Raw genomic sequence first — 72,089 nt, forward strand, 5'->3', positions numbered from 1 at the left:
AAACTATGGCAAAGTTCACTGTGCTCAAAGAGGCTGATCCTTAAATTCTGCAAAACATGAATAAAATTTCCTTCTTTCTTATCCTCTACAAATAACAGAAATTAGCAGGGCAATAGGCAATATATCACTTGAGTTTCACTGAAGGAACCTTTGACTTACTGGAAACACATTCACTTACTGGAATTTTCTCTACCTATAGACCCCGACTCCTACACAGAGCAATTCAAATGGGGAACTAGCAAACTACTTTAAGAGTTCTAATACATTTTTAAAGTTAGATTTGCTTATAAGCTCTAAAAAAATGCCTGGCTTTGATCCTGAAGAAAAAAATATTTTTATAATTCTTATGTTAACTGGTGGAATATAAAACTAGGACTGGTGGAAGGGGGACAAAGAGGGGCTTGGAGTCATGTGAGCTTTACCTTACCTGCAGATACAAGATGGGTATCATAGAAATCTGTATGGTTGAACACCATCTTCTATATCACAGTGAAAACTCTAGTCTCAGATCTCAGAAAAAGAACAAATATAATAGTGTTCCATGCACTGCTGTGGGAATTCACAGAATTGCAGACCCTTTTAGGAGAAGAACATTACAAAACCAGTCATGGGCCTCTTCAGGCTCGCCCTCTTATACATCTCTTGCTTAAATAAACTGACAAAGCAACAGGAAACTTGACAGTTGAAAAGAATCATAGTCTCATGATCTACACAGAACAAAATGAACAACTGAAATAGGAAGCCCTTTTATTTTCTGTGAGGATCATCTTTGGGGAGTGGCTCTCTAGAGAGCGAATTTATAAAACAATGGCCGCATTTCCTCACTCAGCATGCTGGAATTTGTTTCAAATTCAAACACGTTTCCTACTTTAATTCACAAAATTTTTTATTTGGAGAAACAAGAGAAATACAAACACATAAAATGATCTGGGCAGGTATTAGTTTTCTGTTTAACTATGATAGAAGTAATCTTCTCTCTGATTGATGAAGTTCTAGAACCTAGGTGAGGTTCGGTGGGCTGAGGTCCGGAGCCGATGACCAAGAAATAATTCTTGAGACATCTTTGGTGCAAAATGGTGGTTTATTAAAGCATGGGGACAGAACCCATGGGCAGGAAGAGCTGCTGCCTTGGGTTGGGGTTGTGAGAGATGGCAGGTTATGTACCCTGCCATTGGGGGAAGGTGAGGGGAAGGGAGGTTCCAATGGAACTTTCATATGCTAAAGAGGGCCTACAAGGTGCTGGGATACTGGAGGCCTTGCTGCTTGATCAATGTTGTCTTTTGGCAAGCCATTCACATTTCTGCTATCAAGCATCTTTGTTAGTGAGACTTGGGTTTAGAAGAAATTTAACTTTATTTAGGGCTTGAGGAACTGAGTTATTTGCCTCTGGAAATTGTGCTATTGATAAGGTAAATTCTTTGTTTGTAGATCTCTAGGACATTTGTAAACCAAGGGAGACTCCTGTCTTGTAGGATTGTGATTTCTGCAAGTTAACTATTTGTTTCTCACTTATGACAGTCAGAGGTGCCTGAGGAATGTCACACACATTGCTGAGGGGAGCGGGTGGAGAGGGGGTGCAAGGTGCCAGCTTTTACTTTGTCCTCTGCCAGGCTCCTGATCCCTCATCATGATGATTAAAAAAAAAAAAAAGTTGTGATTCTGGCAATGAGACTTCTTTCCATTCTTAGAGAAAAGACTATGGAATGTAGGTTAACACAGAGATTAGGAGCCTGTGCACTTAAGCATATTAAAGACTCTCTTCTTTTGTTTCAGACTATTTATCATCTTAATTTCAATTTGTTTGTCCCACCACAAGCTCACCACAATCACAAACACTGAGATGCATTCTTTAACTATGAGTAAAATTCTTTAAATAAGAAAGACATTTATAGAAATTTCCCTTGAAGTTAAGTACTTTGCTAATGCCTTTTAATGGCTCCATAGTATAGCATCAACATTTTATGAATAAACAAAATTTACATAATGATCCCCAAGTTTTCTCAAAAACTTGGGGATCATTATGTAAATTTTGTTTATTCATTTATTATACTTTTGGTATAATAGTTTTCATTTATTATACCTTTGGTATAATATTTATTCATTTATTATACCTTTGGTATAATAATTGGAGCTATGAAGATTTTAAATCTAATATTAACCTATATCTTGAGTAGAGTATTTCCAAATAATAAAATATGATCAAATAGAGGTTAGTACTTTAAGAGATATTCAATATTACATCATTTACATCATACGTGAATATAACATATAAACATAACTTTTTAAAATCATTGATTGATAGAAAAATATAGGAACATCTTACTAATGGTAGAAAAAAGTCATAGATAAAATTGAACACCCATTTTTGATAGACTTCATAATAAACCAGAGACAGAAGAAAATTTCTCTACTTGGTAAAGACTCTCTGTACCAGAAATAAATGGCTAAAACATTCTATAATAATAAAATCGAAAGCATTCCAATTAAAATCAAATTCAAACAAGAATGGCCACAATAGTAAACAGAGTTACTGTTTCAAGTAATTCACTGTCCTTCCAGTAAAAGGATTATATATCCATGTCTCACAAATGTTACACTAGCCAATGTAACTTGGTTTGTCCAATGTAATGTATGACAAATTTAAATATACCCTTCTTTTAAAAGATTTTATTTTATTTATTTTTTGTCAGAGCAAGCATGAGCACATAAGCAGGGGGAGGGAGCAGCAGGCAGAGGGAGAGGCAGGCTCCCTACTGAGCAAAGAGCCTCATGTGGGACTTGATCTCATGACGTGAGCTGAAGGAAGATGCTTAACCAACTAAACCACCCAGGTGTCCCATAAATGTCTCATTTTTAAAGAAAGCCTATAACAACCATTATGCAAATATGCCATAGCTCCTTTTCCTATGTAATGAAAAAAGTAATTTTATTTTGTCGTGGATCCAAGAATGAAAGAGAAATATAGAACCAACCATGAACCAACAAGTAATATGATTAAGAAAGAAAAGGGAGGTTGCTATAAGTCACTGATATTTACTGGTAATTTTTATGATAACATAAATTGGGAAAAGCAATTGATATCATCATCATGACTGTTCCTATCCACACCAATGAGACAAAAATAATTTATGGTATGACTATTGGAAGAGAGAAATTTTAATTACTGACTGAAGAAATGATGTCTATGATGAACAAGAGAACCAACTATGTTAAACATAAGATGATTCAATAAATTGATTACTGAAAAAATAAAGAGAAAATACAGTCTTCCTTTTATGGACGCAAGGATGTGTAAATTAATGTAGGGAAATTATTTCATTTTCATTAACAACACAAAGTCAAAATAACCTAGAAAAACCTTTGCAAGATAACTGCAAGCATTATCAATAACAAATCTTTACACTGGTATATAAAAGAAAACCTGATTAATAGGAAAGGCATACCATGTTGCTCAACTGATCAGCTAGTTAGTGTCAAGGATAAATAATTAACATAAGTCAATATACAAAGTCAATGTAGACAAATCCCAATCAGACTGTGTGAAAAGTATTGCTATAGGATTTTAAACTTTACAAAGATTTAAAAAGCTTGATTGTTTATTTCTCAAGATGTGACATGTATTTTGGAAAACTAGAATAATGAGGTAAAATTAGGCCTACCATATAAATTATATTTAAACAAAATTACTTAAAACTGTGGTAGGAACTGTTATAATTAATTGACCAAGTAGAGAATATATAAAACGAAATAATACTCAACTTCACAGAGTTCAGATTTCTAGTAAGGGTTATTTTCAATTCAAATATGGAGAAAAGATAAAAGATTAAATACAAAGTATTAAAAATTAAATTCCGACTCTACATTTTATCATACACAGATAATAACCTAGATAAAAACATGTGATAAACTTCAAAAGGTTGACCAAAACACACAAAAAAAATACATACTTTTATATCTTAGTATAAGAAAAACTTTTGTATAAGAGATTCAAAACCTGGCTTTGTAACAGAACAAATGAACATTAATTGACTTCATAAAAGTTAAATGTTTGAAAAGTAAAACAGTGCCACTAACCGTATTAAGTAACAAAGATAGAATTTTTGATGGGTATATCATGAGATAGAAGCCACTAATTTGCACTGACACCAGAAGTTACAAAAATTTTTATGAATTATATACAAATTTACATGAATTCAGTATCCTTCAAGGGAAGTCTATAATATTTGACGAAAGGGAAATTTATAATATTAGATCCAAATTGACTCCAGCATATCCTTTGAGGGCATTTTCTACAACAAGCCAGAAGAAAAGGAATCCAAGGAAACAGTGAATGTCTCTGGGCAAGGAGCTGCCCTAGAGTTTGAAGCTGGCAAAGTAGCAGGCATTTGGGAGAAATGGTCCTGAAGAGAAGGAACCTAAAGAAAAGGAGCTCAAAAATCTATGGATTAATTTTCATTTCCTTTCTTTCATTTCAGTGACCAGAAATACCAATTTTAAAAATGAGGCTCCAGTTCAAGAACCAAGGAATACATACCAGAAATAAAAATAAAATTAAAAAGAAGAACCCTAACAAACACACAAAAAAACATGTCTGTAAGAAGTATGAAATATATACAGCACTTATATTGCCATCATGCGATATAAATACAGGACATAGTAAAAAGTCCTAATATATGTGTAATTAAAGTCCTTTATATAAATGAAAAAAATTACCAAATAAAAACAATATTTAAAGAAATAGTAGCCGAGATTTTCCCAAACATAATAAAATACTTAACTTACACATTTAAGAGAGCCAGAGAATCACAAGTATTATATAAACAAGTCAAATTTCACTTGGCTAATGTTAAAAATCAAAGACAAAGGAAAAAAAAAAAAAAAAACCAAAGGGGGGGAAGTCATATTGATGAAGTCCCAGAACCTAAGTCAGGTTTGGTGGGGTGAGGAGGTTCGGAGCTGACGACTAAAGAAAGAATTCTTAAGACGTCGTTGATGCAAAAGATGATTTATTAGAGCACGGGGACAGAGCCCGTGGGCAGGCGGAGATGCAGCTGCCCCGGGTTGTGAGGGTAGGCATGTTATATACCCTGAGGTTGGGGGAAGGTGAGGGGAAGGGAGGTTTCAGTGGAGTTTTCATATGCTAAAGAGGGCCTACAAGGTGCCAGGATGTTCCAGGCCTGCCAGAGGCCTTGCCCTTGCCCTTGAGGCTGGATCCATGTTGTCTTTAGACTAGCCATTAACATTAAGATAGTTGGGAGACTTTTTGGTGGGGTGTCACAATCCTGCTATCAATTGTCTTTGTTAGTGAGATTTAGGACATTTGTAAGCCAAGGGAGACTCCTGTCTAGCAGGATTGTGAGCTCTGCAAGTTAACTATTTGCTTATTGTTCATGGCAGTCAGGGCTGCCTGAGGGATGCTACACATATGGAGGGGAAAGGGTGAAGAGGGGGTGCAAGGCGCCAGCTTTTGCTTTGTCCTCAGCCAGCCTCCTGCTCCCTCATCAGTATTACTTTCAAAGAAGAAGTAGTAACACTGATGGCAACTATTCAACAGGAACAATTGAGTACAGAAGTAGATAAAATATTTAAAAAGTGGTGGAAGAAAAGAGAAATTAACCAACCTAAATAATGTGAAGGCAAAAAATAAAAATTTTTCAGAAAAAAAAAAAGAAAGAACTTCTTGCCATAAGATTTATCACACTACAAATAATAATCCTTTAAGCTGGAGAAAATGACCCCAAAGGGAAACACAACACTGAGGAAGAATTGAAGGGAAGTAGAAAACATAAATATTGGGTAAAAGTTGGCTGCTCAATGCCACAATAAAAAAAATTTATGATTTGTAATAAATGTAAAAGCAAAGAAGACAATAAAAAAATGAAATTAAAAAAATTTTTCCTGTTTTCTAAGTTTTAAGTAATACATTTGTGAATTATATACAATGTATTAGCAAGAAAGGTTATAAATAAAAATCCAAAACAGAGAATATTAAATATATGAAGTCACTGGTTAATGCAAAACTAAGCAAAAAAGGAGAAATAAATAAAGAGCAGATGGAAATATTTTAAAAAAACCAGCAAACTGATAAACTGAATTATATTGATAATTACATAAAAAATAGGCATTTTTCACACTCCATTTTTAAAAAAAGATTATTACCATAGGCTGTTTAAGAAACATACCTTATACATCAAGACACAGAAAGGTTGAAATAAAAGGATGGAAAAAGAAATGAAATACAACACTTAAGAAAAAAATAGATCTTTCTTATGATACAAAGACCAATTAATCATCAAGAAATGACAGTTCCAAATTTGCATGTAGCTAATAACATAATTTCAAAATATGTAAACAAAAGTTGTAGCAGGATAGAAAGTTTTTAATCACTTCAGATTTTAACACACCTCTCTTGGTAAGTAAGAAAACAGATAAAAAAATACCAGTAAGATTTTAGATGTATTAGCATGAGTAACTAACTTAAACTGACATATGTAAAAAGTAGAATTATAGTTGCACACAATGCAAACTATGCACAATCTTTTGCAAAGACACATAGAACACCTACCAAAATAACCACTTTTCTGGTCCAAAATACAAATCTTAACAAGGTTTAAAAGCATAGATTTTATGTTCTCAGACAACTGTAGAATTAAGTAGGAAATCTGTAATATAAAGTTAACAATACTGAAAAAGAAAAAAAAAAAGAAAAAAGGAAAACCCCAGATATTAAGAATAGAAAATTTTAAAGGGCATCACTACAAGCCCTACACACACTATATGGTTAATAAGAGAATATTATGAACCACTTCAGTAAAAATATTTTTTAAGAGAGAGAGCCAGAGAGTGGGGGCAGGGGATGAGAAACTCTGACTGACTGAGTCACCAAGGCATCCCTTGAGTAAATTTTAACTTTTAGACAATGAATGAAAAATCTGAAATGCAGAGTAGACCAAAACTACAACCATTAAATATAGAAAATTTTAACAATGTCAAGCATATTAATGCTATTGAATCTTTAACTTAAAACCATCTCCAAAAACTCCAGGCCTAAGCAGTTTCATTGATAAATGCTTTGAAATATTCATGGAAAATATTTACATGATTATTCCTTCCAGCACCAGGGGACTACACATTCTTCTCAAGCACACATAGAATATTTTCCAGAGCATAAGTTAAGTCACAAAACAAGCCTTAAAATAGATTGAATTAATAGTATTTTCTCCAGCCATAATGACATGAAACCAGAAATGAGTAACAGGAAGAAAGCTAGAAAATTCACAAATGTGTGGAAATTAAACAACACACTCCTGAACAATCAATGGGTAAAAGAAGAAATCGAAAGGGAAATTAAAAAAAAAAAAAACAAAAAAACACACCCTGAAACAGGGACACCTGGGTGGTGGCTTTGTTTTTTAGGCATCTGACTCTTGATTTCGGATCAGGTCATGATCTCAGAGTTGTGATACTAAGCCCCTCCCCACCCCCATTTGTGTTCTCCCCCTCTTTCTTTTTCTCTCAATAAATATAAATAAAAAATAACTAAAATAGATGAAAATGTGCACACAACATATTAAAACTTATGGTGAGCAGCAAAAGTTTTAAGAGATGAGTTTACAGATAAAGGCATACATTAAGAAGAAAGATATCAAATAAAAACATGATTTTACACTTCAAGGGATTATAAAAAGAATAATCTAAGCCCAAAGTTAATAGAAGAAGGAAATAACAGCAATCAAAGCTGAAACAAGTGAAATGGATAACAGAAACTCAATAGAAATGATCAATAAAACTAAGAGCTGTTTTTTTTTAAAGTTAAAGAAAACTGACAAAGCCTTAGCTAGACTAAGAAAAAGAGAAAGAAGACAAATAAAATCTGAAATAAAAGGGGAGACATTATAAATGATACAACAGAGATATAAAAGAATCATGGGACTACTATGAATAACTGCATGCCAACAAATTGGATAACCTAGGAGAAATGGATACATTCTGGGAAAAAACTACAACTTATAAACACTGAATCATGAAGAAACAGAAATCTTGAATATACCAATAACAAGTGAAGAGATTGCATCAGTAACCAAATGACTGCCAACAAAGAAAAGCACAGGACCAGACAGTTTCACTGGTAAACACTATAAAATATTAAAGAGGAACTGACAGTCTTCCACAGAAGATGGTGGAGTAGAAGGATCTCAAACTCACCTCATCCTATGAATGCAAATAGGTAACACACACATCAGTGTAACAATAACCCAGAAACTGATCCGAAGACTGGCAGAAGAGACAGTCCACAACTAACTGTAGAAAAGAGGCCACAGAGAAGAGGGTAGGAGGGCAGAAAAGACTGGAAGCCAAGATGATCCCCAGGATTGTCTGCAGGAGGGAATGATCAGGCAGGTATGAAGAGGAGAGAGGACCAGGCCCTCACACTGATTACCCCAAGCAAAAGGGACCCACACAGGGAAGAAGAGTTTACAGAACATTTGGCTTTGAAAACAAGAGGAGCCTAACAACCAACGGGGGCTTAACATCTGGAACTAAAAATCAGTGCTCTTGCCAAGAGAGTGGAGACCCCACACTTAAAGGGACAGCAGAACAAATAGCCCCACTGAGACACAGCACAGAGGCCGCAGTTTAAAACATGCCTGGAGTATATGGAAAGATTTATTTCCTCCTCTGAGAGCATGTATTGGAGGGGCAAGGGATCTTTAAGAGACTTCTCTGAGAACCAAAGAGTATGCTGGCACCATTTCCGTCCCCTACACCCTAGCCTAGAAACAAGAACAACTGCAGGAATCAGCACGGTTCCAATACTTTCCCCAGCTTGCTAACAGTGTGCCCCACCCTAGAACACTTCTGCAAATCTCCCCCTTCCATTCCAGCTGGCTTTGGTAGGACTTTTTCCAGGTGGTTACATGTCCCCTCAGCTGATCACCGTGGATCTTCTGAAAGAGAGATGATATTTGCAAATGACAGGGTAGGTATCAAAAAATATATAAAGAACTCATACAACTGAACACCAAAAATCCCCATAAAATAACACTTAAAAATGGGTAGAAGACTTAAAAAGACATTTCTCCAAAGAAGATATACAGATGGCCAACAGACATTTGAAAAGATGCTCAACATCTGTCATCATCAGGGAAATGCAAATCAAAACCACGAGGTATCACCCCACACCTGTCAGAATTACTAAAAGCAAAAACACAAGAAACAACAAATGTGGTTTTATTGGTGGGAACAAAAACCAGTATGAAGCTTCCTCAAAAAATTCGAAATAGAATTACTCTGTGTTTCATTAATTCCACTATGGAGTATTTACCCAAAGAATACAAAACCACTAATTCAAAAAGATAAATACACTCTTATGTTTATTGCAGCATTAGTGATGCAGAAGCAGATAGTGATGATATGGAAGCAACCCATGTCCATCAATAGATGAATTGATAAATAAAATGTGGTATATATATTTAATGCAATTTTATTCCTCAACCATAAAAAAGAATGCAACATTGACATTTGCAATAACAGGAGGGATAGAGAGTATAATGCTAAGTGAAAAAAGTCAGAGAAAGACAGATACCATATAACTCCACTCATATGTATAATTTAAGAAACAAAACAAATGAACAAAGAAAAACAAAAGGGACAAACCAAGAAACATACTCTTATTCTTTTTATTATTTGTCCCAGTCAGTGATGTCTATTTCAAATTCAATTATTTTTCTAAAAATATCTTTGTTCTCATATTCTCATATTTGCAGGATCATTTGCTTTCATTTATTTACTATATATTTTGCCAGAGATAATTATTATTACTTTTAAAGCAATTACATTTACATGACTATCATATCACTTAGTGTAGACCTTAGTTTAATTTACCATAAATTGAGAAAAGAAGTACATTGATGCTTATAGATATCACCATTGATTCAAATATCACTTCTGCCACATTTACTACAATTTCATAATAGATTAGAAGGTACAACATGAATTCTTTCAAGAATTCTACCATGATGGGGCGCCTGAGTGGCTCAGTGGGTTAAGCCGCTGCCTTCGGCTCAGGTCATGATCTTAGGGTCCTGGGATTGAGTCCCACATCGGGCTCTCTGCTCAGCAGGGAGCCTGCTTCCTCCTCTCTCTCTGCCTGCCTCTCTGCCTGCTTGTGATCTCTCTCTGTCAAATAAATAAATAAAATCTTAAAAAAATATATTTATATTAAGAATTCTACCATGCTTTTTAAAACTTTTTTTTTAAACATATAATATATTATTAGCCCCAGGGATACAGGTCTGTGAATCATCAGGTTTACACACTTCATAGCACTCACCATATCACATACCCTCCCCAATGTCAATAACCCCACCACCCTCTCCCACTCCCACACCCCTCCACCACCCTCAGTTTGTTTTGTGACACTGAGAGTCTCTTATGGTTTGTCTCCCTCCAGATCCGATCTTGTTTCATTTATTCTAAGAAACATACTCTTAAATACAGGGAACAAACTAATGGCAACCAGAGGGTAGGTGAGTGGGGATGGATGAAACAGGTGAAGAAGATTAAGAGTACAGTTATCATGATAAGGATTAGATCAAGATTTGACAAACACATAAGCAGATTCCTCCTAAAAATGTGTGCTATGAAACAATCTATTCAGGGATATCAAACCTTTAAAATTAAAAAAAAAATGATTATACTTTGACTCATATGACTCTATAAACTTTGTGACATATTTGAAAATGCCATCAAGTGTTTGAAGAGCTTTTATTTCAAAAAAGTGATTTGGAGCTTGCATTTGATTCCTCTCTTAACAAATTCCTATAAAATAACCACGTAATACAAAAGTTGGAAAAAGTCATCTGCAACAAAACATAAAAATATAAATAAATGCAGTAGTAAGTTTTGTGAACATGGGTTAGGCAATGAAATAACATCATATATATGTAATAACAATATCCCAAGAAACATAAATATGAGTAACAGAAGTAAAAAAATGGATAAATTGGACTACATCAAAACCCAAAATTTGAAAGGATACAATTAAGAAAGTAAAAAGGCAGCAAATAGATTTAAAAAAAAATTGCAAAGTATATGTCTGATAAGTAACTTGTATCCAGAATAAAGATCTTCTACAACTGTAAAAAGATAAAAAAACTCAATTAAAAAATGGTCAAGGTTGGGGAGGAGTCAAGATGGCAGAGAAGTAGCAGGCTGAGACTACTTCAGCTAGCAGGAGATCAGCTAGATAGCTTATCAAAAGATTGCAAAAACCTACAAATCCATTGGCAGATTGAAGAGAAGAAGAAGAGCAATTCTAGAAACAGAAAAACAACTACTTTCTGAAAAGTCGGACTGGCGGAGAAGTGAATCCAAAGCGACGGGAATATAGAACCTGGGGGGAGGGGCTGGCTCCTGGCAAGCAGAGGAGCAACAGAGCACAAAATCAGGACTTTTAAAAGTCTGTTCTGCTGAGGGACATCGCTCCAGAGGCTAAACCAGGGTGAAGCCCACGCAGCGTCAGTGTGGCCTCAGGTCCCACAGGGTCATAGAAGCATTGGGGGTGTTTGAGTGTGGCAGAGCTTACAGGTATTAGAACAGGGAAGCCGGCTACAGAGACAGAGCTGACAGTGAGCTCACAGCTCGGGGTTACCTTGAACCGGTCGCAGGCTCGGTGAGCTCGGAGCGCTGCCGGAGGTCAGACAGACGGGAGTTACTGGGTGCTGTTCTCTGAGGACGCACTGAGGAGTGGGCCCTGGGCTTCCGACCTCCGGGCCAGAGACCAGGAGGCCGCCATTTGTATTCCCGTCCTCCAGAACTCTACGGAAAGCGCTCAGGGAACAAAAGCTCCCGAAAGCAAACCCGAGCCAATTACTCAGCTCGGCCCCTGGTAAGGGTGGTGTAATTCCGCTGGGGCAAAGACATTTGAGAATCACTACACCAGGCCCCTCCCCCAGAAGATCAACAAGAAATCCAGCCAAGACCAAGTTTACCTACCAAGGTGTGCAGTTTCAATATCAAAGAGAGCAGCAGAAATCCAGAGGAGGAGAAAGCAAAGCACGGAACTCATGGCTTTCTCCCTATGATTCTTTAGTCTCGCAGTTAATTTAATTTTTTTTTCTTTTTCTTTTTTTTTTCTCTTCTTCTGCTAATTTTTTTTTAACTTTTACTCTTTTTTTACGATTTTTAACTGGTTTATCTAATATATATGTATTTATTCTATTTTATACTTTTCTTTATTCGTTTTCTTTTTTTAACTCTTTTCTTTTATTTCTTTCTTTATTTCTGAAACTCTTATTATCCCCTTTCTCCCCCCTCACGATTTGGGATCTCTTCTGATTTGGTTAAAGCATATTTTCCTGGGGTTGTTGCCACCCTTTTAGTATTTTACTTGCTCCTTCATATACTCTTATCTGGACAAAATGACAAGACGTAAAAATTCACCACAAAAAAATAACAAGAGGCAGTACTGAAGGCTAGGGACCTAATCAATACAGACATTGGTAATATGTCAGATATAGAGTTCAGAATGACAATTCTCAAGGTTCTAGCCGGGCTCGAAAAAGGCATAGAAGATATTGGAGAAACCCTCTCGGGAGATATAAAAGCCCTTTCTGGAGAAATAAAAGAGCTAAAATCTAACCAAGTTGAAATAAAAAAAGCTATTAAAGATGTGCAATCAAAAATGGAGGCTATCACTGCTAGGATCAATGAGGCAGAAGAAAGAATTAGCGATATAGAAGACCAAATGACAGAGAATAAAGTAGCTGAGGAAAAGAGGGACAAACAGCTACTGGACCACGAGGAGAGAATTCGAGAGATAAGTGACACCATAAGATGAAACAACATTAGAATAATTGGGATTCCAGAAGAAGAAGAAAGAGAGAGGGGAGCAGAAGGTAACTGGAGAGAATTATTGGGGAGAATTTCCCCAATATGGCAAAGGGAACAAGCATCAAAATTCAGGAGGTAGAGAACGCCCCTTGAAGTCAATAAGAAGAGGCCCACACCCAATCCTAATAGTAAAATTTACAAGTCTTAATGACAAAGAGAAAATCCTGAAAGCAGCCCGGGAAAAGAAGTCTATAACAAACAGTGGTAAAAATACTAGATTTGCAGCAGACTTATCAACAGAGACCTGGCAGGCCAGAAAGAACTGGCATGGTATATACAGAGCACTAAACGAGAAAACGAAGCAGCCAAAAATACTATATCCAGCTAGGCTATCATTGAAAATAGAAGGAGAGATTAAAAGCTTCCAGGACAAACCAAACTGAAAGAATTTGCAAACGCCAAACCAGCTCTATAGGAAATATTGAAAGGGGTCATCTAAGCAAAGAGAGAGCCTACAAGTAGTAGATCAGAAAGGAACAGAGACCATATACAATAACAGTCACCTTACAGGCAATACAATGGCACTAAATTCATATCTCTCAATAGTTACCCTGAATGTTAATAGGCTAAATGCCCCAATCAAAAGACACAGGGTATCAGAATGGATAAAAAACAAAACCCATCTATATGTTGCATCCAAGAAACTCATTTTAAGCCTGAAGACACCTCCAGATTTAAAGTGAGGGGGTGGAAAAGAATTTACCATGCTAATGGACATCAGAAGAAAGCAGAAGCGGCAATCCTTAATCTGATCAATTAGATTTTAAGCCAAAGACTATAATAAGAGATGAGGAAGGACACTATATCATACTCAAAGGGTCTGTCCACCAAGAAGATCTAACAATTTTAAATATCTATGCCCCAACGTGGGAGCAGCCAACTTTATAAACCAAATAATAACAATATCAAAGAAACACATCAACAATAATACAATAACAGTAAGGGACTTTAACACTCCCCTCACTGAAATGGACAGATCATCCAAGCAAAAGATAAACAAGGAAATAGAAGCCTTAAATGACCCACTGGACCAGATGGATATCACAGATATATTCAGAACATTTCATCCCAAAGCAACAGAATACACATTCTTCTCTAGTGCACATGGAACATTCTCCAGAATAGATCACATCCTCGGTCCTAAATCAGGACTCAACCGATATTAAAAGATTGGGATCATTCCCTGCATATTTTCAGTCCACAATGCTCTGAAGCTAGAACTCAACCACAAGAGGAAGTTTGGAAAGAACCCAAATACATGGAAACTAAACAGCATCCTTCTAAAGAATGAATGGGTCAACCAGGAAAATAAAGAAGAGTTGATAAAATTCATGGAAAAAAATGATAATGAAAACACAATGGTTCGAAATCTGTGGGACACAACAAAGGCAGTGCTGAGAGGAAAATATATAGCGGTACAAGCATTTATCAAGAAAGAAGAAGGGTCTCAAGTACACAACCTAACCCTACACCTAAAGGAACTAGAGAAAGAACACGAAAGAAACCCTAAACCCAGCAGGAGAAGACAAATCATAAAGATCAGAGCAGAAATCAATGAAATAGAAACCAAAAAAACAATAGAACAAATCAACGAAACTAGGAGCTGGTTCTTTGAAAGAATTAATAGGATTGATAAAACCCTGGCCACACTTATCAAAAAGAAACGAGAAAGGACCCAAATAAATAAATTCATGAATGAAAGAGGAGAGATCACAACTAACACCAAAGAAATACAAACTATTATAAGAACATACCCTGAGCAACTCTATGCCAACAAATTTGACATCTGGAAGAAATGGATGCATTCCTAGAAACATATAAACTACCACAACTGAACCAGGAGGAAATAGAAAGCCTGAACAGACCCATAATCAGTAAGGAGATTGAAACAGTCATTAAAAATCTCCAAACAAGCAAAAGCCCAGGGCCAGACGGCTTCCCGGGGGAATTCTACCAAACATTTAAAGAAGAACTAATTCCTATTCTCCTAAAACAGTTCCAAAAAATAGAAATGGAAGGAAAACTTCCATTTTATGAGGCCAGCATCACCTTGATCCCAAAACCAGACAAGGATCACATCAAAAAAGAGAGCTATAGACCAATATCCTTGATGAACACAGATGTGAAAATTCTCACCAAAATACTAGCCAATAGGATTCAACAGTACATTAAAAGGATTATTCACCACGACCAAGTGGGATATATTCCAGGGCTGCAAGGTTGGCTCAACATCTGCCAATCAGTCAAAGTGATACAACACATCAATAAAAGAAAGAACAAGAAATAAATGAAAGTACAAGAACCAAATGATACTCTCAATAGATGCTGAAAAAGCATTTGACAAAGTACAGCATCCCTTCCTGATCAAAACTCTTCAAAGTGTAGGGATAGACGGCACATACCTCAATATCATCAAAGCCATCTATGAAAAACCCACCACAAATATCATTCTCAATGGAGAAAAACTGAAAGCTTTTCCGCTAAGGTCAGGAACATGGCAGGGATGTCCATTATCACCACTGCTATTCAACATAGTACTAGAAGTCCTAGCCTCAGCAATCAGACAACAAAAGGAAATTAAAGGCATCCAAATCGGCAAAGAAGAAGTCAAATTATCACTCTTTGCAGATGATGTGATACTATATGTGGAAAACCCCAAAGACTCCACTCCAAAACTGCTAGAACTTATAAAGGAATTCAGTAAAGTGTCAGGATATAAAATCAATGCACAGAAATCAGTTGCATTTCTCTACACCAACAGCAAGACAGAAGAAAGAGAAATTAAGGAGTCAATCCCATTTATAATTGCACCCAAAACCATAAGATACCTAGGAATAAACCTAACCAAAGAGGCACAGAATCTATACTCAGAAAACTATAAAGTACTCATGAAAGAAATTGAGGAAGACACAAAGAAATGGAAAAATGTTCCATGCTCCTGGATTGGAAGAATAAATATTGTGAAAATGTCTATGCTACCTAAAGCAATCTACACATTTAATGGAATTCCTATCAAAGTACCATCCATCTTCTTCAAAGAAATGGAACAAATAATTCTAAAATTTATATGGAACCAGAAAACACCTTAAATAGCTAAAGGGATATTGAAAAAGATAGCCAAAGTTGGTGGCATCACAATTCTGGACTTCAAGCTCTATTACAAAGCTGTCATCATCAAAACAGCATGGTACTGGCACAAAAACAGACACATAGATTAATGGAACAGAATAGAGAGCCCATAAATAGACCCTCAACTCTATGGTCAACTAATCTTCAACAAAGCAGGAAAGAATGTCCAATGGAAAAAAGACAGCCTCTTCAATAAATGGTGCTGGGAAAATTGGACAGCCACATGCAGAAAAATGAAATTGGACCATTTCCTTACACCACACACAAAAATAGACTCCAAATGGATGGAGGACCCTCAATGTGCGAAAGGAATCCATCAAAATCCTTGAGGAGAACACAGGCAGCAACCTCTTCGACCTCAGCCGCAACAAGATCTTCCTAGGAACATCGCGAAAGGCAAGGGAAGCAAGGGCAAAAATGAACTATTGGGATTTCATCAAGATCAAAAGCTTTTGCACAGCAAAGGAAACAGTTAACAAAATCAAAATACAACTGACAGAATGGGAGAAGATATTTGCAAACGACATATCAGATAAAGGACTAGTGTCCAAAATCTATAAAGAACTTAGCAAACTCAACACCCAAAGGACAAATAATCCAATCAAGAGATGGGCAGAGGACATGAACCGACATTTCTGCAAAGAAGACAACCAGATGGCCAACAGACACATGAAAAAGTGCTCCATATCACTCGGCATCAGGGAAATGCAAATCAAAACCACAGTGAGATATCACCTCACACCAGTCAGAATGGCTAAAATCAACAAGTCAGGAAATGACAGATGCTGGCAAGGATGCGGAGAAAGAGGAACCCTCCTACACTGTTGGTGGGAATGCAAGCTGGTGCAGCCACTCTGGAAAACAGTATGGAGGTTCCTCAAAATGTTGAAAATAGAACTGCCCTATGACCCAGCAATTGCACTACTGAGTATTTACCCTAAAGTTACAAACGTAGTGATCCGAAGGGGCACGTGCACCCGAATGTTTATAGCAGCAATGTCCACAATAGCCAAACTATGGAAAGAACCTAGATGTCCATCAACAGATGAATGGATAAAGAAGATGTGGTATATATAAACAATGGAATACTATGCAGCCATCAAAAGAAATGAAATCTTGCCTTTTGCGATGACGTGGATGGAACTAGAGGTTATCATGCTTAGCGAAATAAGTCAATCAGAGAAAGACAACTATCATATGATCACCCTGATATTAGGAAGTGGAGATGCAACATGGGGCGGTTAATGGGGTAGGAGAAGAATAAATGAAACAAGATGGGACTGGGAGGGAGACAAACCATAAGTGACTCTTAAGCTCACAAAACAAACTGAGGGTTGGTTGGTGGGGGAATTGGGGGGGTTATGGACATTGGGGAGGGTATGTGCTATGGTGAGTGCTGGGAAGTATGTAAACCTGGCGATTCTCAGACCTGTACCCCTGGGGATAAAAATATGTGTTTATAAGAAATAAAAAATTAAAAAAAAAAAAAGATCCACCATGACCATTGGGATTTAATCCTGGGATACAACGATGGTTCAACATTCACAAATCAATCAATGTGATAGAACAAATTAATAAGAAAAGAGAGAAGAACCACATGGTCTTCTCAATTGAGGCAGAAAAAGCATTTGACAGAATCCAGCATCCACTCCTGATTAAAATGCTTAAAATATAGGGATAGAGGGAACATTCCTGAACTTCATAAAATCTATCTATGAAAGACCCAGAGCAAATATCATCCTCAATGGGAAAAAGCTTGCAGCCTTCCCATTGAGATCAGGAACGACAAGGATGCCCACTCTCACCACTCTTGTTCAACATAGTATTAGAAGTCCTACCAACAGCAATCAGACAACAAAGAGAACTAAAAGGTATCCAAATTGGCAATGGAGAAGTCAAACTCTCTCTTTTTGTAGATGACATGATTCTTTATATGAAAAACCCAAAAGACTCCACCCCCAAACTACTAAAATTCATACAATTCAGCAACGTGGCAGGATACAAAGTCAATGTACAGATAACAGTGGCTTTTTTATACACTAACAGTAAAAATACAGAAAGGGAAATTAGAGAATCAATTCCATTTACTATAGCACAAAGAACCATAAGATCCCTGGGAATAAACCTAACCAAAGAGTTAAAGGATCTGTACTCGAGGAACTACATAACACTCACCAAAGAAATTTAGAAGACAAAAACAAAAAGGTGGAAGACCATTCCATGCTCTTGGATTGGAAGAAAAAACATTGTTAAAATGTCTCGACTGCGTAGAGCAATCTATACTTTTAATGTCATTCCAATCAAAATTCCACCAGTATTCTTCTTCTTTTTTTTTTTTAAAGATTTTATTTATTTATTTGACAGACAGAGATCACAAGTAGGCAGAGAGGCAGACAGAGAGAGAGGAAGGGAAGCAGGCTCCCTGCCGCGCAGAGAGCCCGATGCGGGACTCGATCCCAGGATCCCGGGATCATGACCTGAGCCGAAGGCAGAGGCTTTAACCCACTGAGCCACCCAGGCGCCCAATTCTTCTAAGAGCTGGAACAAATAATCCAAACATTTGTATGGAATCAGAAGAGACCCCAAATCGCTAAGGAAATGTTGAAAAACAAAAATAAAACTGGTAGCATCACGTTACCTGATTTCAAGCTTTACTACAAAGCTGTGATCACTAAGGCAGTATGGTACTGGCATAGAAACAGACACATAGATCAGTGGAACACAGTAGAGAGCCCAGATATGGACCCTCAACTCTATGGTCAATTAATCTTTGACAAAACAGGAAAAAATTATACAGTGGAGAAAAGACAGTCTCTTCAATAAATAGTGCTGGGAAAACTGGACAGCTATAAGTAGAAGAATGAAACTCAACCATTCTCTTACACCATACACAAAGATAAACTCAAAATGGATAAAGACCTCAGCGTGAGACAGGAATCCATCAGAACCCTAAATGTGAATATAGGCAGTAATCTCTTTGATATCAGCCACAGCAACTTCTTTCAAGAGATGTCTCCAAAGGCAAAGGAAACAAAAGCAAAAATGAATGTTTGGGACTTCATCAAAATCAAAAGCTTCTGCACAGCAAAGGAAACAGTCAACAAAACAAAGAGGCAACCCAAGGAATGGGAGAAGATATTTGCAAATGACAGTACAGTCAAAAGTTTGATATCCAGGATCTATAAATAACTCCTCGAACTCAACACACACAAAACAGACAATCATATCAGAAAATGGGCAAAAGATATGAACAGATATTTCTCCAATGAAGACATACAAATGGCTATCAGACACATGAAAAAAATGTTCATCATCACTAGCCATCAGGGAGATTCAAATTAAAACCACATTGAGATACCACCTTACACCAGTTAGAATGACCAAAATTAGCAAGACAGGAAACAACATGTGTCGGCGAGGATTGGAGAAGGGGAACCCTCCTCACTATTGGTGGGAATGCAAGTTGGTGCAGCCACTTTGGAGAACAGTGTGGAGATTCCTCAAGAAATTAAAAATAGAGCTTCCCTATGACCCTGCAATTGCACTACTGCGTATTTACCTTAAAGATACGGATGTAGTGAAAGAAGGGCCATCTGTACCCCAATGTTTATAGCAGCAATGGCCACGGTTGCCAAACTGTGGAAAGAACCAAGATGCCCTTCAACAGACTAATGGATAAGGAAGATGTGGTCCATAGACACTATGGAGTATTATGTCTCCATCAGAAAGGATGAATACCCAACTTTTGTAGCAACATGGACAGAACTGGAAGAGATTATGCTGAGTGAAATAAGTCAAGCAGAGAGAGTCAATTATCATATGGTTTCACTTATTTGTGAAGCATAACAAATAACACGGAGGACAAGGGGAAATGGAGAGGAGAAGGGAGTTGAGAGAAATTGGAAGGGGAGGTGGACCATGAAAGACTATGGACTCTGAAAAACAATCTGAGGGTTTTGAAGTGGCAGGGGGTAGGAGGTTGGGGGAACCAGGTGGTGGGTATTATAGAGGGCACATATTGCATGGAGCACTGAGTGCGGTGCAAAAACAATGAATACTGTTATGCTGAAAAAAAAATAAATTTTTAAAAAATAAAAGGAAAGAAAATTCATGGAAACAATTGAAAATTAAACCACACCTGTCCAAAATCTTTGGGATGCAGCAAAGACGTACACACACACACACACACACACACACACACACACACAACACACCATTTCTTTATCCATTTCTCTCCCCTTGGACACAGGTCACTTCCGTATGTTGGCTATTGTAAATAATGCAGTAGTGAAAATAGAGTGGAGCTTTTAAGCTCTTTAATTGTTCACATACAGGGGTGTAATTTGTCATAAAATTTGACAAGTCCAAAGTCTGTAAAATCAAAACACAGTAGTATTGCAATAGCAAGCAAGAAGACTCTTGAGAAATTTATCCCAAGGCAGTTTTAAATCTGTATTCTTTTAGTGTTTATGAAAATGCGTGTGATTACAGTCATATAAGAAGCCATAAGAACCCAGGAGCATACCTCTTATTGAAAACATTGTCCAAAATTATTGCAAGTTTCATTCGGTTACTCAAGTAACCCAGTCATTGCTCAATTATCTCCTTTTGTTTTACGTTTCAGAATCAACATACAAGAAAATGGAATGAATTATTTGATGATTAGTTTAGTTAATACAAAAGTTAACTCTTGCTTATGATTGTCCTTTTAGGATGTAAAGATATTTAAAAACTTAGAATAAGATTTGACTCTGCGGTACTCAAACACACTTTTTTTTTTTAAGTTTTTATTTTTTCAGAGTAACAGTATTCATTATTTTTGCACCACACCCTGTGCTCCATTCTGTCCACAAGGGACAGAATCAATTCAGTAAGATACAGTGTAGATGTGGTATTTTTTAAAGTGTGTGGGTAAAACCTGATTCATTTCCTAATCCAAATTAAGTAGCAACCAATAGCTTAATTTACACCATGAAATACTGAGTCATAAAACACAGATTTTTCTCATATGGAAAGTAACTTCTATAATTGAATTTCACTGGCATACATTAACTTTTTCAATAAAAAGATTAAGCATAATACTTGGTCTCATGAAAAATGTGTTTTTTAAATCAATAGGATTTCATGTCTTTTTTCTCCTCACAGACTTTGAAAAACAGGGAAAGATTCATAGGGCATTTTATTCTCAGACTAGCTTCCTTCTGCTGAGTATCTCATGTCTTGAATGCCCGTGAAGTAACAGCTCCTCCTATACTGAGCTATGATTAGGACATTAAAATGCATTTTGCACACATACTTTATGCAAAATAAACTAGTAAGAGAAATTCAGTTTAACAAAAAGAGAAAGAAAATTGCCAAGTCCATTCCAAAGTGAATGTGTGGATTGAATGTGTATGAACATGTATGTCTGTTTACATAAAGTTATATATATTATATATTAACTACTATACCATTATACTAATATGATATTGCAATGTCATTATATTATATTGATAAATTACACATAAATATGATAAAATTATAATTATAATGTAATATAAATCTTACATTATAAAGTAGCAATACTATAGTTATATGATAAAATTTTATTTAAAGAATAAATTTATGTAGAATAAAACTATATACATGATTTTTGTTGTAATCCACAACTATTTCTCTGTAGTATAACACAATACAATTTATATCAATAAAACATCAGAATGAGATCTTTAAGCAAAATCCTATTAAAGAAAGGATATCCCCGGAATGAGTAAGAACACGTAGGTCCAAGGAAAGCTGGAATTCAGTGAAAAGTCATGTGTTGGTTACCCAGTTTTTTCATAGCAGTTTTTTTTTTTTAAAGATTTTATTTATTTGTTAGAGAGAGAGATACAGAGCGCAAGCACAGGCAGACAGAGTGGCAGGCTAGAGGCAGAGGGAGAAGCAGGCTCCCTGCCGAGCAAGGAGCCCGATGTGGGACTCGATCCCAGAACGCTGGGATCATGACCTGAGCCGAAGGCAGCCGCTTAACCAACTGAGCCACCCAGGTGTCCCTTTCATAGCAGTTTTCATCTCTTTATTTCTCCTTGTGTAGATAAGGGGGGTGGTTCAAGAGTGAAGTAAAAATGGTATAAAACACAGACAGGAGCTTGTCCACAGAGAACTGAATGAAAGACCACATGTAATTGAAAATGCAGAGCCCAAAGAAGAGTGTGACTACCATGATTGTGCAAAGCAAGTAGAGAGTGCTTTGTATACACCACCAGCAGCACGCTGTTAGACAGTGATGAGAATAACAATATAAGAGACTGAGAAGAACACAAAGCAGTTCATGGACAGCAACCCATTGTCCGATATAATATGTATAACTAAGACATAGCTGTCTATTCAGGCAAGCTTGATCACGAGAGGAAGGTCACAGAAGAAGCTGTCAACCTCATTGGGGCCACGGTAAGGTAAATTCACAGTACAGGCTACTTGACTGATGGATTGCACAAATCCAATGACCCATGAAACCAACACCAGGCCCATGCAAGTATTCCGGCTCATCATGGTCATGTAATGCAAAGGTTTGCATATAGCCACATATCTGTCATAGGCCATGGAAACCAGAAGTACCATCTCAGCCCCACTGATAAAGTACAAGAAGAAGATTTGAGCCATACATCCTCTAAAGGAGATGAGCTTTTGATCACTAAGAAAGTCCCTGATTATCTTGGGGGTGGCAAATGAGGCTAGCCGTATATCTAAGAAAGAAAGATTTCCCAGCAGGAAGTGTATAGGAGAGGAGTGCAAGTGGGGGTCAGAAATTACAGTGACCACAATGATGAGGTTACCCAGCACAGTGACCACATAGATCCCAGAGAAAAATATAAAGAAAAAATGCTGGAGGTGTTGTTAAGTGCAGAGTCCATACAACACAAATTCTGACACAAGGCATAATTCTGCAGCTCCATTATCTCAAGTTTCGGATTGTGTCCTGAATCTATATAAAGAAAAGAGGTGGACATGAAAGGGCCTGTCAACTGCCAGGCACATGAAAGTGATCACCTAAATTTCATCTGAATATAATTTTAATTTGTAAGCTATATATAAATTATAATACAAAAATGATAAAGCCACTCCCAACAACAGTTTACTTTTCTTCCATGTTAAGGCTGCTTAAAATCTTGCTTTTTAAAATTTTTTACTATCCACTTTATTAAGATAAAATGTACCTACCTACCAAAATTCACCCATTTTAAGTGTAAAACCTAATGCTTTTTAAACAAATTTATGGAGTTATGCATCCCGTCTCCACAATGCTTGCTTTGAAATCTTCACCCTCCAGACAGCGCAGTCTCCTTCATGGACTTCTGATAATAGTGGAACTATCTCCTCCTTCCATATTCATTTGTTCATTCACAAGCTCACTCATTCAGACCATGTCTATGAAACACTGACAGTTTTCCATTCCCACTTAGTTCAGTTAATAAAGCCATCAGTACGAAAGGAAATAAATCAATTAATCTAAGGCTCATACAGCTCCCCCAATTCCACATTTTTATTACTGCTCTTGTCATCTCTATTTATCAGTTAGTTTTGGGATTAAAAAGCCAATGATCCAATTCATTTGTAGACTTCTTGTGTATAAACTACTTAAGAAAATATTTTAGAATGGCTTCAATGAAAGAAATATTTTCCAAAACCTCTCAACATGAGCCAGAGCATAAAACCTACCCAATAATTTGGGGGAGGGGGTAGCTTTCACAGTATACATGAGTACTGGTAAGTTCAGCATTTGAGTTTGAATGTAGTTCTGAACTTGCAGAAGAACAGGGATGGGATGGATAGGTTTCATTATCAGTTTATCATGAGTAATTAGGTGGTACACCAGTTTTCTCCCTAAGAGTAAGATATTGTATAAACGTTTTTATAAAGACATTGAACAGAATTCTTCATGAGTAATCTCACAAATGACACAGAACTGTCCTTTGTATGAACTTTTATTATGTTGGCCCTTTACGAAATTGAGGACTATAACATGGAGTAATAGTTTGGGAAGTCTTCTTATGGGAGATAAAGTTACATGTCCCAGATCTGAAATATTCTAATGATGTGAATATGATACTGTGATAGAATAAAAAATCTAAAGGAATTCATGTTTATTATACCTGTTTTAGTGAATAGCACCAGTCTCAACCAGGTTTTTGTAAGGATAACAGAGACTCAGATTCTTTTGTTCCTCTTAAACTTTTATAAATGGATTATATTAAAAGATTTAATTGCAAGACTTCTTAGGAATAGGTGCTATCCTTCTTTAGAATGAGATTATATATCTGAAGTTAAAGAGTGCTGTGTACACAATGGATATAATCATAATTCAGGATGTCTTCACAAGTTTTGTTAGATGACACTGACACTAGCTAGCATACATTATTACGGACCATAATGGCTGTTCTTTATCGGTGTTCTTTTCCTTTATGGCCACAAAAGTTTTCACATGTAAACCTAAAACATAACTGGGTTTCATTTAGTGTGTTTTAGAAATTAAATGAGTGGAAACTCAAAACAATCAAATGGAAAACCCAGGAAACAAAAACCAAAGAAATCTTTTTAATTGCTATTAAATTAAAGATGCTCTAAAATTTGATATTCATGATAGTTGCACAATTGTGTTAATGTACTATAAGTCATTTTATTATGCAGTGGTAATGAGTGAACGTTGTGGTATGTAAATTATATCAATCAAGCTCTTGTAAAAATGGATGTCTAAAGAAGTGGGACTAAATGAACTTAAATAGGGCTCTGATTTCAGAAAACACTTCATGATTTACAAGGCCATTTAGAGGTTTTTAAAATATTAAATTTATAGTCAGAAACAAATGAGATTGATTTTGTATACCTGCAAATGCTACTTAGGAAACAAATATAACAATGACAAAATTTGTTTACCTGACAAGTTAATGTTATTTCCTCCAATGATTTTAATGTAAAAAGTAATGGAATGAATTGGTCTCTGGTTGACTTGTATGTTCAGTCACACATTCACTAAATGTCTATCAAAGGCTGTTTACTAACCTGGAGTTAGATGCTCACTGCTGGTGCTGCCGGTCCCTCGAATTATATTTCAAATATACACCTGAACAGCACTTTTTAAAATTATTTTTTTAAGTTTTTAAAATAAACATATAATGTATTTTTATCCCCAGGGGTACAGGTCTGTGAATCACCAGGTTTACATACTTCATAGCACTCACCATAGCACATACCCTCCCCAATGTCCATAACCCCAACCCCTCTCCCTGAACAGAACTTTTGAAAACATAAGAGTTTTTTATTTTGTAGAGGATTTAAAAAGTTCTTTCTCCTCCTCCTGGAAAACAGTTCCAGAAAATCATCACTTTAAGAAATTAGAGGATATAAAAATTAAAAAAAAAAAAGAAGAAGAAGTTAGAGGACTTCAGATATGAGTCTTCTTTGGACTTCAGATTGAAATATCTATATTCTCTCTCCTGTCAAATTAAGAATCCCTTAAAGATGGGACATTGATAGCCAATTACCATATGGAGCTTGAGGAATATGTTCAAGTGGAAATTTTTGGTAATAAGTCACGTTCATTTCCCTGAGTGACAAAGCTAGAAAGATTTTAAAGATGTCAGATTCTATGAACACAGGTACAATTATTTTAATAGTTTAAGCAGGATAATATGTATTTTTATCTAGTTAATACACTGTAAAATGTACTTTTCCTTTAGCAATAGGTTAACAAGTTATGTTTTAAAATATACTGAAAATCTGACAACCTTGCACATTATTCTATGTAACTTTCATCAAGCACAATACTTTGGGACATCACATTGGTATGTTCCAAAATATTTGCTTTCTTCAGATTCATATAGTCATGAATAATGAAATCTCCTGGTGTCCAGGCTACTTTGCACATGATTTATAATTGCTATCCTCTTACCTCCTCAAATCATTTTGAAGTTAATTCAGGCCCTTCTGCTAAAGGCTGCATGCTGATTACAAATATCTTGAATGTTCTGATGAATGATAATCACATTTACAACTATTGACATGACATCAATTCCATATTATATTGATAATCACATTTACAACTACTGACATGACATCAATTCCATATTAAATTGTGTATATAAGCACAATTGCATTTATGAGACATTTCACTGCCAATTCAGTATCTGCGTGTAGTATAAAGTATCATTTTCTATATTGGCTTCAGATAGTTTATTTCACTTAAAAGGAATCACAAAACTTTTCTAAGTTGTTTCTCTACTTAAAGCACACAAACCATAAATGATAAAAATTGTAGAAGTAAACTTTGTGTATCAATGTTATTTGTTTTTGATATATAGTCATTATTTAGTTATTTAGGTACAAATAAACTATGTCAAGCCAAGAATAATGGAGAAGCTCATGACAGCTAAAACAAGTGAATATTTGCATAGAGGTAGGGAAATGTTGCCTAAACATGATGACTAATTTTATGTGTCAATTTGGGAGAGTGTTTTTGGATGAAATTAAAGTTGAAACAGGTGAACTCTGAGTAAAACATATTTTCCTTCATAAGATAGGTGGGCCTTATCCAATTAGCTGCAGGCCTGAATAGAACAAAAAGACTCACCTTTCCAAGCAAAAAAGAATTCTCCAGTACATGGTCTTTGATTTTCATCTGTACCATCAGCTCTCCTGGGACTCAGGCCTTCCAGTCCACAAAGCAGAGTTCAGACTTGCAGGCTCTGAAAAACACACGAGTCATTTCTTGTAATAAATCTCTCCCTTTCTTCCTATGTCTCTGTCTCTCTCTGTCCCTTTCCTCTTCTCTTTCCTGAAAACCCTGACAGATACCATAACTATCAAGGCAGTAATAGAAAAATTCAGAAAGTAAAATAACAATACACAAAAATATGTAAATATTTTAAAAGATTTGTATTTTAGGAAGCACCACAACAAACAAACAAACAAACAAAAAGCAGTGTAAATCCAACCACAAATTTGTAAACTTGATTTCCAATCTTGAGACCCACAAAGTCACTACTGAGAGTTGTGTGGACTTAAAGTGTTCAAGGCCTACTAGTCAAAGGGCCCATCAGGGCTGACATCCAGCCTGTGCCCCAACCATCCAACAAACAATATATCCTAAACAGGCCTGGGCTTTCCCCTTGGATGCACTTCTTTTCTAATTTATACAAAGTTCCAGTGTGGCTATTTTAGCCCTGATGACAAAGCCCTAATATACTTTAGACAGAAAAAGTATTTATAAATCAGTAAGTGAAGGGAACCTGAAGGGAAAGAAGAGGAAAGAATTTAGGAAAATAATTTTTTTTTAAAGATTTTATTTATTTATCAGAGAGAGAGAGAGGGGGAGAGAGCGAGCACAGGCAGACAGAATGACAGGCAGAGGCAGAGGGAGACGCAGGCTCCCCGCCGAGCAAGGAGCCTGATGTGGGACTCGATCCCAGCACGCTGGGATCATGACCTGAGCCGAAGGCAGCTGCTTAACCAACTGAGCCACCCAGGCGTCCCGGAAAATAAATTTTTTAAAAGGAAAAGGATTAATAGGCCAATAAACATTAGAAAGTTATTCTCAATAAATAAAACTTAACAAGGCATACTTTTATCCATATGTTAGTTTTGGAATAAATAAATCAAACTCATGGTTAGGTCTAATGAAAATGGATAATTCCACAATAAAAGTAACAATACAAATTTAAATAACACCTGACATCTCTTGAGGACTTCCTCTAGGCCAGTGCTATGTCGAGTTGATTCTTTCAATTAATCTTCACAACAGTCTAATGAGAGAGACTCCATCATTACTGATTTATAAATGAGGAGACTGAGGCTAATGTGTCTGGACACACACTGCCAGTAGCAGAGTTGATGTTCTAACCAGGTGCATGGGCTCTAGAATCTATATTCTTAAGCTGTGTAAGGCCAACTCCCTCACTGTTAAGAGGAATGTAAGTCAGTACAACTTTTGGACAGACACTTGGGAAATATAAATTGGGCTCCCTGAAAAATGCCGGCAGACCTCTACCTAATATTTCTGTGATAAAAGATGTCTACCATGGGGCGCCTGGGTGGCTCAGTGGGTTAAGCCGCTGCCTTCGGCTCAGGTCATGATCTCAGGTTCCTGGGATCGAGTCCCGCGTCGGGCTCTCTGCTCAGCAGGGAGCCTGCTTCCTCCCCTCTCTCTCTCTGCCTGCCTCTCTGCCTACTTGTGATCTCTCTCTGTCAAATAAATAAATAAATAAAATCTTTAAAAAAAAAAAAAAAAAGATGTCTACCTAAGAGTTGGATTAATATATGAAAAAATATAACCATTTCATTTTGCCCAAATACATAAAATGAATTAATGATCAATGTGATACAATATAATAACAAAAATAATATTTTCAACACACATTTCAATATATTAAGAAAAGTTCATGGTGTTTTGTTTTTAAAAAAAGGACACCAGGCTATATATGTAGTCCACATTCTCCAAAGCATTGATGAATGAAATTGACCATTGTCTCCCTCACAGTATTTACATTCTCACAGAAAATGCAGATACATAAACAAAAACAAGATGGTAATTTACAATAAGGCTATGGAAAAAAATCAAGCAGGATAAGAGATAGTGGGAATGCCAAAGTTTTTTTGTTTTTTGTTTTTTTTTTTAAATAGGATGTTAAGAATAGGTTTCATTGAGAAGGTGACTTTTGACCAAAGAATTAAAGGAGGACATGGGAGTATCTATGTGTACATCTGGGAAAAGCAAAACACTGAGAGAACAGCCAGTGCGGAAACACTTAGATGGCTACTGCCTGAGGTTGTTAAACAACTCCTGGGACTGAAGTGGAATAAGATGGAGAGTGGTTGGGATGATAAGCAATTGTGGGTAGGGCCCTGTAAGACATTACCAACACATGGCTTTCTCCTCGGTGTGAAGTCGTGAGTGTGAGTTTTGAGTAGAGGACAGGCATTAGAACAGCTCTAACTGCTCCTGTTGGAAAACACAAAGATGGAAGCTAGGAGGCCAGATAAGGAGCAAGTTCACTAATTCAGACCAGCTCTGATGACAGCTCATTTCACAAATGTACACTATAAGACAGAAGCAGTCAGACTCCAGATACAGTTTGAAATTAGAGCTAACAGGACTACCTGAAGATTATTATAGGTTGTAATTATAATAGAGAAGTCAAGCATGATTCCAAGTATTGTAGCCTAAGAACCTCCAAGGATAAAGTTGCCATTATATAAGATCATAAGTACTGTATTTGTAGACAGATTGGGAGGAAAACTGAAAGGGTAAATTTGAATATATTTTATATACATATATAAAACATATATACACATTATATATACTAATATATGTATGTGTATACTTTGTATGCTACTTTCTATAGTGCCCCACAGATCTCTAAATTCCAGTTCTTTACTTTGGATTCAGTTTTTCTTTCTGTTCCTCAGATTGGAGAAATTCAATCAACTTTCCCCAAGTTCACTAGTATTTCTTCTGACAACCAAAACTGCAGTCGAGCCCCCCTAAAGAATGTTTCATTTCTGTTATTGTACTTTTTTTTCTCATAATTTCTGCTTTTTATTTTTTCCATTTCTTTATTGATGTAATTTACAAATACTAGTATTTCTTCTGACAACCAACTATTCTTCTGCTTCAATAGCCTTCACACATACAATGTAGGTATGATTTGGGGCTACAATCAAGCCTATCTTCTTATTGCTGATCTTATTTTCCAAAGATGCTTAAAATTAAAATCTTCCATTGTACATATATTTCTGCACTGTGACTATGTCTCCCCCTGTCAGAATTTACAGTACAGATGCCGGACAAATGAGTGAAGAAGCCATCCTGTAAATGAGTTTTCCAAGTCCAAGGTGAGCTCAACTCTAAAATAAGCTGTCCCTTTGTGGCTCAGACATGAACTGCTCAGCTGAGTCCTTCCCCAATCACAGACCGCAACTTCAAGGAGAATGAAATGTCTACCAAACCAGGACATTTTGGGAAACTGTCTGGCACACATCAACCTGGAACACACACCTCCAGTACTTCTTCTAGAGTCCCATGTGGTTATCTCAAATAGGCTTCCATGTATTTAAAGTTTCCACGTTTCCTTCTACTCTACTCTTTTAATATTAACTATCCCAGAGAAACATTCTTAATATGACTCTTTGACAACTTTTACTGTTTTTCTTATCATGAACTTCCTTCTCAAAAATCTTTAGGATCGATGTCCTTGCCTTCAACTCTCTATTCCAGCCTATATAAAAAGTAATATTCTTATGCCCAATCTGCCACTGCTTTCAGTCACTGAAGTACACCAACACTTATTCATGTGGTTGCTACTGCTGCTTTCCATAAACTCACTTTCGCTAACTCATCTGTTCCATGAGGGTTTCTAGTTCTCCATGTGGGTGCATGCTTTGGTGATCTGGTCTCTGTGGGTTACCTTGTCATATTCCTGCTCACACCAGAAATGGGATCCCACATTCTTTTATTTATTAAAAAGATAAAAATAAAAACTAACGATATCCGTTAAATTGTAGTATCAGTTTGCATGTCTTTATCTAGAAATGCCTAAATCATTATATTTGAAAAATCAGGGAGCACGGCTTATCCACTGCACCTCATTACTGAGCATGATAACTAGTATAACCCAGGAGCTCATTAAATGTTACTTGAAATGACAATCATTATGATGGAATCTCTGCTACTGGCATTAAGAGAAGATAATGCTAAAATTACTATTAAGAAAGAAATTCTATATATGTGCAGAAGAAGTAACTTTCATAATCATGCCTGTCTAAATAATACGTTAAGTTGTACAGGTAGCAAAAAAAAAAAAAAAAAAGAAATAAGGTTGAGACATCTGATATCATTATATAAATTGGGAATCTGCATTTCTATTGGGAATCTTGCAACTATATTAGCTACCAAAGTATAATTTTTGCTCTAACACCTCTATTCCATTTCCTTTTTTCTTTGTCATTCTAATCTCATGCCGCTATTGTACTCGGAAATGTACTGATCATTTCACTGTCACACCATTTGAAAATGAAGATATAATGGATCACTTTTAAATCTTTTAGATATTCATCTAATGATTTACTAACTCATTAATGGGTTAAGGTGTATCTGCCCTGACACTGTGCAATGATCTAGTGAGAATAAGACAAATGAGACACGACTGCAAGCCTCAAGAAGTACTTTGCTAGTAGCATTGACAAAAAAAAAAAAAAAAAAAAAAAAAATGAATGCAATAAAAACTTGAACTTGAGCACACCGTCTTTGGGGTGATTCGTGGTGGACGTTTTGAGGGCAGCTGACCTGCAGCCTGAGCGTCCCGGACCGCCTCCCGTGGAAGCCTGAGCCGGCCGTGTAGCTTTCTCCCTTTGTCTCATAACCATGTCCACCAACGAGAATGCTAATTCACCAGCTGCCCGCCTTAACAGATTCAAGAACAAGGGGAAAGACAGTACAGAAATGAGGCGACGTCGAATAGAAGTTAATGTGGAGCTGAGGAAAGCGAAGAAGGATGACCAGATGCTGAAAAGGAGAAACGTAAGCTCCTTTCCCAATGATGCTACCTCTCCACTGCAGGAAAACCGCAACAACCAGGGCACTGTAAATTGGTCAGTTGATGACATTGTCAAGGGCAGATATAGCAACAATTTGGAAAGCCAGCTCCAGGCTACTCAAGCTGCTAGGAAACTGCTTTCTCGGGAAAAGCAGCCCCCCATAGACAACATAATCCGGGCTGGTTTGATTCCAAAATTTGTGTCCTTCTTGGGCAGAACTGACTGTAGTCCCATTCAATTTGAATCCACTTGGGCTCTCACCAACATTGCTTCCGGGACCTCAGAAGATGGAGGCGCGATCCCAGCGTTCATTTCCCTGCCCACATCAGCGAACAGGCTGTGTGGGCTCTAGGAAACATTGCAGCGGATGGTTCCGTTTTTCGAGACTTCGTTATCAAATATGGTGCGGTTGAACCGCTTCTGGCTCTCCTCGCGGTTCCTGGTATGTCATCGTTAGCATGTGGCTACTTACGTAACCTTACTTGGACACTTTCAAACCTTTGTTGCAACAAGAACCCCGCACCCCCGCTAGATGCCGTCAAGCAGATTCTTCCTACCTTAGTTCGTCTCCTGCATCACGATGATCCAGAGATCTTGGCAGATACCTGCTGGGCCATCTCCTACCTGACGGATGGTCCAAACGAACGGATTGAAATGGTCGTGAAAACAGCAGTTGTGCCCCAGCTTGTGAAGCTTCTAGGAGCTACTGAATTGCCCATTGTGACTCCTGCGCTAAGAGCCATAGGAAATATTGTCACTGGGACAGATGAACAGACTCAGGTTGTAATAGAAGCAGGAGTGCTTGCTATCTTTCCCAGCCTGCTAATGAACCCCAAAACTAATATTCAGAAGGAAGCCACGTGGACAATGTCAAACATCACAGCTGGCCGCCAGGACCAGATACAGCAAGTTGTGAATCACGGATTAGTCCCGTTCCTCGTTGGTGTTCTCTCTAAGGCAGACTTTAAGACACAAAAGGAAGCTGTCTGGGCTGTGACCAACTATACAAGTGGTGGGACAGTTGAACAGATTGTATACCTCGTCCATTGTGGCATAATAGAACCATTGATGAACCTTTTAACTGCGAAGGATACCAAAATTATTCCGGTCATTTTGGATGCCATTTCCAACATCTTTCAGGCTGCTGAGTAACTAGGTGAAACCGAGAAACTTAGTATAATGATTGAAGAATGTGGAGGTTTGGACAAAATCGAGGCTCTACAAAACCATGAAAATGAGTCTGTGTACAAAGCTTCATTAAACTTGATTGAGAAGTATTTCTCTGTAGAGGAAGAGGAAGATCAGAATGTTGTGCCAGAAACTACCTCTGAAGGCTATACATTCCAGGTTCAGGATGGCACTGCTGGGACCTTTAACTTTTAGCTTGTACAGCCAATGCAGAAAGTTGTTTGTGGTGTGCTTTGTTTGGTAGAAGTTTGTCTTACTGTTTCTCTACTAAGAACTCTTTTTAAATGTGTTTTGTTATTATAGCACTTTTTACAACAAAACTCTACTTGCCCAGTTCCAAACTGTAAAAACTATATGAAGCTCCTCTTGCCAGTGGGTTTCTTATTTCTATGTGGACTCTCCTCTCTTGCAGTGTCCTGTAAATAAAGATTAAATTCCACCCTTTTCTTTAAAAAAAAAAAAAAAAAACTTGAACTTGGAATGACAGTAACACATAGCAAGCAGGGTCAACAGGTAAATAATCCAGAGGACTCAGGTTTAAGCAAAAACATCACTGAGGACATATAACACCTCAAAACTACTTTTTACTACTTTGTATGAAATTTAACATTAACTATAGAGTATATTAGTGTTAGATTGGTGGGGAATTGAGAGGGTGAAGTGTGTAAACCTGGTGATTCACAGACCTGTACCCCTGGGGATAAAAACATATGTTTATAAAAAATAAAAAGTTTAAAAAAAAAAAAAAAGAGACATGAAGGAATGAAAAAAAAAATTCTTATACAGAGGAACTTTTGTTGTGTGACTGATAACACATCACTCAATAATAGAGAACACATCAATCAATTAAATAATAGTATTTAATTAATTTCTCTCATTAAAACTATAGGGTTCCAATACTTCTTTTATGGATTTGCATTCATTTGTCACAGAGTGAGAAAATTTATTTTATTTATTCATTTATTCAACATTTAATTCCTACTATGTGAAAAACTTTTCTAGGCATTATGATTGAGTGGTGTTTTAGTTTTGGATGATTTCAAACAGTCTCAAGACAGGTTATTTTTGCTCTATCATATTGCATACCTGTGCCAAGTTTCCCTGAAAGTTCATATTCAAGAGAGTAAAGCAAAAATTTTTACTAATTAAAATGCACCTCAAAACCCAAGGGAAAATAGCAAGTGGGCTGCCTTAATGATCTCTGTGATCTTTGAAAATTGCTTAACCTCTCTGTGTCTCATCTTCAGTATGCCAGCTGCTTAGTCTAGGCTTTGGGGACACAGGCAAGTTCCCCACCCTGACCATGATCACTGAGGTAGCTGCTTGAGGGGATTTTCTGTCAGAGTTGAGAGCACAGAGGGGCTGAAAGGATGGCCCTGGGAGACAGAGCTCTTAGAGAAGGAAATAGCTCATTGCAGCTGCTGGGGGAGGATGGCCAGGGAGGCATTCTCCCCCAAATTAGTGGAAACAGGTAACAGTGCAGGCATCTAGCCTAGTCTTCCCCTCTGTTTTGGGTCTCTTCCACATGCAACCACTGGCCTCTCCCCTCTAGGCATAGCCAGAAGCCTTGCCAGGAAGGGCTGCTCCAGAAGGCTATTCCCTCAAGATCCCCAAAAAGACAATTTACACTCTCTGCAGGGGCTGGCCAGTGACTGAAATGGCACTAGTACCTGAGTGGGATCTGTGAGGCAGGAAACAATGGAGGTGTGTTGAGCCTCATAGACAGGTCCATCCACACTGGCCACACTTTGCACCATTGGCCCTCACAGGGACAGGTGCCACTTTCTAAGCACCCATGTGTGGGAGAGACAAATGGCTTGGCATTTGTGTATGTATGTATTTAATTTCACTTAATAATGCCAAATTCCTCTGCAACCTGGTTTACTCTCTCACTAATACTGCACAAGGAGCCCTATATTGCCACGTTCTTCTCACCAATTTGCATCATCCAAAATTCTAATTTTCTATTAATTTCATGGTATAAATGTGTATTGTACATTTAATTTTTTCTCATAGGAGAAGTTAGTTTTGTGTTTGTATTAGTTTTCTAGGACTTCCATAATAAATTACCACAGGCATTATGGTTTAAAATGACAAATTTATTCTTTCACATTTCTGTAGGCAGAAGTGTAAAATCAACACTAATGCAATATGATCTCATTAAGATCCTTACCTTAATTACATCTGTCAATACCCTATTTCCAAGGTCACATTCTTAATTTCCAGGTAGACATGAGTTTGAGGGGACACTATTCTATATACACAAAGTGAGGCCAGATACTTGGTTCCTGGACTATTGAGAAATCATAGCAGAGTTATCATTTTACTAATTGCATTGTTAACTTTATCCACATTGTTTTTTTTCCTTAATTATGGTTTATGCACCTCTTAATCTCATGCATGATTAACCATTAACTTTGTCTTTTTTATCTCTCTTCTCTACTTACTCACTGATTATAGAAACATAATGAGGACTAGTCAGTAACATTTGTCTTGACATATCTGATCATACCAGATCTCCAATAGTGCCTCATTGTTCAGAAGAATGCTTACCTCCATATTGCTTCAAGCACCCTCTCTTCACCACCTGCCCATCCCTTACAAGTTTTCAAGAAACCCATTACCCTCCTTTCATGTATATAAGCTGTCTCTAGGCTCAACTGGGCATGTTGGCTTTGGAAATCCCCTCCCTTCTCAATGGGCTGCCCTTCTGATAATAAAGCTGTCTTTCCTTCAAAATTGGGATCGCAGACATTGGCTGACTGCGTCTTAGGTGCACGGACAAGTTTGAGTTCCTGAACAAATTTGGTGAGCCAGCCAGGAGGTTTGTGCCTGAGGGAGGCAAGTCTTGGCCACAAGGGTGACTTCATGGGAATTTTCCACAGGATTTTGGATCACCACTGCATCCAAGAGAATTCCCTTGGCTGTCCTCCAGACCGTCACTGGCCTCTTCTCAAGGCCAAGTTTTAAGTGAAAGAATGACACCTTCCATGAGCTCTGGAAGAACTTCTGTTGTTGGAGGGTGAGTTTTAGAGCACACAATCAGCAACTGTATTTCCTCTCTTAGGAATCTTTCCTAAGAAGACCTTTAAAGAAGGGCCCTCACATATTACAAGATTAAACAGTCATAAAACCATCCTGAGTTTCTTTTGTTGATGGATCATTTGCTTAGGTTTTTCTCCTATGGCACTCATATTGCTAGTCCTGTCTGTCTTGTCTGTCTGTCTTACCTGCATTATGGGAAACATCAATTCAATCTAGAATGTAGCACTTTGGGTTGCATTACGCAAATATGGCCTTGTTTTAGTTACACTTCTATGATCAAAAAGAAAAGAATGATATTTTTTTAGTTTGGCCACAATAAAACTGGAACAGTTTTTTGCAAAGTAGCAATACTTCCCCAGAAACAATTCAAAGTCCTCAACCTCTCTGAGACAACTTATAAAAATCATTCTCCATGCCTAAGACTGAAAAAAGAAAAGGGAAGAGAAAAGAGGCCTTTTAAAAGCATAAACAGCTAGAAAAACACCCTTCTCAAAATCTAGCCCGAAGGGCACATGGGTAGCTCAGTCAATTAAGCATATGATTCTTGTATCAGGTCAGGTCTTGATTTCTGGGATGTGAGTTCAATCTCTGCACTGGGGTCCATGCCCAGTGTGGAACCTACTTAAAAAAAAAAAATCTAGCTCACAATTTCCATAAGGTTATTGGTAAAGGAAAAATACAAATCTTTACTGTACAGTCTTTGGTTCGTGTCTGGTAATATGGCATTATCTACCTCTGGTGGTATTACTAATGTTAATGATAAAAGAGCCCTATTTAGTTCAAGACAAGCACTTACAAGAATGGGGCATCCTACCACGCAAAGATAGAAACTAATTCAAATGCTTCTCTGGTTCATATAATCTGGAATAATCTCTGTTAAATTAAAGATTGAGTATGTTGGTTTAATGAAAATGGACATGTCTTTTGGAGTTATAGCTTTTATGAGTCTTGTTTGAAACATTATAGTTTCTCTACTGTTTGCTCTTCCAGATTTAAGACAACTCTCTCCTAAGAGATCTATGACTTACAGAGATTTGATAAAATATGCCTTTGTGAACAAATTCACTTTTTCTCCCTACCTGAACCCTCCAGAAATCAGAAACTCAAGAGTCAGTATTCCTTCTTTTCTGACAATTATAGCTATTTCCATAAGTTCAAGAACATCTGTTCTCCTTGTAACAAAACATCATTGGAAACATTGGTTATTTTATGAAGGCTTTGACTAGAATGCCATATTTGGGAGGGGGCATGCATAAACTCACATATGACCAGACAGCTTTAATGAACTAAGGTTGACTTTATAGTGCCAGTGAGCACCTTAGAAATATAAGCCCGATGTCTTGCTTATGGAGTTCTCAGGAGCCTTACTGGGAGAGTAGAGAATGTTTCATGCTGGTAAGTGCAGGAACCTCGGGATATCTGGGGGACTTTGAGAAGAGAGGAAATAATCCAAAGCTACAGGTACTGCAGACAAATCAAATGGCAAGTATTTGACTGGGCTTTGGGTCTCAAAAGACTATTAAAATTTCAATCTGATATTCCTCATGAATAGATCTAGCAAAGCAGGTTTAAAAGAACCTGTGTGGCTGATCACGATTCTTATTGGGCTTATGTAGGTAGTTAAGCCAAGTTTGTTAAAACTGGATTTATTTTGCAAACATACTAGTCTCAATCTGGCTACCTTCAATAAAAAAAAAGGTAAATTTAGATAGATAAAATTATATTTCAATAGCACACATTTATGAATGTTAAATTCTAATTCTGATTGTCTTCACATGTTAGTTCCTACTTAAACAATTGACTAGATCATAAATTCTCCTGGTTTGTTCGAGTATCTGTCTATGACTCTTCCAACAAAGGTTTCCCGTTTTTTCCCCATTCTTTTTTTTTTTTTTTAACTTTTTTTTTTTTTTAAGATTTTTTATTTATTTGACAGACAGAGATCACAAGTAGGCAGAGAGGCAGGCAGATGGAGAGTGAGAGAAGGAAGCAGGCTCCCTGCTGAGCAGAGAGCCCGATGTGGGACTCGATCCCAGGACCCTGAGATCATGACCTGAGACGAAGGCAGCGGCTTAACCCACTGAGCCACCCAGGCGCCCATTTCCCCATTCTTTTAACTTGAATAAACCTGGGATTCATCTACTAGCTCCAAACAATCCTGCCAGGCCAGAGACATCAGAGCAACCAGACAAGGGGCCAACCTGTGACCCCAATCATGATATAAATGCCGAAGGAATAATAAATAAATAAATAAATAAATAAATAAATAAATAAATAAATGCAGAAGGACTTCCCAGACTCCAAAAGTATCGAGAATCTATCCTGGTAGGAATAAAAACAGGAGTTTTTAAGATTCAACAAGTTAATCAGATGCCTCAAGAAGACCCCTCATCTTTTCTTGAACCACTCTATCAGGCACACCATCAATATGCTGACATTGATCCTGACACACCTGAAAACTTAAAAGTGATATATATGACTTGTATTAGCAAAGTGTTCCAGATATTCAAAGGAAATTACATAAAATAAAGATAGCTTTAGTGATGGCTACTTGGGCATTGGTAGGCAATGGTTTTAAGGTTTCTAATAAATGGGACGAAGTCCAGAAAACAGAGAAAAAAAAACAAATAAATAAAAATAAGACAGCATACTACTCTGCTGGCTTCTGCGACCTCAGGAAAATCTCCCCAAGAAACAGTAATATTTAAAAGCAAGGTCCAAGCCCAGTGCCCAGATATTCCAGAATATTGTTGAGGGCAGTTTTCCCACTTCTACTCTCCAGCCTATTGCTCTTCACCCCTTATTAGCAAGAAGTAGCTAGAACAGTCATTATTTCTATTCCCCATGATTGAGGAATTATAAAATAAGAATGGGGATTTGAGGCAGGTACCAGGTTCCCGGACCTGCTTTGAAAGCATAAGCAGAACTATAGTTGTATTAGTTGTATTATTAACTTGGCTCCATTTTCTGTTTTGTTCCCTACTTATTGTGGTTCATGCACCTCTTAACATCATGCACAATCAGTCATCAAGCTTTGCCATTTTTACTGTTACTCTCTGTTTACCCACTAATTGTAGAAACCCATGAAGGGCTGGACAGTATTATTTATTTTGACATATCTGATCATACCAGATTCTAATATTGCCACATTGTCCAGAAGAATGCTTACCTCCAGACTGTGTCAAGGACACCACAGACAGTTTTCAAGAAACATTACCTTCCTCTCATGTGTATAAGCTGTGCCTAGGACCAACAGAGGAAGGCAGCTTTGAGAATGATTTCCTGTTTTCTTCTTGGGCTAACGTCTCATGATAAAGCTTTCTTTGCTTCAAAACCAGTGTCTCAGAATTTGGCTTACAGTACATTGGGAGCAAGGTCAAATATAAGTTTGGTAAAGACTATACCTCTATTTAGACTTTCTACAGAGAGAAATATAAACCAGTTACTATTTTGTATTTACCTTTTTTTTCAATCAACACTATTTGTAAATTTCATCCTCTTTATTATATATAGTCATTTTTAAAACCCAAATTCCTTTGAGTGACTCGTAGAGTTGAAAGTTTCTATATCACTTTTCTTTGACTCAAGTATATGAGAGCAATAAATTAGCCTTTGCATTATTTGTCTGTGGAGCCAGTTTTCCAGCCCTCAGTTATATTTTAACAAATTTCTGGATTTGGAGAAGAGGTAATTACAAATGGGATTCCAGAATTTGGTTAATACTGTTAGAGGTAGAACAGAATTATAAAGAGATGCATGGCTTCTAAAAACAGACTAGTTGGAATCTGTTCTTTCCCTTCTAGCTGTGGAACGTTAAGCAAGTTAGCAAAGCCTTCTGCTTCCATTCCCTCATACAGAGAATGGGGATGGAAGTAGCACCTCACTTTTAAGACTGAGAAACTCAAAGACTTCCCTAGACAGCCTAATTATTAACTTAATTAATTTCCCCAATACTATCTTTTAGATACAGATGGAAGAATGGCTTTTGGCCACTCTCTTTAGTAGCCTCAAACAAGTCCTACTTTCCTATCTGACCAATTATGATCAATGTAAAATCATTTGGCAGCGTATTCTAAGCAAAAGCTTCAGTCTTCCAAACTGAAATGATGAGAAGATATATTTTTAGTTCCTCTTGATATTTGGAGGGATCATCCATTATTTTAGGGCAGTTAAAGACTTAGTTTTGTAAATTTATGGCAGGCAATAGATTTAAAAATCATGAACAATGATTTTTAACATACAGACAGTTTATAGTTACTGGTCTGCTTTGCCTTTTTCAGAACACTTTAACTCCTAATGGTGACTTAATGAGTTGTGACGTCCACTGGAATTCTGGACTTAGCTGATGGGTATTAGCAGATGGGAAGCCCTTAAAATAACACTAAAATGTGTCCATGAAAATGGCTATTTTTGGTAATGGTGAGATGGTAATCAGCTCCACTGCCTCTTTGGAAGGTATAGGCTGCATACTGATTGCCTATTGGGGGACTGCAAAGACTCCAGACCATTCTTTTTTTTTTTTTAAACAAATGGAGATTTTTATCGGTATAAATTTTTGTCAGCATAAATTCTGTCATTTGAAAATAACAAAGAAGCTTCAAAACATGTGACCTTTTATTTTCCCTTTTAAAAAAAAATTCATTTTTTATTAACATATAATGTATTATTTGTTTCAGGGGTACAAGTCTGTGAATCATCAGGCTTACACATTTCACAGCCCTCACCATAGCATATACCCTTCCCAATGTCCATAACCCCACCACCCTATCCCTTGCCCCTCCAGCAACCCTCAGTTTGTTTTGTGAGATTAAGAGTCTCCTATGGTTTGTCTTCCTCCTGATCCCATCTTGTTTTATTTTTTCCTTCCCTACCCCCCACAACCCCCACCTTGCCTCTCAAATTCCTCATTCTTACAAATCCTCCTTCCTATTCCTGGTTTTTGCTAAAGCTAGAAAACGAAACATAGGAGATTACGGCCACTAGGTGGCAGGCAAGCTTCTTGTAAACTTTTCCAGTTTTTACTTAATTTTAACACCAAAATTTAGATTCTTTTTCTTAGATTTCTTCTACAGCTAAAAAAGATTTACCTCTACTCTTTGGAAATGTTCAATATAGCTCCAATGAAATCAACAAAATTTTCCATGTCAAATAAACCAAGTTTGATTGGTAGTTATTATCCCAAATATGTGTCATTTTTATAAAAATGTGTAAAAATATGCATTATATTGTGTAAGCATATTAAAGGCTGTAATTCTTCTTACTGGAAAACAGATGTGTCATCAATTTTATGAGATATACCTATTTTGTTCTTTGGCAACCAGGAAAAAATTCAGAGACAGTATTAAGTCCTAGACATGTGATAAGCTAAAATATGAAGTAAAATGTTGAAAAATTATAGGAGAACATAAGATTATCATAGTTGAAACTTATATGCTAAGTCCAAGAAAATCAGCGAAAAATTTCAATGACTTAGTGTTCAGGTCAGTGGCTAATTTCAAAGAGATATACATATAACCCTACTTTTCCTTTATTCCAGAAATAGCAAAAAACAAACAAACAAAAACCCAAATAAAACAAAACCCCACACAACTAAGAAAATGAGCTAAAAAACGTAAAAAAAATTTGTAAGTTTAAGGTAGTTTCTGTATATAATGAAGAAAGTTATAAAATGTTACTGGGGTGTCGGAGGCAGGCCCCTGGCCAGGTCGGCCTCCGCCATTAAGATGGCGCCTGGCTAGTTGCCAGGTTAGGATTGCCTCGTGAGACTAAGCGGAATGCCCAAAGAGGAAGTAAACAGCATTGGTTGCTAGCGAAGTTGTTCGTTTAGGTGCACAGCCTGATTCGCTCCCTCCTGTACCCTGCTCGCTGATTGGTCATGTAAACGTATATAAGTGCATAGACTTGCGGAACTAGAGAGAGAAGATACATCTGAACTGGGGCTTCTTGTCGTCCTTGTGGGTCGAGAGCGATACTGGGGGACATGGTTCAGAATATAAATCATGTTCTAGGAATAAAAAGACCAATACTGTTAATATTTCTCCATAAATCAATATATAAGATTAATGAAATTATAATTACTTAGTATTCATATCATTTGATAAAATCATTCCAGCTAATATCAATGAATAACTGAACTGGTTTCAAGATAATCTGAACGAATAGCAATAAGGGCACTTATATAATAGATACTAAAATGTAAAATAGATTTTTAATAATGAAAACAACTTGCTATTGAATGAATCCCAAAGGCATCATGCTGACTGAAAAAAAAAAACATGCTCAAAAGGCTACTCACTGTATGATTCAACTTATTAAAAGGCAAACCAGGGACCAAAAAAAAAAAAAAAAAAAACTCAAACCAGATCACTTTATCAGAGCTGGAACATGAGACAGAAGGGTGGACCACAAAGGGGCAGAGGGAAATTTGAGGGTTGATGAAATTCTCCTATATTCTCATTGTTATGGTTACATGACTATGCATTTGTCAAGATTCACAGCATTGTACACTAAAGAGAATGATTGTTTTTTCTATTTGTAAACTGTATTTTAAAAGATGAAAAAGAAAGTTTGATTCTGGTACTAAGAATTGAAGATAGACTTTTCAGGAGTACCAGTCACCCCTTCTTCCCTATAGACTCTGAGTCAATTTATCAGTGAACTCAAAAAAAGGCAGAGACAAATATTGGTGTTATTACTGATAAAGTTGTACTGGACTTGCAACCACGTAATATAGTACTGTCCATGACACAACATGATTGCAAATTTAGTGCACTCTCCCCATCAATGGGCTGTAAACTTCCTGAAATCAGGGATGTATCTTCTGGCTCATTGTAGGCTCACAAAATATGTGAAGCATGGTTGGAGGCACTGTAACTGGGGCAACTAAGTGACTAAAATGAATACACATTAACTAGGGATTACCTACTAAATGTACTCTTTTAGCACCAGTTAATCAGACACTCAGCTAAACGGCCTATGTGAGAAGTCATCTGTGTACATTTTCTACTGATAGATTCCCAATAACAGCTACAATTAAAATAGCAGCAGTAATAACTACAAGCATAATAGAAAAGTAATAAAATTGTAAAAATTAAAAACATTCCAAAATAATAAAAGAAACATATAAAGAAATTTCTGTAGATAATTAAGTCGATAAAGAGAATTTATTCATTTTTTTGAAATTTGCATGAAAAGAAGCAGTGAAGAGAGGATTTAAATGCATGTCTTCCAGACTCTACATGTCACGTGTTTAATCACTGAAAGTGACAAAAAAAGGGGTTTGCTCTTTAACAGTTACACCTACTGGTTCCTTTTATAGAACATGAAATAGCTTCAAAGTTCATTCCTTAAAATGTCCACACAAGAAATTATTTCTTCAGAAGCATCATTTACAAAGTGTATTTCGCATTTATATGTCGAGTCCTTATCTTCTTTATGGCTGCTTTTACTTCTTGATTCCTTAATGTATAAATAATAGGATTTAAGAGAGGTGTGAAAATTGTATAAAACACAGAAAGAATTTTATCGACAGAGTATCTGCTGAAGGGCCATACATAGATAAAGACACATGGGGCAAAGAAGAGAGTCACAACCGTGATGTGTGCTGACAGAGTGGAGAAGGCATTGGCCAAACTACTGGCAGCACGGTGCCTGAGTATATGATGATCCCATAGGAGACAAGCAAGAGGAGGAAGCAGACCAGGGACAGGAGGCCACTATCAGCAACAACCAGCAGTTGTAGCAGGTAGGTGTCTTTGCAGGCAAGTTTGATCACAAGGGAAAGGTCACAGAAAAAGCTGTCCACCACACTGGGACCACAAAAGGGCAAATTTAACATGAAAGCCATCTGACTAGATGAATGCACAAATCCAACTGTATAGGAGGATAACAGTAGCCAAACAAGCACTCATGGGCTCATGGTGGTCAGGTAATTGAGGGGTTTGCATAAGGCAACATACCTGTCTATTGCCATGGCTACAAGCAACATCATCTCACTCCCCCCTAAGAGGTGCATGAAGAACATCTGAGAGTAACATCCCCACCAAGAGATGGTCTTCTGTTTTTGGAGGAAATCCACAATCATTTTATGGGTAGCAAAAGAAGCTAGGATCATATCAATACAAGAGATATTGATAAGCAGAAAATACATTGGTGTGTGAAGGCATGAATCTAAGATCACAGTGACCAAGATGAGGGGCTTCCTAACACAATCCCTGCATAGACCACGGAGAATCCTAGGAAGAATAGAATCTGAAGATTCTGAGATTTAGAAAGTCCCAACAAAATGAACTCGGACACCACTGAATGGTTTGCCCTTTCCATGTTGTCAACTTTATCCCATCATAATCAAAGTGAGTGAGAATTGTGGGCAGAAAAGTTGTGGTTACAGAAAGTATGGTTCATGTTGGTATCTAATTTTGACACTTAAACTGGGTACCTGAACTTACAGCACCTCCCACTTTTGAGAGTCAGTGATTCTGAAATGGCCCAGAGAAGTGTACCCAAAAAGCAAGGAGAATTCATAATATATATTTCTGAAAGACAAAAATAAAAACAGCACATGAAATTATCATTGTATTGTGGACTTGGAATCTGAAGACCTCAATACAACACCTAGCTGAGCTACTCATTGGGGGCAACATAGGACAAGTATCTCCTTTCCAGGGTTAAGTTTCCTCCTCAGTAACATGAAATAAAAACAATCAGATTACATGATATTGAATGCCTCTCTATTGTATGAAGAGGTATATAAATATGATTATGATGGTGGTGGGTTCTACATTCATAGAAAAATACTGAGTTTCTTATCCTGGAAATGATAAATGTAGAAAATACAGCACGGATTTTAAAGACCCATATTTTGAAAGAGATTCTGGTAAAGAACTATTAATTAAACCTTAAATTATGTCTTATTTGTAAGTTTTTGGCTCCTGAGAAATGTATTGCTTCTTTCCTGCTCCATTCTTGCATGAATCTGTCAGAGCTCATGCTACTATCAGTAATGGTCATTGCACACTTTGTAAGGGTGAGAACCATGTAATTATATACATGCCATACATTATTATATATGTTAACCATGTATAAATTATTCACTCAACATTTAACACCATTCACATCAAATGTCTCTTCTAGGATTTTAAGTAATAAATACCATGAATGTAGAAAGTCCCCAGCCAAATGGAACTGAATTTATTTCATTTTCAGTTTGTATTGATTCATTCATTCTTTCACTTATTTGTTGCTATAAAGAGGATTGCTGGTTGGCTTGTGCATGTATCATTATCACAAGCTTCCAAATGACAAAATGAGGTGGCTTGAAGTACCTGATTCATGTGGATAAGAGAAATACAGTTTCTCTGTATTATGGCATAAATTTAGGTGATCTAAATTTATGCCATAACTTTCCCATCAGCCATGCTTATAACAATAGGAGTTTACCAGTTTTGCTTTAAAAAATTATTTTAATCATTAATGGTTTTCAATCACCTAGATTTTTACAAATCTCCTTCAGTAAATATATGCACATAATGAATCATGGAACACTACATCAAAAACTAATCATGTACTCTATGGTGACTAACATATCATCATCACCATCATCATAATCAAGCATAGGCTTCTGTTTTTGCATTACTTACCAGAGTGGAGAAAATACTTTCATGAGAAAGTGTCTCATGTGAATCCTGGAAATAGCCTTGCATCTCCTTTTCCCATAATCTCATTTATTTCCTGCAATTTATGCTCCCAGTCTTCAGTAATAGAAGTAAGAAGCATCATAATGCTATATAGTCTGTTTCTCTCAGACAATCCCATGTGTACATTTTATCCAATTGGGGATGTATTTTCCCTATAAAAAACATGTCCCCTGGCCAATTATCTGCTCTGAGAACCTTGTATTGATGCAAAGTCATAAGTCATATTAAGTATGTAAAGTTACTCATTTCCATGTAGGAAGGTTATGTCTTCTTTCAGTTTTATGGCTAATATTTAAAAGATACATACTAATGCTTTTTGAAATCTCATTTTTGAAACTGCATATGAAGACAATAGTACAGACTTCAAATATATATGAGGTAGTTTATACACATTCTAACATCTGGAATACTGACTGTATGACTACTCAAATATCAACTGAAGGAGTGAATGAATGAATGAAATGCATAATGAATATTCAGCATCTAGATAAAGTCAGTATTAAAGCAAAGTCCATGTTAATTAGGAACTCTAAGCACATTTCTTTAAAAGTGTCAAATTGGATGTTGAAGCATTTTTAAACAGAAACAGAATAACCATTCTAATAAAATTGTTAGGAGTATGTATTTTTCCCTAGTTTACTTTTAAAAAGGAACAAGGTGCTTACAGGAATGGAAAAGAAAACATGCCACATGTAGCTAGAAGATAACTCGTAACAGTTTGTTTCCTGGATAGTCTTTGAGAAAAGTAATATATGCATTAGGACAGTGCATGTGTTCCGTGTGTGTGTGTGTGTGTGTGTGTGTGTGTGTGTGTGTGTGTGTGTCTGGTGTGGGTATTAGTATCTATTTACATTTATATGATTTTTATTAAGACAATAATGTTCAATACTATTTATTGAGAGAATAATATTCATATGCATAGTTATTTTCCTTGGGTTTGTCAATACATTAAAAATATATTCCTAATAGCACAAGAAAATCCACATTTCATCACTATACAGAATTCCATTTCTTTGATGATAAATAATCCTAATTCCCCCCACAAATACAGTTTACTTTTAGGAAATGAACATTACTCACAAGAATTCTGTTTTCATCCCGTCATTGTCTTCTTTAAAGAAAAAACAACAATTACAAACCCCAAGTTGACGTGGGCCTTCACAATCAGCCTCTCATCCACTCTAAATATCCGATACTGTTTTCTAACAGTGCCAAAATACAACTTCTGTTTTGGTAAAAACAAATTCATGGTTTTCTGCAATTCCCCAAACATTTTGTTTTTCTATCCCTACATGTTTCCATCATTTTAGGTAGACAAATTCTGCTGTCCATATGACCGCATCTTTCAGGACACCTTGAGGCTTCTCTTCTGTATAATGAAACTTTCCCCAGTACAAAACCCACAACAATTTCCACTGTACTACGGTCTATCTCATGTGCTCTATCATTTACATATTCTCCAGGTATACTGTGTGCATTACGTATTAATATTCTGAAATTGAAGGAAGACTAGAACAAGAGCTAGGCAAATGTGTTCTAGTCCAAGGTCTCTTATTTCTAGTGTTGTGATTCTTCTTTCTCTAGATCATTTTAAGCTCCTTGAAAATGGACAAATTACTCTTATATTCCCCATAATACATGTTATAAAGACTATCAATAGAGACACTGATGAAGTGAGTGAAAACTGGCAGATATTTAAAAATAAAACTTTTTGGATTTTTTAGTACTAGTGATATATAACTGTGTTGGAGTAGGTAAGCTTATTAAAAATCATAGAATTTTTCAACTTTTTTTTCTGTTTTGATAGTATAACTTGCACTAATCTATAACTTTCCTCTAAGGCATATTTTCACATATAAGTTTTTAACTAAACCATAGACACACACACACACACACACACACACACACACACACACACACACACATTCTTTCACATAATCCCTAAAAGTAAGGATGGGGGCTAGGGGGCAACAGAGAAAAAAGAAAAATTTGATTTTCAGAGGAATCTTTTGATTATCTGCCCAGCATCTCCCCCTTACCATAGAAACAAAGTTCCTTAGCTTTCTCTTTACTGTAAACAACTTTCTGGCTAATCCAAAATGGATGAGGAGAAAAGTAAAATAATCTTTGAAATCAACATTTTAATTCTAATGCATAGACTCACATGCAGAGAATATGGTTGAGTATTAGAAATAGAGATTTACTCACAGGAGATCATAGACATCAAATTATGAAGAGAAAAGACAAACAGTGATTGATGTACTAAATGCCTGATCTACAGAGAGCAGTCTGTCCAACTACCTGAGAATATAGGAGTGATTCATTCTATTAACGTGTATTTTTTTTTAAGTACTTGAAATCTTAAAACAGAAGAATATGAGATATAAGCATTATGACTTGGGTCAGACTGGCTAAAATCATGCTCTTGTCCACATGATACTAGCCAACTTAGCTGACTTTTGTTTGTCTGCTTGTTGACCAGAACAGCATAAACCGAAGTGTTAGGTCTGGTAGGTTTATAAGTACAAGGAATAACATGCTTGCTTGAAAACAAAAGCAAAGATAACATTCAGTCACTTACTTCCCGAGGAGGCAGCGTTTGGCACAGATTTGAAATGCTCTTGAATGTTTATTTGTAAAGATACTGACATCATGAAGTTTGACATGGAAACTCTCTAGCAGATGGAAAATAAAATCACCTGAAGTGCATCAAAGTGCATTCACTTATTTGCCCCACGTTGTCACACTTATAATGAGACTATGCTATGTGTCTGTATAACTAGAATGATAATGCCTTCTAGAACTCTCTAATGTTGTCATAGTGTTTGGCTCCTAAAGGACTTCCAACATTTCATTCTACCTATGAACAAAGAAGTTAAAAGCCCATATCTAGAAATGGTTCTATATTCTTTTGATGTATGTTAAATCTTCCCCTATGACTCACCGGTTTTACAGTGTTTTCAGAACATTACTTGAGTAAGACACATTGATACCTGGAGAGCTTCTCCTTCCAAAAATAATAGTATTTCCCTAAAACAATGACAAATATGAACACTTTACTTAAAAAGAGTCATATATATTGAGAGTGTGGTGATAAAAATGTGACATAATTTTGAGACCTAACAATACCCAACTGATGATTAAATACCAATAGGAATTATTAAAGATGCCATGTTGTTTTCCCTGAATTACAACAGAGAAAACTTTCCCTGGGGGATGCCTGGGTGGCTCAGTCGTTAAGCATCTGCCTTCAGCTCAGGTCATGATCCCAGAGTTCTGGGATCGAGCCCTGCATCGGGCTTCTTGCTTGGCAGGAAACCTGCTTCTCCCTCTCTCACTCCCCCTGCTTATGTACCCTCTCTTGCTGTGTCTCTCTCTGTCAAATAAATCTAAAAAAAAAAAAAAAAAAAGTTTACGCATTCCCTAAACATCTGACATTGCCTACTTACTGAAATGGATATTTCTTACTAAGGAAATATAAAACCACTATCAGGTCTGGAGTGCACGAATATGAAAACTTTCTTGAAGAATATTTGAAAAGATAAAATACAAATGCATAATACCATTTACTGTACACTAAGCTTAGGCTTGGCACTATTCTAACCATAAATGGACCTATCAAAACAGAATATATAAAGATGTAAAGCTGGGGAATTGTAGTCTCACCATTTCCTTATTCTAACCCCTCAAATTTAGGAAATGTTTCCTGTGGAATATCCCATTGTCTCTCTTCCATATCCAATTGAAAAACATATTTACTCAAAAATATTAGTCAGATCTTCATGCCTCTCCACTCCAGTTTGAAGTAACTTTGAATTGTCTATTACCATTTTTAATGAGACCACTGCTCCAAGAGTGAAGAAAAAGTGATGTAGGAGAGCCTGGGTGGCTCAGTCAGTTGTGGGTGGGGGAAACTCTTGATTTCACCTCTTGATTTTGGCTCTGGTCATGATCTCAGGATAGTGGGATGAAACTCTGCCAACCACCTCCACATTCAGAGCAAAAATCAACCTAAAGTTTTCTCTCTCCCTCTGCCCTTGCCCCCCTCATGATTTCCCTCTCTCTTTAAATAGATATATAAGATCTCAAAAAGAAAGAAATGTGATACAGCTATGTAATCCCATGTTTCTTCAGTTATTTTTGTAGATTAGTAACAGTTGAGTTCCTTTTTTGATCAGAGGCATTGCTCCACATGAAGTACACTTATAGACTCTCCAATATTATAAACCTTTCATTGTATTCTTTGGTGGCTGCTTTTTAACAACTATTATAGAACCATGTATCATAGCCACTAACTCAGAAAATGAGCAGGTGAACCCTAATGTGCCATTGGGGACAACTGCTCTGTTTCAGGGAACCCTGAGGGGGCTGCATAAATTGAGAGCTTAGCTCCTGGCTGGGTTTGGCAACACTTGCCAAACAAATTTGGATAAACTCATGGCAAGAGAAGCCAATAACTCAAAAGACAAGGGTTTGGAAAAGAGGGAAAATTTTAGTTCAGATGCCTGTAGCTGGATGAGGTGGAAAACTCAAGCCCTACAACAGACCTCTCTGCCTGTAAGATGGGCACCTAGAGTTTTCTAGGAGATGTTTAGGGAAGACAGCAGGCAAGGAGCACTTGATCACATGTGGGGGTTGGTATGTGTTTTTAGTCCCTGATCATGCCCAGGGAAGAGGACCTGTGGGTGGTGGTCTTCTAAATATTCCATTGCCATGAGATAGGCCTTTTTTGATCTAGAGGTTGGGGTGTTTCTGTCATAAGAGGTAACTGCTGGGGTCTAGAGTTGAGCAAGTAAGCTTGCTAACAAGAGGATTAGCAAATCCTAGAGATGAATAGGTGACAGTTCCATTGAATTCCCATTTTTAGACCACTGGGACTTCTGGAAGGAGTCCAGTATGATCCATTTGTTGTTTCTGTGCAGAGAAATCTACCTTCAGATTTCCAGAGAAATCTTGTCTTCAGAGAAATCTGCCTAAAATTGTCAGTTGACAGCCTTCCTATGAACACTGAGTTAAGTCCACAATATTCAAACTAATAGTTTTGGTGGGTGAGACAGAAGTAGGTCCACTTTTTCTCTGCTTGGATGTTTCCATGTCATTTTATTTCATTATCCCCAATAGGGGATAATGGTTCAGGAATCCCTAAAGCATCTGACAAAAATCTTAGCATTCCAATCTCCTGCCTCAGTACCATGTCTTTCTTGGGTGGTTTCTACATGACCTGTTTTAATCTTCCTCTAAGTTCCCATAACTGTGTGCATGACGGAATGCTTGAAATGAGAGTGGTTTTAGTTTCCAATTATCTATGGCCAATTTACTTACCCGTACAGCAAGATTCCCTGGCTTAAGTGACTATCAGCATCTAAAGGTATCATTGAGCCATGAACCTAATTACTTCTGCAATACAAAGTAAGGGGCACTTGACAGCATCCATCACACAGATCTCCCCTTATCTTCTTCATCAGAGTTTGACTCTCTTCAGGACTTACTGTGGCTGATTTATGAAGAACAATAGTCTTCCTTATGGAAACTACGGCGATAACCAAAGAGCATGTTTTGATTTGATCAGGAAAGGGCCAAAGAGTTTAAACCTAGGATATGCCCAGATTAGTAGCCATTAGACATACGTGGTTATTTTAACAAACTACTTTTCTTTTCTTTTTTTTTTCTTCTTTTGTTCTTTCCCTCCTCCTTCCCTCCCTTTCTTCCTTCTTCCTCTCCTTCCTTCCTCCTTCTTTCATTCTGTTATTCTGTCATTCCAGTCCCACTTCCTTTTTTTCTTGGTTCTTCTAGAATTTATATTATGCAATTTTAAATTCGCATTCTAGTACCTTTAAATAATATTATACCATTTCACCTATACTGAACTTCTCTACCCTCTAACCTCCCTTGTACTATATTGCCATGTCATGCTTTTATTTGCACATATTATAATTGTAATAGTCATTAAGCTTCATTTAACATTTCTGGTGGCCATGAAATATTTAATCTGTTATTCGCTCAAAAATGTCTTTTTTTCACCTTTAAGTTTGAGAAGGTAATTTTGGTATAGAATTCTACTTTGAGGTTTTTTTCATTTTCATATTTTAAAAATAGTGGGCATAGTTTCTAAAACTATTCTAGAGTTATCAATATCTTGTTCTTCTGTACATATATTTTTCCTCCTCTGACAGATATTAAGATTTTATAATTGCTCAATTTCAGCATTTATTGTATGTCTTGAAGTAATGTTTTTCATGAAGCATTCAAACCTAATTTCATTCTGTGATTTTAAAACATTTTTTTTCTTTTAAAACATTATTTCTTCAAATAGGCTTTCTGTCATCCCTGAATCATAGGTCAATGGGCTCTGTTAATGTTTTCCACATTTTTTTCAGCTATTGCTTTAGCTTAAATTATTTCTATTCTATATCCAGGGACTTTTTAAAATAATTTATTTATTTAAGAGAGAATGAGGGAGGAGAGGGGCAGAGAGAGGGGGAGAAGCAGACTCCCCACTGAGCAAGCAGCCTAATGTAGGGCAGATCCCAGGACTTGGGATCATAACCCCAGCAGAGGGCAGACACTTAATCAACTGAACTACCCAGGTGCCCCTCTATTTTTGTTGTTGATGTTCTTTTGTCTTTGAAATGGAATTTCTGTTTCTATATTGTATTTTATAGCCCTAAAAATTCCACTTGATGCCTTTTTTATATCTTTTATTTTTTCCTCTCATGTATATGTTTTCCTATAAATTTCTAATTATTTCAAAATTCCTATATTTTGAATATTTAAAATTCCATCATCCAAATATTTCTCAGTATGGTTTGACTATTTTTCCCTTGTTATAGGTCATATCTCAATTCTTCTTTCAGTTGTATTAATATTTAATATTTAAATTTTAAAAAAATTTTATATCTACTAACTATTTATATTTGTATTTATTATTGATCCAATGGGATGTATTAGTGGTTCTCAACCAAGGGACTTTAGCAATATATGGGGACCTTTTTTGTGTCAGACATGGGGACAACTACTGGCATGAAATGATAGAGATGAGGAATGCAGCTAAATATCATACAATGTAATAGTAATTACATACAATGTAATTATAAGTGTAACATTTCATCAGAAATGTTAAATGAAGCTTAATGAATATTACAATTACAAGGCAACCTCCCATGAAAGAGAATTACCCAGCCTAAAATGTCAATAGTGTCAACGTTGAGAAACCTGTCACACATTATGAATATTATATTATTGCAATTTTTTGTATATTTCAAAATAAGATCCTTGTTGGAGGTATGTATTTGAAATATTTTCTTTGGAATATGTCAACTTTTTATTTTCTTAATGGTTTCATCCATTAGACAAATTTTAAATTTTAATGAAATCCAATACATCTTTTTTTCTTTTTTGTTTTATGGTGAGGTATGTTGTGTTAAGAAATTAAGACTATGAAGTTGATTTATTGTTAAGTTCATTGTGTTCTAGATTGTTATTATTTCACCTTTGAAGTTAGGTGTGTGTTATGTCTTATATCAATGTTTTGTATATAACAGGAGATAGAAAACAGGAAACATTTATTTTTCCACATGAATAGCTAATGGATCTAGCACAATTTATTTTAAAGGCCATCTTTCCCTCCACTGAATTCCAGTACCATTTTATCATATCTTGTGATTGTATCCATGTGACACAATTTATGGAGTACATACTCCTTTAGTATGTCTATTTGTCTATCCTTATGCCAAAGCCACACTATCTTAATTACTATGGATTTGTAAAAAATATTGAAATCTGATAGCATTAATCATTCAACCTTTTTATTCTTCAGTACATGCTATTTAAAGTCCTCTGCATTTTTATATGTATTTCACGATTTATTTGTCAGTTATCACAAAAAAACATGCTACAATTTTAAGGGAACTGCACTAAATCTATAGAGCAATAAGAAGTGGGGGATATTATTTGTTGGATAATATTGAGCCTTCTGATCCATAAATCTAGTACATTTCTCCATTTAACTTTTCTTTAATTCTGCTTAGCAATGTTTCAGTTTTCAAATGACAGGTCTTCCACATCTTTTGTATATCATTGTTATAATTAATTTTAGGAAGTTTATCTTCAATTCAGAAAACTTAATTTCAATTATTTTCTTAGTCAGCAAAGCTAGGACTGCTGTAACAAAATGCCATACACTGGGGGTATTAAATAACAGACATTTACATTTCATAGTCATAAAGGCTGGTAAGGCCATGATCAGGATATCAGCAAGCTCCCGTTCTGGTGAGAGTCCTCTTCCTGGCCTGCAGATGGCTTCCTTCTTGCTGTGTCATCCCATGGTGGTGAGAGAGTGAGCTCTGGTCTCTTCCTTTCCTGAGGACACTAATCTCTTCACAGAGCCCTATCCTCATCAACCTCATCCAATTCTCCCAAAGGCCCTAGCTCCAAAACACATCAGGATGGAGATTAAAGCTTCAGCCAAGGAATTTGGAGGAGACACAAACATTCAGTATATAATTGATTTTTAGGCCTCAATTATTCTAATGATACACTGTTATCCTTTACTGCTAATGTGGTAAATTACAGTGATTGCTTTTCAAATGATAAGTGAACTTGGTCATGATATACCTTATATATTTGATTTCTTTGTATTTTCTTTGTAACTTTTTACTCTACTATTCCTGTATTTTTCATGTCTTACAGATTTTCATGTCCCTATTAGGTTTCATATCAGACTTACAATGGATGAATCCAACTGTTTGTAAAGTGTTCATTCTTTTTCTGAGAATTTATCTTACTTCATTCTTTTTTTTTTAAGATTTTATTTATTTATTTATTGACAGACAGAGATCACAAGCAGGCAGAGAGGCAGGCAGAGACAGAGAGAGGGGGGAGCAGGCTCCCCACTGAGCAAGGAGCCCGATAGAGGACTTGATCCCAGGACCCTGGGATCATGACTTGAACTGAAGGCAGCTGCTTAACCGACTGAGGCATGCAGGCATCCCTATCTTACTTCATTCTTGAACACTGGGAAAAACTAATCAATGAAGCCAACCTTGTTTTTTTACGGGGAATATTCTAATTTATAGTGTTTTTTTTTTTTTTTAGATTTTATTTATTTATCTGACAGACAGAGATCACAAGTAGGCAGAGAGGCAGGTAGAGAGAGAGAGGGGAAGCAGGCTCCCTGCAGAGCAGAGAGTCCAATGTGGGGCTCGATCCCAGGACCCTGAGATCATGACCTGAGGTGAAGGCAGAGGCTTAACCCATTGAGCCACCCAGGTGCCCCCTAAATTATAGTTTTGATTTCTTTAACATATACACAAGATCCACTCTTTTTCTTCTTTTACCAGTGTAACCTGTGATTTCAAGGAATTTTCAGCTTTCTAAGCTGTCAAGTACTGATAAGATTTAGACACAAAGAGGTAAACTGATACTAAACAACCAGGAATATTCAAACAATTAATAGCCATATGAAAAGGTGTTCTACTTCATGTATAATCAAGAAAATATAAATCAAGCTGCAATGAGGATTGCAATGTACATAACAAGACTACTGAAGCTAAAAAGGCTTAAGAAGATCAAAGTCTGGTAAGGATGAAGAACAAGTTAGAATTCTCTATACTGTGAGTAGAAGTGTAAATCAGTGCAGCCACATTACAACTCTCTGGAACTTTCTAAAAGACATGCATACCCTAGATCCAGTAATTCCACTCCAAAGTGTATGTCTAAGACAAGTGAGTGATTATGCCCATAGGAAATATACAAGAATGACAATAGCTTCTCTGGAGATAATAGATGAACCTCACTAATAAATGTTATTTTCTTAAGTGTCTAAGCTAGAAATGTATGAAGTAATCAATGGATGAAATAATGAACTCAGAGATGACAGCAACAATAAAGTAGTTTTAGATATTGCTAACCAAGGTGTTCACTGAAATACTAACACAATTAGACAAAATAGTTGGTTGGATAGCCATTTGTTGACTTCATAAAAACTGGAAGTCCAATGTGAGAAGGAAGAAATTAGTTACTGCTTAAAAAAGAAGAGATGAATTAAAGAAAGACAAATTGCTTTCATTTTAATCATGAGGTATTCTGGCACAATGCAATAGCAACTGAGCTCCCAAATCCAAGAGGAACTAATTATAGAGGAAAATTAGAAAGGTGTCAGAGTGACTCTTAGGAATCAGTTATTTCCAAGTAAATGACATTCTTCTCTTCACCTTTATTCAGATAATAGGATTAATGAAAGAGATTTTTATGATCATCATTTTTAAGAAATTTCCTATCATAAAGTGAAATATAATACAATGAAACATCTCTTAAGTTTCTAAATTCTTGTTACTTTTGACTTTTTTGAAAATTCAAAGTTATCTACATTTTAAAGAGACACTCAGTTTTTATGTCTGTTCATAGAAAAACGGTTATATTGCTTGGCCAGTAATACCTTCTTTCTGTCTCTTTTTGATGGTGAAAAACTACATACTAATGAGAGATTCTGAATAATCTAGCTTGCCAAATATATGGCTTTTAATTGCTGAGGGAATTAATTTATAAGATGCAAGATTTTCCCAGGGTCATTAATTGACAAATTCCTCATGTCTTCTGTGATTTCAAAATAAAAGGGAGTTCTCTACATTAAGCCATCAGAAAGGATAAATATCCAATTTTTACATCAACATGGACAGAACTGGAGGAGATTATGCTAAGTGAAATAACTCAAGTAGAGAAAGTCAATTATCATATAGTTTCATTTATTTATGGGATATAAGGAATAGCATGGAGAACATTAGGAGAAGGAAGGGAAAAATGAAGGAGGGGGTAATCAGAGGGGGAGACAAATCATGAAAGACTATGGACTTCGGGAAACTAACTGAGGGTTTTAGAGGGGAGGGGGTGCGGGGATGGGTTAACCTGGTGTTGGGTATTAAGGAGGGCGGGTCTTGCATGGAGCACTGAGTGTTATTCACAAACAATAGGTCATGGACCACTACATCAAAAACTAATGATGTACTGTATGGTGTCTAACATAATATAAAAACAAAACAAAAAACAAAAAAAAAAAAAACTGGGACATACAAAAAGAACATGGAAGAAAGTGGGGGCAAGTGAAAAACTCCTGAGTTTCAGTGACTTTCAGTCATAACTCCCAAAGCAAGAAAAAAGTATAGAGAAGAAAAGTAAAGATATTTTCATGCTTATGTTTTATTAAATATTTTTTAGAATTTCAAATTTCAAATGTAAAACATGTTTAACAAAGAATATTTGTGATAAATCAAGAAATATAGAATAATATGACCAAGTATATATAACTATACCACCCAAAATAAAGCACTAAAACACTTAGATGTGTGCTATCTTGAGCTAAATTTTATTGAAATTCAACTATTTTTCACATATTCAACTATTATTTATATATTTTCTTACACATTTTGTGTTTTACCTAGACTTGTTTTTTTTTAAATTTAAAAAAATTTAATATTATTTATTTATTTATTTGACAGAGAGAGAGAGAAATTACAAGTAGGCAGAAGTAGGCAGAGAAGCAAGCAGATAGAGGAAGAAGCAGGCTCCCCACCGAGTAGAGAGCCCAATGAGGGGCTTGATCCCAGAACCCTGGGATCACAACCCAAGCTGAAGGCAGAGGCCCAACCCACCAAGCCACCCAGGCGCCCCCTTAGACTTGTTTTTATGTAGGGTTCTTCAAATTTTCCATATCAACTTCTAAGAATTTGATGTTAAGGACTTATTTTTATACTTGGATATTTTTCTCCAATTCAGCTTCTACCTCTTAGAATTTTGAATACGTTTTTGAGGTTATAGAGAGCTTCCTTATCTTCACTGAATAAAATCTATTAACTTCAGGGCACCTGAGTGTCTCAGTGGGTTAAGCCTCTGCCTTTGGCTCAGGTCATGATCTCAGGGTCGTGGGATTGAGCCCTGCATCCATCTGGCTTTCTGCTCAGCAGGGAGTCTGCTTCCCCTTCTCTCTCTGCCTGCTTGTGATTTCTCTCTTTCAAATAAATAAAATCTTTAAAAAAACCTATTAAATTTAAGTTCTGTGATTTCTGCCTTTGTTGTGATCCTAAGCCAATATTATAAAATACAACAAAGCATTAGTTTCCTTATATATTTCATCTTTTATTGCTTGATCTGTTATGAATATAAAATATTAAATTCACTTTTAAGACTGTGTAATTCACCAGCCTATTTATTCCCAAATAACTGCAACTTTATCCTAAATAGAATATTTTTTATATAAAACTCTTAAAGAATCCAGTTTCTTACATCTAGTTATTATTCTATGTTCTTAGGAAGGTAAAGAATCATTTTATTGCTCTCCTTTCTAACACATTGTATGTGTGTGTGTGCATGTGTGTGTGTTGGAATATTTTATTTATTTATTTATATCACCATATAATGTATTATTTACTTTAGGGTTACAGGTCTGTGAATCATCAGTCTTACACAATTCACAGCACTCACTGTAGCATATACTCTCCTCAGTATCCATAACCCAGCCACCTTATCCTTCCACCACCACCCCCCAGCAACCCTCAGTTTGTTTCTTGAGATTAAGAGTCTCTTATGGGCTCTCTACTCTGTTCCACTGGTCTATGTGTCTGTTTTGATGCCAGTACCATGCTGTCTTGGTGATCACAGCTTTGTAGTAAAGCTTGAAATCAGGTAACATGATGCCCCTAGTGTTATTTTTGTTTTTCAAAATTTCCTTAGCGATTCGGGGTCTCTTCTGATTCCATACAAATTTTTGGATTATTTGCTCCAGCTCTTTGAAAAATACCAGTGGAATTTTGATCAGAATGGTATTAAAAGTATAGACAGGAAACAACATGTGTTGGAGAGGATGTGGAGAAAGGGGAACTCTCTTCCACTGTCGGTGGGAATGCAAGTTGGTGCAGCCTCTTTGGAGAACAGTGTGGAGATTCCTTAAGAAATTAAAAATAGAACTTCCCTATGACCTTGCAATTGTACTACTGGGTATTCACCCCAAAGATACAGATGCAGTGAAAAGAAGGGCCATCTGTACCCCAATGTTTATAGCAGCAATGGCCACGGTCGCCTAACTGTGGAAAGAACCAAGATGCCCTTCAGTGGATGAATGGATATGGAAGATGTGGTCCATATACACTATGGAGTATTATGCCTCCATCAGAAAGGATGAATACCCAAATTTTGTAGCAACATGGACAGGACTGGAAGAGATTATGCTGAGTGAAATAAGTCAAGCAGAGAGAGTCAATTATCATATGGTTTCACTTATTTGTGGAGCATAACAAATAGCATGGAGGACAAGGGGAGATGGGGAGGAGAAGGGAGTTGAGGGAAATTGGAAGGGGAGGTGAACCATGAGAGACTTATGGACTCTGAAAAACAATCTGGGGGTTTTGAAGGCGGGGGTGGGAGGTTGGGGGAACCAGGTGGTGGATATTAGAGAGGGCACGTATTGCATGGAGCACTGGGTGTGGTGCAAAAACAATGAATACTGTTACGATGAAAAGAAATAAAAAAAAAATTAAAAAAATATTTGTAGTTTTCTCTATGAATTGCTATTCCAAATGATTTCCTCACTTTTCCATGGTTTCTTTAACCTTTTCCTACTAATCAGAGATAAGAGTGTTTTGATTCATTTGTTGAAAATATATTCTTATCTTATCTCTTAGTTTATGTTCACTCTAATTATTTTCTCGCTTTCAGAAACTCAACTCTGAGCTTTTACTCCATGCATTCTAATTTTTACATATCAAAAATGTTTTATCAGCAGCATTATGTTGAAACATTTACCTGGGTTTCCTTTTTCACTCATTTTGTAGTTTTATTTTTACAGTACTAAATCTTTTACACCTGTCTAGTTTATTTTCAAATAAAAACTGAGCCTGGGATCTGATCTCTTCATCCCTGATTGTGAATTAGTTGCCCCATTATAATTTCCTGAATATTTTCCTCACTGACCCCAAATTCTATTTCTGTTACATATGTCACGGTTATATATGAATTCATATATAAGTCTGGAGAATACTTTCTATTATATTTTGCTTTACCTCCTTCTGTTGGCTCCTCATTCTTTGAAATGCTGTAACTCTAAATATTGTAGAGTCAGAAGTTCATGAAGGTAAACACCACTATGTCACATGGTAGAGTCACAAGTCAAAAAGGCAGAATTTAATAGGAAAGCTCATAAGTAAAACATTGGCAAGGTTCTTCTCTTCTTTCATCATTTCATGGAAAAGCACACAGTAACTGAGTCACTGCTACATGCAAGCTTTTACTATGTCCTGGGAAGGTGATCTCACCTGTTCCCCAGTCTACCTTTGAATCAGGCAAAACTGACAAGAAACTCAGAAGAAAATATTAAAATGTCAAACCTTAGAAGTTAAACAATATGAGTTTTAAAGTTATCTTTTTAGGAGAATGTGATAAAGCCAACTGTTGGCATTCACTGATATTGTAGAATTCTGGTATCAAGAAGAGCCTTTTTTCTAAAGAAGGACCACCAGCACCCATTAAATATTTCAGTGCAACCATCCTGGCTCAAACAGTAAACAGTTCTGCTTGTCTCTCCACAAATGTGTTTTACTGTTATTTGTGGCTGTCATCAGCAAGTAGAGCTTTTCTGATATTTTCAGTCAAACTGGTTTATTTTTAAGTTCCTGCGCAACATCAAACTCTTTTTTTTCTATGGCTTTATAGGAGGTCTTGCTATATTATAGTATAAATCCTCTAGCTTTATTTGTCAAAATTGTTTTGGCTCACCTTGACCTTTTCCATTTCCATATACATTTTAGAATAAATTTGTCAATCTCAGAAATTCACCTAGGATTCACAGAAGAAGTACGCTGAATATTACCAGAATTTAAAGATGATTATAAAATTGCAATCTATGAGCCTAATATATCTCTCTATTTATTAGATGTTTATTTTATTGCCAAGGGTTGCCTGGGTGGCTCACTTGGTTGAGTGTCTGACTCTTGATCTCAGCTCTGGTCTTGATGTAAGGGTTGAGAGTTCAAGCCCCTCATTTGGCTGGCTTCACAGAGGGCACAGTGCCTACTTAAATATATTTTTATGTTAAATAAAGACATTAAATCCTGGGGTGCCTGGGTGGTTCTTTCAGTTAAGTATCTGACTCTTAATTCACTTCAGGTCCTGATCTCAGGGTGGAGTTCAAGCCCTGCATTGAGCTCCACTACATGTTGGATGTGCAGCCTAAGTGAAAAATAGAAATGAATAAAATAAATAAGAGGATATTTATTTTTTGACATTTAAATTTTTTTGTTGTTTACCTATATCTTTAATATCACTAATTAGATATTTTCTAATATTGAACCATTTTTGCTTCCTTCAGTAAGAAATAGTGGTTAGAATAAGAGCAAACAAAACACAAAGATTTGTAAGGAAGTGGCTGGATAAACTTATATGACCCTTTTATGTGAATTTGACATTATTAGACTAGTTGAAAATGACCTAGTAATTCTACTTATAGGGATATAATCTTGAAAAAGTCTTTCACATGTAAATAAACATGTACATTACATTAATTGTACCATTTTTAAAGAGTTGAGTACATTTCACACTAAGTATATTACCTTAGTTTCAGGCATACAACCTAGTCATTGCACAAATCTATACATTATGCTATGATCACCTCAAGTGTAGCTACCATCCGTCACCATGCAACCCTATTATAGTATCATTGACTATAGGCCTTGTACTGTACCTTTTATTCTCCCATGACTTATCCATTCCATAACTGGAATCCTATGTCTTCACTCCCCTTCACCCATTTTGCTCACCCTCCCACCCCACCTCTCTGGCAGCCATCAATGTGTTCTTTGATATGTGGAATCTAAAAAACCAAACAAATGAATAAAAAACAGAAAGCAGAATGATATCTACAAATACAGAAAACAAACTGATGCTTGCACCATTTTTATAGTAGCAATTCTTTAGTAAAAATAAACATTTTAATCACATAATCTTGTTTTAATAGAATTTATTCATTTTTATAAGTTGCACCCAAAATAGTAAGGGGATAAATGAACTTTACCTATGCCAGTAGTTTTTATTTTAAATTGTGATGCTGGGGCACCTGGGTGGCTGGTTAAAGCCTCTGCCTTCAGCTCGGTCATGATCCCAGGATCCTGGGATCATGTCAGGCTCTCTGCTCAGCAGGGAGTGTGCTTCCCTCCTTCTCTCTCTGCCTTCCTCTCTGCCTACTTGTGATCTCTGTCTGTCAAATAAATAAAATCTTTAAAAAATTGTGATGCAAAAATATATAAATACAAATATTTCTTAATTATGAATAATAGTATGGTATCTTAATTATGTTGCTCTTATACTTCTCTAAATTCTTAAAACATTTCAAACTATTTTAAAACTACATTATGTCTATTTCCATGAATGAGATCTTCAGTTAGATATAAACTCCTTTGGGTTTTTTTTCATATGTTTTTCATTTATTCAGATCTCACATTTATCTTAAGTCTCAAAAATTTTGTTCTGTTACACTATCTCTTTGTAGATATCCATCCTATCTTCTTTTTCTTTTTTTCTGTTCAGGAAGCATTTTATTGTTGCCTAAGTTTAGGAATTTTCACTGACAGAAAATCAACACTTTCAGAAAACCTCCCACATGGCCCTGTTCAGCTTCTGGATCTTGGTTTTTCACAGACATTTCAGTATATCTCTCTCCAGTAGGGATAATCATTCCACCAGTGATTGACAGATCAGTCTTAACTTCCAATTTCAAGACTTGGCCTTTACTTAGGAAGCTCTTCAGGACCGTTTTTAATTAAATAAGAGTGGCTTCTAAAGGAGATGTGGTGGTCACTGTGCACAGAACTTCTCCCTAAGTGGATGCTCATCATGTTCAAAAAGGCAGAAATGACTTCAAGGGTTTTGTCCAAGCAACCATTCTCAGCAAGCACATTGATCAGGTTGGATGTGAGAGGAGAGAACCCGTCTTTTGTGCTCATGTCATTTAGGCTTTTCACTTTCACAGAACGCTTTATATAGGGATTCATAATGGAAGCAGCCATTTTGGATTCCTTCAAGACTTGTGCTACTCTCAACAATTCTTCCTCTACCGTTCCAGTTTATTTGGTTTGGATGCAGCAGAATAAAGAGCAGTGACACAGTGACCTTCAATATCATATACCTGAACAGGTGGCCACATGAGCTTGGAAAATGGCCTGACCACAGTTGTACTAAAGCATTGCACCTGCTGGCACAAGCTGGACTCTGCTGGGACAGCCATCTTCTCGGGGTGGGGTGGGGGGCGGTTAATTCAAACCCAAGTTAGAGGGAGAGATGCAAGGGTCCCTGTCCTACCTTCTTGATACTTTGCTTCATAATTTTTGGCTGGTTTGAGGAGACTATAGAATGACAAATCAAGTCTGAGTAACAGTCCTCAAAAGCTCTGGGCCTCATAAAAACCATAAATGGTTTTATGAGCCAGGCTTCTTTCCAACTTTCAAGTAATAGCTGTATAGTAGCCACTCCATGTGAACATATTATTTTGTATTAAATTCCAACTGGGGCTGGAGCTCCCAAGTGTGGTTGTTTCTCAAACAAGCAGTAGGGAACTTACTAGAAATACAAACCCTTCACCCCACCCCATACCCACAGAATCAGAAATTCTGAGGCCAAGGCTCAGTAATCTGTATTGTAACAAGCTCTCCTGGCTAAATGAAGACTGAGGACCCCTGGGGAAAAGGACCATCTCTACTCTCTGGATTTCTCATTAATCCTTACCTGGGTATGACCGATTCTAATTCTTCCCCATAAAGCTGTGTGTCCAGTTCTTCATGTTTACATTGAGTATCTCATTCTTCATCAAAAAGAATGTTCAGTCCATTTATTTGCAATTTCTTAGGTTCATAATTTGAATAGCAGGAGACCCATGAAATGATTTATTTTATTTTTTAATTACCAAACTAATAGATCCTTGTTATCAAAAATGGAAGAGGCATACAAGCATAAATAAGAAAGTTATGATTACCCGTAATTCTATCTCCCAAATATAATCTATGTCATCAGTATGGTATGCACACTTCCAGACCATTTTCCTATGCACAGAGACATTTCTTTTGCTCACCAAAAAAGGAATCAACTTGTATAAACTGCACTATAACTTGCATTTTTTATTTCATAATATATCATGAACCATTTTTCTTGTTAATCAATAAACTTTCATTTGCTTCCTCAAGAAGAAAAAAAAAATCTGGCTGGCATCATTCACGTTTAAATGGATGTCATTCCTCATGGGTCTGCCTTAGTCATCTAGAAGCACATGGATCTATTCCCTACAGATGCTCCTTTGTTTATCAGAACTCTATAACCATACTCTCTTGCAAATAATATGGAAGTTATACCAAATCCATTAGGATGTTTAGCCACTGGACAAGGAAGGTAACTTAACCAAGGCAGTAGGAAGCTAGCAGCAAGCATTTATTTCTACCATACCTGAGCACAATACCTTCCTATCTACTAACATCATATAGGCTTGGAGGTTAAGTCAGAGCCTATTGGAGAACACCCAAACATCTGAGCCATTTCTCCACCTTATGGAAAAAGGTGAGAAGCCATCTCAATTTGGCCAACCATAGACTCAACTGTCTAAAACTCATAGTGTTTATTATTGATGCTCATCTGAATTTCAGAAGCCACTACAGAACTGACTTCTAGATTCTCCATATTCTATATTCCATCTACTTAATTTCATTTTTCTTGGTCCTGCTTTTTAGTTAGAAAACCATTTAGCCTTTCCTTCACAGATATGCCCCTTACTCTAATGCAACATAGAAATAGATTTCAAGATAAAACCTCTTCTTTGTCCATGGATGACTGATAAATCTAGACCTTATCCTCTAAAAACGGGGCAAGGAATTTCTAAATTCTTTCACCAACTCAGATACCACTTTTCTCAAGATTAGTGCAGATATGAGTTAGGTATTGCTGACTTCAATCTTGTTCAAATGTCCCCATTTTGGTCAGAAATCCCTTATAACCTTTGCTAAGAATTTTTTATATATATTTGGCAATAACTTTTCTTAATTTTTATTTATTTTTTAAATTTTTTTCAGTGTTCCAGAATTCATTGTTTTTGCACCACATCCAGTGCCCCATACAACATGTACCCTCAATAATATCCACCACCAGGTTCACCCAACCTCCCAATCCCTTCCTCTCCAAAACCTTCAGTTTCTTTCTCAGAGTCCACAGTCCCTCATGGTTCATCTACCCCTCCCAATTTTCCCCAACTCACTTCTCCTCTCCATCTCCCCATGTCCTCCGTGTTATTCCTTATGCTCCATAAATAAGCAAAACTATATAATTGACTCTCTCTGCTTGACTTTTTTTACTCAGCATTATCTCTTCTAGTCCCATCCATGTTTATACAAAAGTTGGGTATTTATCTTTTCTGATGGAGGCACAATACTTCATAGTATTTATTTATCTTCTTTATCCATTCATCTGTTGAAGGGCATCTTGGTTCTTTCCAGAGTTTGGCGACTGTGGCCATTGCTGCTATGAACACTGGGGTACAGATGGCCCTTCTTTTCACTACATCTGTATCTTTGGGGTAAATACCCAGTAATGCAATTGCAGGGTCATAGGGTAGCTCTGTATTTAATTCCCTAAGGAATTTCCACACCGTTTTCCAAAGTGGTTGCACCAACTTGCATTCCTTTTTTAAAAAATTTTTTGGACTCAATATTGTTCAACACTTTCAACTCTTTTTGCACATTTCAGTGGATTTTAAGAAGAAAGTTAACTGAATATGTATTTCCTCTCCCAACTTCAATTCACAGACTTTATTCTATTTTAGTTTAGTTTTGTTTTGTGTTAGGTAACATATGCCAACAGTCCAACAAATGGAGAAACAAAATCAACTCCATAGTGTCTTGAGTTTATTTTCCTGGGAGTCACAGTTTCATGAGTTACAGATTTGTTTTTTCTTTTCAATTATCTAAATAGTCACTGAATTAGGTAAACTCATTATCTTTGGAATAAAATTGGGCCCTCACTTAAACTCTCCCATGTACTTCTTATGGGCCAAACTCTCATTTATTGATATGTCCCTAGCCTCCTTTGCTACTCCTAAAATGATCTGTGACCTAATTACTGATTATAAGGCTATCTTTTAAGAAGGTTTCATGGTCCAGATGTTCTTCCCTCACCTTTTAGGTGGAAGTGAGATGATGTTGCTTGTAGCCATGGCAACTGATAGATTGACTGCCATATGTAAATCCCTCCATTACAAAGCTATCATGAGCCACCATGTTTGCATTAAACTTGTACTTGTGTCCTGACCACTGGTTTTGTGAAAACTATGAGCCAAAAGGTGTTCACAGTAACTTCACTATTATGTGGCCCCAATGTTGTGAATAGTTGTGTGTGTGTTTGTGTGTGTGTGTGTGTGTGTGTGTGTGATCTGCCTCAAGTCATCAGACTTGCCTGTATTGATATTACATCTTGGAGCTATTATTCATTGCAGTCAGTGGACCACTGACTTTAATGTATTTTAAATTTCTGTTCATCTCTGATAGAATCATTCTGATTACTGTCCAGGATCACTCCTCCAGAGGGTCTTCCAAAGCTCTGTTCACTCTTTCAGCTCACACTACTGTGGTTGTACTGTACTTTGGACCTTGCATCTTTATTTACATATGACCATTCAGCAGGGTCTCCATAAGTAAGAACCTCTTCATGAATTACACTTTTTTCACTTCCCTTTAAAATAGAATCATCTAGGGATGCCTGGGTGGCTCAGTGGGCTAAGCCTCTGTTTTTGGCTCAGGACATGATCTCGGGCCCCTGGGATCGAGCCCCGCATCGGGCTCTCTGCTCAGCAGGGAGCCTGCTTCCCCCTCTCTCTCTGCCTACCTGTGATCTTTCTCTCTGTCAAATAAATAAATAAAATTTTTTAAATAAAATAAAATAAAATAGAATCATCTACACATTCAGGAATAAAGACATGAAAGCAGTAAGAAAAATAAAAACCAAGCGAGTTACAGAACAGCCTTTTTTTTTTTTTTTGTGGTGAGCAGCAAAGCAAAGTTTTACTGAACAATAGTCAATTGATAGTACAAAGCTCCTGAAGAGGGACGGGACCTGAGATGGTTGCCTGTAGAACAACCTTTTAATTAAAACATTATAATCATCAAAAGTATCATCATCATTGTTGACATCATCATCCAAAAATACTGAGGTGTATGATTTTTTATTAACCATAAGTCACATTTGGGATATCAAACATCTGGAATTATGCATCTAAATATAAAACATTCCAATATAATCACATTCATATATATTGTAATTTTCAGGTTCTTATCAACTACTTGAGATTCTGAGTAAGGATTCACTGAGTTCTAAGCAAAGATCTGGCACCTCACATGTGTATTCTCTTAACCTTACAACAATGAAAATAGAGCATATTATTAACATATTTTAAGTAGAAAACTGAGTATTATAAAATTTAATGAACTTGCCACAGAAACTTTAAGTACTAGACCAAGAATCAGATCCTACCTCTAACTTCAAATCTATGCTTTTGCAACAGATTTTCTCTCTAAATATTAAGAACATACATATATTTTTTTCTTGTGCCTTCCTTTACAAGTTCCCAATAAATAAGTCTTTAGCGTTGTTATTTTTCTCATTTTCTATTGCAATATCTGTTCTCGAGATTGCATCATTGCTACAAATATATTGTCAAGTTCCCTGGTTCTTTCTTCTGATGGCCCACATCAACTGAGGAACTCCTCTGGTGACTTCCATGTTTGATTTATTGTACTTTGCAACCATAGACTCTCCATTTAAAAAAACCAATTTCTATCTTTTTTGAGGCCCTCTACTTGATTAGATATTGTCATACCTTCCTCTACTTCACTAGGCATGCTTTCCTTTAGTTCTCAGAATATAATTATGGTATCTATTTTGAAGTTTTTGTCTGCTAAGTTCAACATTTGAGTCTTCACCAAAGCAATTTCTATTGATCTTTTATTTCATGTATGGTGCATAATTTCATGTTTCTTCAAATGTCTCATTAGTTTTGATTAAAACTGGATATTTTTTACAATGTATTGTAGAGACTCCAGTAACTGATCCCTCTCCTTTCCAATGTTGATGCTCTTGTAATCATTTGGTTGGTTGGTTGGTTGTTTAATTTCTGGACTCAATAAACTCAGAAGTTTATTGCCCCTGCAGTGTGTTACCCCTGATGTCCCTGCTCAGATACTTTTTCCTTGTTTCAATCTTGCAGTTTGTCTACCATTTGGACATCATAAGACACTTATCAGTCAAACAGACACATAGACCAGTGGAACAGAGTAGAGAGCCCAGATATGGACCCTCAACTCTATGGTCAATTAATCTTCGACAAAACAGGAAAAAATATATGGTAGAAAAAAGACAGTCTCTTCAATAAATGGTGCTGGGAGAACTGGAGAGCTATATGTAGAAGAATGAAACTCAACCATTCTCTTACACCGTACACAAAGATAAACTCAAAATGGATAAAAGACCTCAACGTGAGACAGGAATCCATCAGAATCCTAGAGGAGAACATAGGCAGTAACTTCTTAGATATCAGCCACAGCAACTTCTTTCAAGATATATCTCCAAAGGCAAAGGAAACAAAAGCAAAAATATACTTTTGGGACTTCATCAAAATCAAAAGCTTCTGCACAGCAAAGAAAATAGTCAAACAAACAAACAAAAAAACAAAACAAAACAAAACAAAACAAAACCAAAGAGGCAACCCACAGAATGGGAGAAGATATTTGCAAATGACAGTAAAGACAAAAGGTTGATATCCAGGATCTATAATGAACTCCTCAAACTCAACACACACAAAAAAGACAATCATATCAAAAAATGGGCAGAAGATATGAACAGACATTTCTCCAATCAAGACATACAAATGGCTATCAGACAAATGAAAAAATGTTCATCATCACTAGCCCTCAGGGAGATTCAAATTAAAACCACATTGAGATTCCACCTTACACCACTTAGAATGGCCAAAATTAGCAAGACAGGAAACAACATGTGTTGGAGGGAATGTGGAGAAAGGGGAACCCTCTTCCACTGTTGGTGGGAATGCAAGTTGGTGCTGCCTCTTTGGAGAATATTGTGGAGATCCTCAAGAAATTAAAAATAGAACTTCCCTATGACCCTGCCATTGCACTCTTGGGTATTTACCCCAAAGGTACAGATGTCGTGAAAAGAAGGGCCATCTGTACCCCAATGTTTATAGCAGCAATGGCCACGGTCGCCTAACTGTGAAAAGAACCAAGATGCCCTTCAACAGACGAATGGATAAAGAAGATGTGGTCCATATACACTATGGAGTATTATGCCTCCATCAGAAAGAATGAATATCCAACTTTTGTAGCAACATGGATGGGACTGGAAGAGATTATGCTAAGTGAAATAAGTCAAGCAGAGAGAGTCAATTATCATAAGGTTTCACTTATTTGTGGAGCGTAACAAAAAGCATGGAGGACACGGGGAGTTAGAGAGGAGAAGGGACTTGGGGTAAATTGGAAGGGGAGGTGAATCATTTGAGACTATGGACTCTGAAAAACAATCTAAGGGGTTTGAAGTAGTGGGGGGGTGGGTGATTGGGGTACCAGGTGTTGGGTATTATAGAGGGCACGGATTGCATGGAGCACTGGGTGTGGTGAAAAAATAATGAATATTGTTATGCTGAAAATAAATAAATTTATTTAATAAAAAAACAGGTTAGAAAAAAAAGAACAACAAAAACAATGAATAATGTTGTTTAAAAGTTAATAGAATGGTATCCTTTCAACAGTACTGGCAATAATGTTTTGATGCCTTGTGGAAATAATATTAATTATTATAGAGCAATATCTTGCTTTGTTTCTTTATTGGAAATCTCTTTTTTTCTCCCATGAGGGGTCTCTAGCAGACTGTTATGTTCTTACAGCCAATGTCTAATTACATACTCCAAAGTAAAAGTAGGCCTGGGGGAAAGGAATTCTAGGTTGGCCAGGCTTAACAGATATCCTGCTATTTGTTCACTGTTGTTGTTTTTTAATTAGTCTTTTGAATTTTTGTGGCATATTTGTTTCTAATTTTAACTCCGTGTTAAAATTAAACCAGCAACACAATATAATTAACAGTATCTTCCAGTTTATATGATCCTTTCAGCAAAATAATCTGATTTACTAGCAAATTCTTTAGTACCTAAGCCTTTTTTCCCTGGCACTAACACCTGCATAGACAACTATATTTTAGAAATATAAATGTAGTTTAGAACATTTGACTTTTAGTCTACATTTTTCTATTAACTTTATATATCAACTTATTAGTTCAAACTGAGAAACACATATTCCAAAGGTCTTATTCATCTAAATGTATTCTAATTTTTAATTGAGAAGTTAGTTTTCCTCCCAAGGTGCAATGTGGAATGCAAAGGGTTCTTCCTTTTATATTGAATTATCTCCTATAATGATCTGTTCCTTTCCTTAATAGCAAAGTGGCTTTTATTTCAAGAACCTGAAGGCTGATTTTAAGTTATGACTTCTGAATTTTGAATTGACTCCTCTTCGCCTAGAAATAATAAAACAATTGACTTCTCCATAGGATCAAACATCCATATAATAAAAAAAGAAGAAGGAAGGAAGGAAGGAAGGAAGGGAGGGAGGGAAGGAGGGAGGGAGGGAGGGGAGAGAAAGAAGAAAAATATATACATACATGAATAATAAAATGATATCTATTTTTGTCCTGTTAACATCAAACCTCTGTATTGAAGCAAGCTTGACTTCTATTTATTTTATCACCCTATATTTAATATAATTAGGGTTCAAGTTACTAAAAGAGACCACTGCTTGAAATGATTTTTGAAAGCAGTTCACTGATATTATACAGGAATATTTTCTTTAAAGTTTTCATGTGGACTAAACAAAAACAAGCCTAACTATACAGTAATGAAGTATTACTAAGTAAAAAATAACATAGATTCAGGAGCTAAAATAGAATAAAGAAGGTAACTCCTGGAACATTAGAAAGCAGAGAACAAGTCTCAATCATGGAGGACATGGCTGGAGTAGAAGTTTTAATAGGGCAGGGTAGCCTAGGGGAAATAGGTATCAGAGAACAACCTGAAGCTATTCCTGTAATATTCCTGTAAAAGACTCCACTCGAGCCACTAAACCTGACAGTGAAACACCAAACATACCAACCAACTCACCTGCCTCCTTTATCACCTTTTCAAATCTTTTGGATTTCTTCCCTCCTTCTCTTTTTCTTTTTTCTAAGCTATTGATTTCTTCTGCTTTCATCATGAGCAATTTATGATTAAAAAAAAAATATTTTAAGTTACAACCCGTGACTTAACACTATCAAGACCTCTACAACTTGCCAGAAATATTAAGATTTCATTATCTAGTCATTCCTTTTTTCTTATCCTGAAGATAAAAGACAAACTGTTTGCTATTAAATCTTATAAAAATTGAGATAGTTTACTTTTCAAAATGGAGATATCATTTTTTAAAATTTCAGACTTAAGTAGTTTGTTTTACTAAGGTTGAAAACATTAAAAAAGACAGATAAGAAAATAAAATGATTCTAGAGAAAGGAGTTTTTCATTATTAGAATTCACAGTTCCCAGTGGGTAGAAATCTAGTTGGTTACTCATGCATTGGTCCAGAAAACCAGATAGCAGATAGAAGTGGAATAAAACCTAAAAGAATCATTTAGGCAAGAAAACATAACCCAAATATTCATATCTGGGAAAACTGCCACCCAAATAAAAAGACTTAAGACAAAAAATTATAAATAAAGTGGAGTAATTCAATTACATATTCTTTCTAAGGAATATTTTAGATCTAGAATAAACTATATTTAACTGCAGTACGTTGGAAAAATGGCTACATTTCTTTGAAGCTATTTCCATAAAGGTAGAGCATGTTTTTATGTTTTCATTAGAACAATGGGATGTAACAGAAATATTTTGTACTACAAATTTCTCTCTTGTCTATATGAATGCTTCTTTGCAATGGAGTATATGTTCCAAAGGTGCATTCTATTTCTCCCTTCCCTTCAAGTCTGGCTGCCTTTGGGACTGATTTGATTAACAGAATGTGATGGAACCACCATTCTGGAATTTCTAAGCTTAAGGTCACTGAAACTAGTTCTTCATGTCCTCAGATATCCAAGAACACCAAGCTGCACAGAAGCCCATGGCAGCCTTCATTGAAATGAGAGGTCATATGAAAAGAGAGGTCCTGAAGTTTGAAAGGGCACATGGAGTATGAAGCCCAGTCATACACCAGCTGCTGTGTGAGACATGGCTGAAGTCATCGTAGATCATTTGCACCCAGTTGACCAACCCAGTCAACACAACATGCCTTTTTTTTTTTAATTTAATTTATTTATTTGACAGACGGAGATCACAATTAGGCAGAGAGGCAGACAGACAGAGAAGAGGAAGCAGGCTCCCTGTGCAGCAGACAGCCTGATGTGGGGCTCAATCTTAGGACCCTGGGATCATGACCCGAGCAAAGGCAGAGGCTTTAACCCATTGAGCCA

The 72,089-nt window shown here is 36.5% G+C and overlaps 1 protein-coding gene and 4 pseudogenes across 1 annotated transcript in view; 1 reads left to right on the forward strand and 4 right to left on the reverse strand.

The window, feature by feature from the left end:
* LOC116590109 (olfactory receptor 11H6-like) overlaps positions 1–476 on the reverse strand; it is a 13,675-nt gene extending 13,199 nt beyond the window's left edge. Inside the window, exon 1 of the mRNA XM_032341767.1 lies at positions 428–476. Within this exon, the coding sequence (XP_032197658.1) occupies positions 428–476 (49 nt within the window). The remainder of the gene's footprint in view (positions 1–427) is intronic.
* Positions 477–22,062: 21,586 nt separating this feature from the next.
* On the reverse strand, positions 22,063–31,419 carry LOC116590110 (annotated as a pseudogene).
* LOC116590833 lies at positions 31,297–33,222 on the forward strand (annotated as a pseudogene).
* Positions 33,223–43,211: 9,989 nt separating this feature from the next.
* On the reverse strand, positions 43,212–44,145 carry LOC116590111 (annotated as a pseudogene).
* Positions 44,146–62,141: 17,996 nt separating this feature from the next.
* On the reverse strand, positions 62,142–62,788 carry LOC116589949 (annotated as a pseudogene).
* Positions 62,789–72,089: the final 9,301 nt, after the last annotated feature.

The sequence above is a fragment of the Mustela erminea genome, chromosome 5 (genome assembly GCF_009829155.1).
Source record: "Mustela erminea isolate mMusErm1 chromosome 5, mMusErm1.Pri, whole genome shotgun sequence".
In the NCBI taxonomy this organism is placed as follows: domain Eukaryota; kingdom Metazoa; phylum Chordata; class Mammalia; order Carnivora; family Mustelidae; genus Mustela; species Mustela erminea.